Here is a 69637-nt window from a genome sequence, read left to right as displayed (position 1 = left end):
AAATTGGCTGCTGAGCAGTTGAAAGTACGGGAGGGGGTGGGGTGGGACTTAAACCCAGATACTGACGCGTGATTGGCTCCTTCGCAGGCGAGCAGGGCGGGGAGGCGACGGTGGCCACCGAGGGGGCGCGGTTTGACGTGAGGCTCCCGGAGAGGACGCGGTGCGCGGCGTATTGGGCGCAGGCGCCCGCGGAGGTGCGCCGATGCACCTGGTTCTACAAGGGGGACAAGGACAGCCATTACACCCCCTACCCCGAAGACATCAGTCACAGCCTGGAGGTGTGTGTGTGTCTCAAATTCACATGTGCTTTGATAGCATGACACTTAAGCAATACAATACAAAGATGACAGTAATAACAACCCCCCCCCCAAACAAGGAGAGAAAAAACCATGGTTAACATCTCACTCCCTCTGTATTTTGCTCTCTCTCTCTCTCTCTCTCTCTCTCTCTCTCTCTCTCTCTCTCTCTCTCTCTCTCTCTCTCTCTCACTCACTCACTCACTCACTCACTCACTCACTCACTCACTCACTCACTCACTCAGTCACTCACTCACTCACTCACTCACTCACTCACTCACTCCTCACTCACTCACTCACTCACTCACTCACTCTTCCCCTCCCTTCCTGGGCTAGCCGTCATATGCTCCTCAGCCCAGGCCCCAACCCCTTTCCTGTGTCCTCACTGTCAGGTCCAGCTTTGCAATTTCCACTTCAAATGAACGGTTACTGCAGCAGCTCCCAGCGTGGTTGCTGCATCTCCTTGCTGTCACCCTGTTAGCTCGTAACACGGAAACGATTGTTATAATGAGGGAGTAATGTTTACACAACATTACATTACCTTCATTTAGCAGACACTCTTATTGATAGTAACGTACAACAGGAGAGGACATAAACGCATACACCTGACTTGCAATATGTGAGCAAAATACTGTGCCAGTCTTTTTTCCCCCCCACATTTCCTGTTAGTTGTGTAGCAGGTGCCAGAGGCAGTCTGGGCCTCATGGCTGTGTTGTCGTGCTCCTCTTTGCACAGGAGGCCTACAGGATCGCGGTCACTCGGAACAAATGGAAGGAGAAGCTGGAGTTTCCCTCAGGAGACACCGTCACGCTGCACAGCTCGAAGGTGGGGGGGGGGGGGGGGGGCTCTGCTGCTATTCCATGTCCTTCTCTACCATTCAGGGGCCTGAACGTGCCCTCTTCTCTTCTGTTCTTTTTCCTTTACATGCTCCCGTGTTCACAGTGTTCGACTCAGGGTACGCTGCACTTCCCTGTCTGTGTTGGTTTCAGAACCCATAAGTTAAATCGTGGGCTAATGCAGTACCCTGATTGGCATTATGGGAAACAGAAAATCCATTTTAAATGAGCTTCTGGGAAGCAGACGTACATTGCGGGTGAGTCACTGTGTTGCCTGGCACCTGGCTCTCTCCCCCAGTTAATAACACAGGACCAATGGCCCAACTGTCCCATGGAGAAGACTAAGCCCCGAACCGTCAAGAGGGGTGTGGAGGAGATCATGGTGAACATACCAGAAGGTGAGCCCTTGTTTCAGTTCTACTGCGGGATAGGGGTACAATGAGCCAGCCTGGTTCAGCTCTACAGTGGGAAAGGGGTATAATGAGCCAGCCTGGTTCCATTACATTACATTACATTACAGGCATTTAGCAGACGCTCTTGTCCAGAGCGACTTACACAACTTTTTACATAGCATTTTTACATTGTATCCATTTATACAGCAGGATATATACTGAAGCAATGCAGGTTAAGTACCTTGCTCAAGGGTACAACGGCAGTGTCCTTACCCGGGAATCGAACCTGCGACCTTTCGGTTACAAGTCTAGTTCCTTACCCACTGTGCTACACTCCGTCCAGCTCTACACTGGGAAAGAACTATAATGAGCCAGCCTGGTTCCAGATACTACAATGGGAAAGGTGTTTACATGTACAGAGTGTTTCAATGATGCTGTGGTGTGTGATATTGGGCACACTGTGTGTGCTGTTGGTCACCAGGAGAGCCAGAGACGGTGGACCACCTGGTGTTCATGGTGCACGGCATTGGCTCCACTTGCGACCTGAGCTTTCGCACCCTCGTCCACTGTGGTACGTATACCTGACCCTCGTACACTGTGGTGCGTATACCTGACCCTCGTACACTGTGGTGCGTATACCTGACCCTCGTACACTGTGGTACCTATGCCTGGCCCACAGATTAAGGGTACAGGGCTTGCTATTTCAGGGTGGTATGGTGACGTCATGATGCATGTGAAAATTCTGCCAGTTTTTGTGAAAGGTTCAGAGTTCCAGTGCGTTTCAAAACAATGCAAACTACACTTCCCACAATTCATAAGTACCCTCTGTGCTGCCCAGCACATCCCTTTGCTGAGACACTGCCACACAGGTGAACACGTGAAATAAATATGAAAGAGCCAGTGGCCTGCTTAAAGGCTCTTCTCTGTGTGCAGTGAACGGATTCAGGAGCATCTCCCTGGACCTCATTAACGCCCATTTTAGGGAGGCGCAGGAGGAGCGGCGTGTGGGGCGGGTGGAGTTCCTCCCCGTAAACTGGCACGATGCCCTGCACAGCGACACCACCGGGGTGGACCGGTAAGGGCGGGGCCCGAGGGCTCGAGCTTAATCGCACTTTAATCACACCTGTCCTACATGGAGCTTACGAAAGACTGGTGATGGGAACAAGGTATTCATTTCTCTCCGGGCTTGTGATTGTACCTGCAGAAGCAGTACACGACTGCATGTGTTAATGTTGTCTGGTCAGTGGAATGAGTGCAGTCTGGTGTCACCACTGACTTCACATCTGAGCTGTCAGACCTGCAATTCATGAGAATTTGACTGTATGTAAGTTTACAACAGCCCCCTCCAAACACTGTCTCACCCCCCTCTCCCCTTCCGCCTCCCCAAAAGGGACATCCGGAGGATCACCCTGCCCAGCCTGGCCCGCTTGCGTGACTTTGCCACCGACACGGTGCTGGACCTGTTCTACTACAGCAGCCCCACGTACTGCCAGACCATCGTGGACAGCGTGGTGTCGGAGCTCAACCGCCTGCACGCCCTCTTCCTCTGCCGGAACCCGCGCTTCGCTGGAGCCGTGTCATTGGCCGGACACAGCCTGGGTCCGTCCCCCCCCCACCCCCGCTGTCAGCCCTACCCGGGTCCTGTCCGCCCCCCCGGGTCCTGTCCCCCCCCCCACGCTGTTGGCCCCCCCGGGTCCTGTCCCCCCCCCCCCCCCCGGGTCCTGTCAGCCCCCCCGGGTCCTGTCCCCCCCCCCACACTGTCGGCCTCGCCCGGGTCCTGCAACCCCCCCCCCCCGGGTCCTGTCCGCGATCCTGTGAAGCTCATCAGCGCACGCTGTCACGTCACTTAAATTACCGCGTGCTTCACATCTCTCTCTCTCTCTCTCTCTCTCTCTCTCTCTCTCTCTCTCTCTCTCTCTCTCTCTCTCTCTCTCTGTCCCCCATAGGCTCGCTGATTCTCTTTGACCTCCTGACCAATCAGAAGCCGGTCCCGGGTCTAGAGGATGCTGGGAGCGAGGAGGTAAGCGTGCCCCAGAGTGTACCCCAGAGGATGGGGGGGAGGTCTGTTTGATGGGCCCCCACCCCCTCCCAGACCGTAGACATGCATATTTACCTAGATAGGAAAATAGGCCTTCAGCTTAACCTAAACTTTTGAAGGCCCGGAAGTAAGCCTGACACTGCGCATTGGAGCTCCCATTAAAGTGAGCGGGGAATATCAAACTTTTGAAGGCTAAATAAAATGTCCCTGATGGTATTTTGAAACTCGGTTAACAACTGTTACGTTTCACATGAAAAGCAGATTGCCAAAATATGTATTATGTAAGAAAATATTCACATTTTAATAAGTATTTTGCCAAGACTTCTGGACCCAATCAATCATTGTTTCAGAAACTGCTGCACATAATTAAACTTATGATCGCAAAAAATAGACATATGAGGTTTTCTTTTGTTGTTAAGTCACCTTGGTTTTCTACACTGAATTCAGTCGGGCAGAAAGCGCTTTTTCCCTCAAGCATGCGCAGTAGAGGCAGTTTCCTGTTACTCCCTACACTTCACCGCCTGGCCCCTCCTGCACTCTCCAGTGCTTATGTGCACTCTGTGTCCCGGACGGATGGCGCCCGAGGCGACCGCCCTTGTCAGCTATGACACGAGAACGCTGATCCAGGGAAATGAGCTGGAGCTCGTCTGAGTTTAAGAGATGTGCTGCCATCTTGTGTTGGAACGATGGTTTGCAGGTCCACACAAACCCTAATTGTTGTCTTTGGTGAGACAGGAACAGAATTAACTGGGTTTCTACCTGCCATTCACATGCATGTGAGCTCATATCTCTCCACTCAAGATTATATGATTATATAACCTAATATGATTATTTTGACTTGTTGCTCTTCTCAGCGAGTTAATATAATGTATTAATTGTGGTGTTAATGTGGCTTGAGTGTTATAGCTGTGGACTGATGCTATTATGAATGCATCTCATTAATGCACACACTTCTGAATCTAACATTAGTCAGCGTTTGCCTTCAATGCTCACCATTACATGTAGTGATTTGGCCTCGGCATCTAAGATAAGGTATACTTTTATTGAACCCCGTGGGGTAATTAGTCCTCTGAATTTGACCCATCCTAGTTACTTAGGAGCAGTGGGCAGCCACAGTGCAGCGCCCGGGGACCAACTCCAGTTCTGAGGCCAGAGCCTTGGTCAAGGGCACCTGCAGGAGTGCACCTAACATGCATGTCTTTGAGTGTGGGAGGAAACCGGAGTACCCGGAGTAAGCCCACGCGAACACGGGGGAGAACATGCAAACTCCACACGGAGAGGATCCGGTCGGACCCGGACCCGGATTCGAACCCGGAACCTCCTTCTTGCGAGGCAACAGTGCTAACCACTATGCCACCGTGCCCGCCCTCTCTTAAAGCATTAGTCTTATATTGGTGGCCTGATGGAAAAATGAAGCGCGGTGGAACCGAATGATTGCATTGTCCATGTCTGCAGGGACCGAGTCTCAGTCGTGGGCTCCCGCTGGACTTCAGGTCCCTGGAGGAGGGTCTGGAGGTTATGGGCCTTCAGCAGTACGCAGAAGTGCTTCAGCAGGAGCAGGTGGACCTGGATTCTCTGGTGGGTCTCTCACTTCCTGTCTCCCCAGGCATAATAGCTGTATTATTATTCTCGATTTAACATTTTGGGCTTCTGTGATTATAATGTTCATTCCTTAGAGAGCGAGTGCGTTTAGCCAAAGCTCTGAGAAACCCTCTGTTGCAAAGTTTACGTTTCAATTTAAATGTGGCGTGACAGGAATAAAAAGTGCGGTTGTATTGTTCAGAGAATATGCATGTTGCTGAAAAATGCAATGCGGTATCACACACAGTACGAGAAGATAAGAAGTCAGCATGTCTTATACACTTACATAAGAAATCAGAAGAGAGAATTGTTATTTACATTAAAAGCAAATCTTTGGCCTCTGCTCTCATCTTGGTCTCTCTCAACGGGTCAACGAATGATTTCCTATTCAGTCGTTCTTTTTTCATTGTCCCTGTCTATCATTGGTTGCTTTCTCTCTCTGCCTCCCTTTGTCTCTTGTTTATTAATTTCCCAGGCTGTGCTTCCTCTGTCTTTCAGGGCCTCTGCTCAGAGAATGACCTGAAGGATCTTGGGATACCTCTGGGACCACGGAAGAAGATCCTGAGTTTCATGAAGAGGAGGCGGGACTTGGAGGTCTGACAAAAAAAAGATTTAATAAGCCCCCAACCCCCCCCACCCCACCCCTAAAAAAAAACCTAAAACCTGTGGGCTGAACCCCACGTCTTTTCAGAGGCAGATGTGAGAAGATCAGGCTCTCACTGTGTGCTAAATAATTGCCGTGGGATGTCTTGCGCGTCATTTGCTGTCCATCTGGCACCCTGATGGTGCTGTAATGGGGGGGTGAAAATGAGAGTTCTTCTGTGGTTCAGTGTCATAAATGAAGCTGCTCCGTCTCTCGCCTCTCCCCCCTGCAGGGGATCAGAGCGGGACCCCCACTCCTGACCCCCGGCCTGCAGGCATCCAGAGAGGAAACGGGGCCACAGGGGACCCCTGGACCCCAAGTGCCCTTCCCTGAGATGTCTGCCACCTGCACAGAGGACTGCAAGTACCTGGATATCAGGACTGGGCAGGTAGGAGGCCCAATGATCGTGTGAGTGAGTGTCTGAGCGACTGGGTTTACTCCTCACTGACAGGATTCCCGAGGCCCAGTTCTGTCAAGCGAGACTGCGTTACAGACACATCCTGTGGTTCGGCAGAATGGTTGGGGTTCATTAAACGCCTTCGTTTGTTCCTGTTCCTCTGTGTGTATTCCATGTCACCATTTCACCCACTAGGGGGCGACATAGCTCAGGAGGTCAGACCAATTGCCTGGCAGTCGGAGGGTTGCCGGTTCAAACCCCGCCCTGGGCATGTCGAAGTGTCCTTGAGCAAGACACCTAACCCCTAACTGCTCTGGCGAATGAGAGGCATCAATTGTAAAGCGCTTTGGATAAAAGCGCTATATAAATGCAGTCCATTTACCATTTACCATTTCAGCATCGATGTGTTTAACCCATCGCTGTGTGCCTGTGTGTCCACCCACAGGTGTCAGTCAAGTACCCCCAGCTGTCCTTTCAGCCCCAGGCCCTCTTCGCCCTGGGCTCCCCCATAGGCATGTTCCTCACTGTCCGCGGTATAAAATGCCTGGACCCCAACTACAGCCTCCCCACCTGCAAGGGCTTCTACAACATCTACCACCCGGTAAAGACAAGACCCAGCATGTACATACTCCATACAACATCTACCACCTTGTACTGACAATCCTCAACACATATATACTCCATACAACATCTACGACCCAGTACTGACAAGCCCCAACACATACATACTTCATACAACATCTACCACCCGGTACTGACAAACCTCAACATGTACATACTCCATACAACATCTATCACCTTGTACTAACAAGCCCCAACACATACATACTCCATATAACATCTACCACCTGGTACTGACAAGCCCCAACACACACATACTCCATACAACATCTACCACCTGGTACTGACAAACCTCAACACATACATACTCCATACAACATCTACCACCTGGTAATGACAAACCTCAACACATACATACTCCATACAACATCTACCACCTGGTACTGACAAACCTCAACACATACATACTCCATACAACATCTACCACCGGTACTGACAAACCTCAACACATACATACTCCATACAACATCTACCACCCAGTACAGACATGCCCAACCCCAGGATAGTGTCACCACACACAAAATGAGTTTATGACTTCTGCCAGGACGTGTAGTAAATACGTTGATCCAAAAGGTTTTCTGGGTTGCGCTTCATTACTGTAGATATGTGTTTTTTAAGAGGCTGTTTGCTCTCTGTCCCCCCCCCCCCACACACACACACCACCCCGTCAGTTTGACCCCGTGGCCTACAGGATTGAGCCGATGATCGGCGCTCCGGACGTGGAGACGGAGGCCATACTGATCCCCCATCACAAGGGCAGGAAGCGGATGCACCGGGGTGAGCCCAACTGCCCCTGCTTCTTCAGTGCCCCCGTTTCCCGCTGTAGTGCCCCGGGCTGGCTGTCTGTCGGGGAAGGGGCTGTGTGACGGGGGTGGAAGATGTCTGGGAGAAAGTACGGGGGTGGGGGGTGGGTTGCACTTTACCGTTTCGATGTAGACACCCTTGATTTTGTTTTTTATTATTACAAAAAAACAGGAAACCAGAATTGAGAATAAGACATAACAGTCATCAGTAAGTGGTTCTGTGCAGAATTTTTTACACAGAGTGAACAGGGGAGTGTGACAAGGGGAGAACATAGCAAACCATTCAGAGTGAGCTTCCTGAATAAGCCCAGTCATTGTGTCCTCAGAGCTGAAAGAGGGTCTGACCCGGATGAGCAGCGACCTGATGGGGTCCCTGCGCACCGCCTGGCAGTCCTTCTCGCAGTTACCCATCCCTGCACTGCCCCTGGTGGCCGGAGGAGGGAATGCAGGGGACTCAAATGACAGTGAGCAAGGTAGGAAGCTGAGGTCACATTTTTCATATTGAGGCAATAAAGAAGAAATAAAAGCCAGCAAGCTGCTACAAATACCATGGCACTTCCAATAATAAAAAATTACACAAAAGGAATTTCTTATTCCTAAAATAAACTGTGTAGCATGCTGTATGCTGAGCTCAAACACCAATATTCTATTTCCATGGTAGTTTTTAGTCCCAAAAATGTGCTAACTCAGAGAAACGCCGAAAGTACTCCGTACATAGGAATGTGTGCAAAGGCAAAACGGACAACAGTGATAATTCCCCCGGAGAATTGCACCGTAAACACCGGACATGAGGGGGGTCTGTCTCTGACTAACATTGGCCATTATTTCTGTTTATTGAATTTTTGAAGATACTACAGCTGTGAGGTCATTTCCTCCTCACACAGATTTTGATACATTAGCGTAATTTTCACAGTGCTTTACACAAAGCGCACTGGAAGTGCTTTCCTAAAAAAGGACAGAGAGCAGCAGACAATTAACATACACTGGAATGTATAAATACAGTACGTAAAAAATAGCTAAAAATAGTGGTCACGATAAGGTTAAATATACAATGTTAAAAAGAGACATAAAATATGTAAAATATATTTGAAAAGATAAGACTGGTTTATTCCAACCTTGCCCTTTCTCCTCCCCCTCTTCCTTGTGTGTCATTCCGAATCTTCGGCTGCGCAGCTGGGACCGAGGACGTCCAATGGCTGCCGACTAGTCCGACTAACTTCTGGAAAAGTCCCCTGGAATGGCCAAGAGCAGTGCAACTGAATTACTTCTCGGGCGAACAAGGTAGCCCGTGGCATCGCAACGAAAGCCTTGTGTCATTGCTGTCTAGTGTGGCCCTCTGTCCCCTACACAAGGAACAGGCTTTACAAAAGCCTAATGCTGGCACAAGAGAACACTAACTGGTTAGCAGTAATGGGCCTCTTAATAGTGTAAGTCTATGTAAAAACATACTTTCTTAGGAAATGAGTATAAAGATACTTGCCTAATTTGACAAAGCTATGAGACCTATAAATTTATTGTACTCTTAATTTATTGGATATTTTTGTTCTCATCTTTAGTCTCAGGTTACATGTGTTTATAAAGGACAATGTTTAACGTCCACAATTAAGGAATAAAGCTGAGTGATTTTTAATGAAATTTGTTATTATCAGTTGTTTAAAAACACGTGGGTGGACATTTCTAATGTATTTTAGGTGATGCAGCAGAGATTTACATCAGAAGTTAATTTTGTTAATTGTGCTTTAGGTGAACAAGACAATGTAGGTCATCTACATTACCTTCATTTAACCAACTGCTGTTATCAAGGATTAATAAAAAAATTCTGTTCTACACAGCACACACACATGTATGTATGTGCTGTATGTATTGTAGGTACCTGTCTTAAATATATGTATATATAATGGGCAATGTGCAGTTGTGCTATCTTATTGTGTGTTATTATGTATACTGTCTGTGTACAGCAAGCACCAGATGTGTCTAAAACAAATTTCCTTCGGGACAATACACTCCATCTTATCTTACATCATGTGTTCTTCTTAGACCTGGTAGTGAAAGGGTTGCCTATTAGAATACGTTATGTAAAAAGGGTAGGTATAATAAGCAAAAGCTTCAGCCTACACCTTTTCGGTCAATATTTTTTGTTTTCCTTTTAATTTAATGCCTTACTGTTATTTATTTATTTCTACGTGCATTCTTTTTGGAAAATTGTTAGTAAGGACCGACATAAATTACTACAACTACTATTACTACTACTACTACTACTTAGAGGAAGCGAGGCTTTCTTAAGGCCTGTGATTGGTCCGTCTCCTGTGATGTCACCAGGTGTGAAACCGGAGGAGCAGGGCGTCCAGGCGGGCATGCTGAACGGCGGGCGGCGGGTGGATTACGTGCTGCAGGAAACGCCCATCGAGAGCTTCAACGAGTACCTGTTCGCCCTGCAGAGCCACCTGTGCTACTGGTGAGAGGGACGCGGAGGTCCCGGCCCCGCCCAGGCCCGGCCCGACCCGAGCACGGCCAGGGCGCTGAGGGAGCGACGGGATTGGGCGGCCGTTCCGAGGGAGGGGAGGGGTGGGGTGGGGGGGGGGGGGGCACTCGGCTGGGAGAACCGTTGCTCGCGAGCGGCCTCGCGTAGCGTCGGAATCACGGTCAGGGGCTCGAGGGGTCACGCCCTTGGAGGAGAGCGTGGCGACCTCCTTCCCTACTAGCGGCAGTGTAGCACAGTGGGTAAGGAACTCGGCTTGTAAACGAAAGGTCACAGGTTCGATTCCTGGGTTGGACACTGCCGTTTGTACCCTTGAGCAAGGTACTTAACCTGCATTGCTTCAGTATATATCCAGTATATGTAAAATGCTGTGTAAAGGTTGTGTAAGTCGCTCTGGATAAGAGCATCTGCTAAATGCCTGTAATGTAATGTAATGTAATACTACCGACCGACCAAGTTGTGTAGTGGTGAATTCTCCACATTACGCGGGGAATCGAATAGCACTAGGGTACAGTTGGCCCTCAAATTGGGAGAAAATACGGGGAAAAATCTGAAACAAAAAATGTTTTTTTTTTTAAAAGAAAGATGCAGAGAGATCTCCTTGGTTGGGACCACCTAGAACACCAAATTTCACGCTCCTGCTCCTCATTCCACCATGAGCCTGACCGGGTCACCACTCTTATTTGAGGAGGGGCCTCCCTCAATCAGAGCTGGTGATTCAAGCCATGTCAAGCAACGGCCTGTGTACTGACTAGCATAAGAGCTGCTTGACATCGGTCTCACCAACTGTAACTTCTCTTTTTAGACCCTCTAGAACCAAGAAACGGTGATGACACCAGCTGCACTATTTTCAACAGTTGGTACCTTTCAAAGAGAAGTTACCAACTGTAACTTATCTTCTTAGACCCTCTAGAACCAAGAAACGGCGGTGACACCACCTGCACTATTTTCTTTCTCGGCAGTTGTACTGCACATTTCTGTCTTTGTAAAACTCATGATTGTCATTGTCCTCTTGTGTGTGTTTCAGGGATTCAGAGGACACTGTCCTGCTGGTGTTGAAGGAGATTTATGGAAGGCTAGGGATACAACCTCCGGCAGCCTTGGCAACAGACTGAAAAACTAGACGACGGAATTCGGTCCTCGGTGAAGAGGTACAAGGGACGGACACGGGGAGGAGTTGTGGTGGCCAAAGTCATCCAGGTGGAAGTGGGGTCAGACCTCACCTGGAGCTCTGCAGCACAGGATTCGCTATGGTGACCTGTAGCAGCTGCAGTGGGGGGGGGGGATCTGGAAGACCAAAACCAGGTGCTAAAACTCAGTACTGGAAACCCACGTGGCTGATAAGGACTTTTACTGCCTATTTTATCAGTTTGGTTTTAGATATAGCTTTTTAAATAGATATTTTTGGGTTGTGTTAAAAGTTATGGAAGCGACTCTTTGCACCCAGGTATCCATAGCGACACATGCTATATGCACACTGGTGTAAGTAGGAACTTAAACTATTTACATACTGTAATAACACAAGCTATTTGCACTCGAGTGCTTTGTGACTATTTGTACCCTGGTGTACATTGGCACTTAAACTATTTACAGTCTGGCGTACATAGCACTGTATGCTATTTGGGTGTATTTGGCTATGATAGAGAATGCACACCTTATGGTATGTTTTTAAAACTCATGTAAATAGCGTACACTAATAAACAAGGCAGTTTTGACTTGTTCTCTCCCATGTGTTTTTGAACCAATTGTCTTTTCACTTTGAAGTCTACTAGTGGTGCGTTTAATTTGCACACCGTAGAATAATGTCAGAAGTGGTTCAAGAAAGTGTTGACCAGGGCTGGATATGTAAAGAATAACAAACTGTCATTTCAATTTTTCAAGTATAAATATTTTTACATTTATTAAAAGTGCAGTGTGAAGAGGTCAACAACAACAAACATTCTTGAGTAGATCCAACAGTAATCATTCATAATGTTTGGTGATGCTCGTGTGAGTTTGAAAAATGGAGTGCAGACACGGACACAGACACACACACTCGCACACACGCACACACACACACACGCGCGCGCACGCGCACACGCACACGCACTCGCACACGCACACGCACACGCACACGCACACACACACACACACACACACACACACACAGACACAGACACGCACACACACACACATACAGACACAGACACACACACAGACACAGACACACACACAGACACACACACACACACAGACACAGACACACACACACACATACACACACACACACACACACACACACACACACTCTCACACTCACACTCACACACACTCACACAGACACACACACACACACACACACACACACACACACACACTGACCATTCTTCTGGCTTGAAGGTTGTGTATCTCTCCTTCCGTGTCAGTGGAGGGGGGACGTGCCTCCAGGAATGACTGGCTGGTCCGCTCAGTGGTGTTTACAGCTTCACCCCTACCCTGCTCCCGCGCTGCTCATTGTTGTATTGCTCACAGGTGCCTGAAGGGCAGAGCAGAGGGTCGTTGGTGCAGTTGGGGGCACCTGCGTTCAGGGCTCCCAGAGAGATTAAGATGCCTGTCTCCAGTTTGAGGGAAAGCTCTCTCTCTCCCCACTTTTTGGTTTCTGTTTTGGTGTGTTTTGGCTGTGGTCTTTGGTTTTACACCAGACAACATTGCTTCAGCATACCTTTCATACATCCACTCACCTACACTACTGACAATGCTGACTTTCACACGCCATGTTTGTCTTGTTTTGGGTATAATTAGGTTATTTTAAAATAAATGTGAATTTTAAATGCGTCAGTGTGCATCTCGCTTTTTTTCATGGCCCTTGAGCCAGGTCGTGACAAGCACCCAGAGACCTCTGCAGTGGGGGCAGCTAACCAGCAGCCCGTGGGCTGTACGGTGGCTGCGCTGACCAGCCGATGCCCTGACCTGTTCCCTTAAGAGAGAAACCCTGCTGGCTGCAGCTGATCAACTATTACCTGCCCTTGATGCAGCCAGAGTGAATAACAGGATTCCAGGATTCTTATTTATTTTTAAAAAAATATATAAATAAATTTACTATACATTTCATTGATTTTAAATTCAAATAATTTCCAAGAATATAATCCATTTGTTTTTATGGTACTGTAAATCACACCTTGGTTAGTGAGAGAAATTATTTCTGGCTAAAATAATTTAAACAGGTGTTAACAGTAAACATGGTCAATGTTGTCATCAATCCCAATTTAATGTCTTTTTATTTCTATGCAAATAATTTTGTTGGAGACATTTTTAAAAATTATTTAGGCCCCTGATTCATGGTGTGGGTGAGGACAGTGAAGAGTAGGTAAGCACACAATATCTCTTACAGAAGTTGAAGAAGAACCCCATCATTTTTGCTGTGGGAGATCAAAGTGGAGAGTTGAGAAGGAACAGAAAAGGCCAGGTGCATGTGACGTTCTAACAACCTATGTGGAGGCTGCCATAACCAGACTCCTTCTGATATAGATCCTGACGCTCTCAATTACGTGCTGTTCAGCAAGGGCTGGGCCTGCATTTTGCAGCAGTGCTTTGGCATTCTAAAAGATAAAATGTGAGAGAATTAGAGGTTCTCATAGCCTGCAACTTGTAGCATCTGCAATATATGAAAATATTGCAATATACATTATCTGCACTTTTCAAAAAAGATACTTGCCATCAACAACAACAAAAAAAATTCCACAGCTTGATCCGTCCCCTTGTATTACAACTGGGGTGTTCTCAATGGATCATCCATCAAGAGACTCTCCCACAGCTGTGGCATCATATAAAGTTTTTTTTTTTTAAGTAAGAATGACATAAATGGAGGTTGTCATCGACTTTTTCTGGCTTCGTGTTATAAATAGAACCGAACATAGTCCACTCCAATGTAAAAAGAACTGCAGCTGTTCTCGCTGGACTTGGCGACGAGCCCATGCTGTGGACCTTGCGCAATTTCCACATTTACGGCGAGAAGGAACCAGTGTGCCAGCTTGCGCACTGGCAGTAAACAAAGTGTACTCCTCAAAACACACCTACTCTCTCAAAAGGTATTGTTGAGTATTGTTGCCGAATGTGAAACGATTTTTGCTGTTTTGGAATCTGGCTGCAGGAGTTTGCATGTTCTCCCCGTGTCCGTGTGGGCTCCAGCACCCCCCCTAATTACAAAAATTACGTTTTGTAATCCCATACAGTGTATGGTATTTTTTTTTCAGTCTCAACGAAACACTGTAGGACAGGGGTGGACAATTCTAGTCCTGGAGGGCCGGTGTGTGTATGCAGGTTTTTTGTTTCCACCAATTACCCTTGCTAAATGAGCTAACTGGCTGTACACAATAAACTGGTTGACTTGCAGATTGAATCACAGTAAAATGTTTCATTTCATTCATCGGGACTCAAGAACACTCTTCGGTATTGAAATTTATCACGTGACTACATCTATTGACACTTTGTATTTACAATTTCGTTTAAAATTAGGTTTGATATGTTGCTCAGTATTACCGTGTCGAACGGCATTGCTGACGGTCTCTGGGCAGGTTACTTTCTCTCTGCTATGAATGGATTATCTTCAAAGAAAAATAAACATTAGATGGCAACCTTTCCTGTTACATTGAAAGTGAAGTTTCCCTGTCTCTTTGGTCTTCCTGGTCTGCTCCTACCTGGTGTTATTTTAGGAGTAAAAAAGTCTGGCTCAAATTTTGTTCTGGACTATTCATTCGTGTCTATCACATTCTTTTAGTCTTTGTTGTCGTCTAAAGTCTTCTGTCTTTATCTTTGACCTTCCAGGGCCGGTTGTTCCTTGTGTTTCAGAAATGTCAAGCAATGTCACGCTTTTGTTTAGCTTTGAGTGCAGCAAATGATTAAGGTTGAAATAAAAACCCACAATGAATGATTCGTATTCTTGACCTCCAGAGCTTGCTATCAGTGTTGCTTGTTTTTATTTTTTATTTTTTTATTGCTGTACTCGCTATCTTAATTGCTGTACTCCCTATCGTAAAAAAATCTTATGACGTACTTAATAGATTAGTTTAATTGTAGGCTACTTATTTTAAAGAAAAAACAAGTCTGGTAAACGATTAATTGCAAACATAACTTAATATGTTCAAGTTTTCTATTTCAAAACCATATTTTTGTACGACTTGCCTTTCTATGGCGTTTTTGGAAATATGAGTTATTGTTTATTTGTAATATAATGTAATCAAATATCTCCAAGTTTGACCTTTTCAGTTTGGCCGCTTGGGTTCTCGTGATAGCACATCTGATTTCACAAAGCTGGCAACCTTGTCTCATGTCTCCCGTGCAGTGGGGTTGCTCCATGAACGCGGTTGGGGGTACCAATTGGACATTCCAAATTAGGGTGTGAACTGGACATACACAGCCTCGCGTCGTACGCCAAATTGTTTACTTAAAAAAAAAAAAAAAAACATGTCTATGATTATTGAGTGGCGACATTCGGTCTCGGTTTTGAGCAACAAAAGTTAAAGTGTGTACAACTGGAATTCCTTTTTTATATTAAATACGACGTATTGCCGTAATCATGGTGGCATAGGCCATCTACTGGAAACATCTTCCTGGCTTGTTAAGGAAAGGTCATTGGCTTACCGCATACTTTGGTAGGAGCGACTGACTGTGTGCACGGTGTCTTGTAAGGAGATATCAACAAATATAGCAGCGCTCGACCTTTTTTAACTTCCATAAACTGTGGCAGTGGCACTTCGGATCAGTGCCAAGAAGGCCAGAGGTAACACACGCCCGAAAGTCTAGTGCACAAAAATAGATAGTCACTCTGAAACCTATAGCTGAATGGGTGATACTGATGCTGTTTATTTTCTCTTGACTGGATCGGTCTTTTTGGGTCGGTTTATTCTAAGTAGTTTCAAGGGGGCGGTGCAGCCAGCGCACGCCACTTAACATGAACAGCCTGGAGCGACAGCAAGACGCAAGGAATGTAGAAAGCTAGTTCATCGTAAGGCTGGCCTCGTGTTGTATTTTACGCATAGCTCGTGAATATTTGTGCTAATTTTTCAACGAATTGCGAGTTAAACGCCTCTTAGATTCCACACCTAAGGTAAGCATGTAGATAATTTATTAATACTATTGGTTATCTTGGTGATGACGTTATCTGTGTTACTAGCTTTGCCACTTTGCTGTTGACATCGCCAGTTGTGATAGCCTACGCCAACCTGTTACATGGACATGTAGTTGCACAACATAAATAACGCGGAAGGAAATTCGATGCATATAAAACGATAATGAAAACAGATCATGTTTAATGTGTCATAGTGTGGCATTGAACGAGCAAGGCCGACCCTGTTTTACAGTAAAATACTGCTCACGTGTAGTCAACTCATTTGTTTCTTGATGCACATGGGATACGGTGCTAGTCAAACAAACCACATGTTGTGGTGCCCTACAGATCGTCTTTACATTACATTTCAGGCATTTAGCAGACGCTCTCATCCAGAGGGACTTGCACAACGTTTTTACATAGCATTTACGTTGCATACATTTATACAGCTGCATATATGCTGAAGCAATGCAAATTAAATACCTTGTGCTCTAGAGTACAACAGCGGTGTTCAACCCAGGTATTGAACCTGTGATTTTTAGGTTACAAGACCAGCTCCTTACCCGTTGTACTACACTGCCGCCCGTCATGTTTTTGTTGTGCAGTTAACTCTGCCTGGGCGCAGGGGAGTGAACTGAGGTTTCTCTCTCTGGTATTTTGCTCCAGCACAGCATCCCTGCGACAGTGAAGGCAGAGTGACCTCTGAGTTGGTGTTCCAGCGGATGGAGGAGTCTGGGCTATGGAGGGGCGAGGAGGGCCCCGTCCACCTCTCCCATAGTTCTTGGGTGAAGCGATGGCTGCAGCGCTTCCGGGACTCCAGTTTGGGGAAGCCCGGTGCCGGGCCAGATCCCGCGGGGGAGAGCGAGCGGGCGGATTCCGCGCCCCGCCTCAGGAAGTGCCTCCTGCTGGCCGCCGTCATCCTGCTGGTTCTGATCCTCATGGTGCTGCTGCTCTTCTGGAACTACCAGTACATCATTGTCTGGAAGATGTTGCACGACCAGAAGTACACGTCCTTCCCGGTGTTCGGGGGAATGGAGGAGGAGGGCGAGGACTGAGAAAGAGGGAGGAGCGTGAAGGAGGGAAAGATAGAGCGGGCGGGTGGGTGGGTGGGAGTGTTCTGTTTGAACACACGATGAATGAGCACTTGTCCAGCTTTCTCTTTTAGCTGAAGATCAGAGACAGATAATTAGAGGAGAAATGTTCGGACACTAAAATGGCGGACACCGATGAATGTCGTGAAAACTTTTAGGTTTGAGGGGCTGCTGGGCGGCTTGCCCTGTTAAGGCACTTGTTCCAGGGCGTGGATGGGGCCTCACCAGTGGCGTAGGTTTCATTTGAACATTGGGGGTAACACATAAATTTGGGGGGTCTGGGGGTCCTCCCCCAGGAAATTGTGAGCGTCAGACACTTCATTTTCTGCACTCTGGTGAATTTTTGTGCACCAATTTGTGCCTTTTCTGCATCAATTTATGGTGGAAACGCTTCTTTCATGTTTTTAATGGGGGGGGGGGCAAATGCACGTGTTCTAAATATTGAGGGGGACGTATCCCCTGCGCCCCCGCCCTCCCGAAATATACGCCTATGGGCGTCACAGTCTAGTACTGACCCTCGACCACGCATGCCAGGGTTCTTCTGTGGCTGGCCTGAAGTCACCAGCTCCACGGCGTTCTGCTCTTGGGCCAGTTGTCTGTTAGCCGAGTTCGGCATGGCCATGGTCATGGTCATGGATTTTAAACCATGCACGGCTAGTGCAGAAGCGTTAAAGCTGAAGATCTGACGTCACTGCCACGTGCAGCCTCTGCCTGATTCTATTTGACGGCCATTTTCCGGTATTTTCTGTTTGTCGTGATCTTTATATTGTTTGCAGTGATGTGTGACAGGTCCTGACACCCTGACCCAGAGTTTTAAAAACGTGACACGTTTTTCTAGAACACCAATGATTATAAGCTGAATGTCTTAAATGTGCTGTATTCCTTTTGAGTCAATCCAATGTAAAAAAATAAAAATAAAAAAAAAAGACAAGATGACCACGTTTAATATCCAAAAAAGTGTAACCATTAAGACATTTGTAGTTGCCCTAGTTTTACAGGTTAGAATCTGCTGAGTTGGCTTTGATTTTACGTTGTTATAAAATTGAAGGAAATGTTCAGCGTATTCATTTTTTTTAACTTTAGCTGTGAGGTTTTTTTGAGGGGTGGGTGGATGTGTAAAACATGCATACATATAATGTTTTATTTAGTTACTTTTCACTTTCAAAATTCATTAACCTTAACTTTGTTTTGCAAAATTTGAGCCAAATTCCAAAATCCTTCACAAAGAAATTTCATGGGCTACCAGTGTCACTGTATCTGTGTAAAATAATTTTATATAGTGGTTTGCCACAGGGGGGAGACAAAGCTCACATTATGTATCTCCGTGAATCCCAACCGTGTTCCTGTAGATCTACTAGACTGTGGGTTTTTATTTCAACCTTAATTTGGCACACCTGATTCTACTAATTAGTGACTCAACAAGAACTCTAGCTATTGTTGACCTAAGTGTGCTTTGTTAGGTTTGTTAGAGTGTAAACCTACAGAATTGTAGATCTCCAGGAACAGCATTTGGAATGACTGGTGCACTGTAAGTATGCACGCACCTTCCCGTCAGTGTACTTAGAAGTAAACAAAGTGCAGAGGTGACATAGCAGAGTGCTAAAATGTTGCGTCAACACAACGTGTTTGACAGCAACGTCAATATGACCGGAGCTGCCCCTGTGCTTAAGTGAGTTTTTGATGTAAGACAACACTCCCTCCTTGCCCTTGGCAGCGTGTTCGGTGGCAACGGGAGGTACATTAAAGTCCGTGTCCTTTGCCAACGCGTTTACATGACCTGCCTTCAAATGGAAGAACTGTTTACAAAACAGTCACCTGACCTTTTCCCCTCCCCAGTCAGGGTAGGATTTTTTTTTTATTGGTTAATGCTGCACGAACTACAGAACAGTTCCACTGATCTCTTTTACACCTCAGTGTGCGGGATTAACTGACGTTGCGGACTTCAGAGACGAGTTTGAGTCAATCAAATCACATAAATATAACTCAGATTTCTCATCTTTGTGCACAAACACACACACACACACACAAGCACACACACATAGAGAGGCACGACTCTAGCCTTTTTGTTGCCCTAGGCAAGATTGCAGACTACGGGGGTCGGGAGGGGAGCAGAGGGGTGTGTGGCCATCAACTAGGGACACAACACCTGGGTGTCCCCCCCCTCCCCCACATTTGTTTGGCAACCCCCCAAACGGATGGTGACCACAACTGTTGCCAAATCACAGAATTGCAACTCATGGGTGCACACAGTCTAGCTTTCTATATCTATTTCAGCAATTGTCTCCCCCATGGTGCAGTTAGTTGGGAGGCCCGCCTCCCCCTTCAGCACATCGGGAAAGTAGCCAGAAGACCTCCAGGCTGCGACCTACCAGCCAACCCCAGTGGCAACAAAAGCACACAATCACACATGCACCTAAGCTTTGCCAAACATAATTGAATTTTGTAAGCAAATAGCGGCAGCTACCCAAAGTTATCGAACACTGAGCAGCCGCTTGGTTTGGATCAGGTTAGCCAGAACAGTCACCAAGGCAAAGTAATTTTTCTCTGTCTGCGTGTGGGTGTGAATGTGTGCTTTAGCTAGTTTGCATGTCAGCCAGCCCTAGTTGTAGTGGCAGTAACATTTTTTTTATTTTTTATATCGACACAGTAGTCCTTTGTACTAGTCTTTGTACCAGCTGTGAAGAACCTCTCTTAGCCAAAATTAATTTGATGTGTGTCTAAAGCGGCCTGCATGAAACATTTATGAAAAGCTTGCTGTGGAAATTTCAATGCAGTTTAAATTGACCTTTTATCAGTTCATCATTTATATTTATTGCAGGTCAAGCGAGTCCGAGCTGTCATGGTAACTGTGTTGTCAGATGTCTTGAACTTAATATTCCCAATATATTAAGCCCCTTTCTTCAAATGTCATTATACAGACTGCAAAGCTTCTTATCCATGCCTCCTTTTAAAATCTGTTTATCTTCGGCTTATTTTTACTAAAAAAATCTCAGCTGAGATGTTTTTAAAAGCATCTACATTTGGGGTTCAGTTCCCCCCAGTTTGGATAACCCTGCTCATCCAGGGGCTTCATTTTCTTAGCCTCGGGCTGGTGAAATTAATTCGGGACCAGTGGGACTCACAGATGCTGTAAAAATAACCCAAGGGCTCGACTGATCCTGCCCTGACCTGGGTTAGCTCGGGGCGGCTAGGGAAACGTAAATGGCGAATGACTGCAAAACGCCTCTCTCAGTCTGAGCGCTTATGATGACACATGGTTTGAACTAGCCTGGGCCTGACCTAGGATGACGGACTCCAGGGAGCAAAATCGGAAGGGCTTTAGTCTGGACTAAAGTCTCATCCAAAAATCTTGCTCGTAACTGTGCGCAGCTGTCCTTTATGTGAATGGGCATGTGGGAGATGATTTATGCTCTTTCTTGGAATCCTGTGTCTACGTGCACATTTTGCAAAACATGAATGAGTACTCTTCTGTGTGTGTGTGTGTGTGTTTGTGCGTCTGTGCAGAGCTGTGATTTATGTGTGTGTGCACGTGTGCATGTCTGCGTGCACGCATGTCTGTATGTTTGTTTTTTGTCATGCTGTGATCTCTCTCTGCTACTGGATGCAGAGAGAGATCACTGACAGAAACGACGCTGTTCATGAGTGGAGATCTGTAACTATCAGAGACCCCCCCTCCCCCCCCCCCCTAAAAAATGTGAGAACTGCAGCAGGATTAGGATTGAAAGAAATGCATAAAAAGGAAGGATGAGAGACAAGAGATAAGTAAAAGAAATGAGGGGGAGCGAGGTTTCACAGAGCCGCTTCCTGGCAGTTTATTAAGAAAAAGATGATTGTGTGAATATGAGGGATTAAAATGACGAAGATTGGCAACAGTGGAACGATTAAGACATTACGGTTGCTATTACATTACTCTTCCAGTCAAAAAACCGGCTTTCGCGAGCTGCAGCTCTGTTTGTACAAAGGCAGGCTTGGGCCCTATCAGTTCACAGACATCACTTGGCTTCAAAGCATGTTTTAAGTGTCTTCAATCAGAATTTGCGGAATGCCCCTCCCACACCCATGTAGTTGCAGTTCGCATAAATTATTATTGCAATTTTTTACAACGTATTAGTAAGGCTGTGTAAGCTCGTGGTGAATAACCTTGCAAAAAATAATGATTAACCTTGTAGCTATGCATTTACATTTCTCCATCTCCAAGCCACAGATTTCCAGCTGTCGTAAATAAGTCCCAGTTTACTCCCACATGAAAAGCATTTAAATACACGTTTGAACCTCATAAAAAATGCATGCTGCATGTTGAGATTGTCAGTAAGCAAAATGTTTTGATTATTTAAGAAACATTTACACTACAAAAAAGGTCATGGCACAGTTACACTGTATATTGGTTAATTCTGTCAACAAAGTGGTCTGTGGTCACACTTTGGTGCACTACCACCTGTTGTAAAATTCTTTTTAAAAAAAATATAGAATAGACACATTCACATTTTAACCTTAATTCAGAATGCACAAAGGAGGATGATCCCATGATCCCATCTCTCCTCTCCCTGGGACGTCCTTCGTCGATTTGGGAGGAGCACACACCTGCGCCCATTCTCCGATAATTGTGCAGCCAGGTGCAGCCAGCGGGGCGTTATTCTTATGATCCTTTTGATCGCTGCCGCTTTGATCACGCAGACGCATCAATAGAAACCGCCCGCGTTTGTCTCTCCATTGAATTCAGTTTGGCCACCGGGAACATTGACCCATTCTTCAAATTGATCCTCTCCTTAAAGAATTCAACTCTTGTGGTGTGTTTTAGAAGGGGTCGTTGCATTATTAAAGACAAAGTGGTCCGCAGCATCCCTCCATCAAACCAACCTAGCTGCCACATAGAGGTTTTTGTTCGCCTCTGTGGTCACTGCACTAGCTGCTTTAATTCCAGTGACACAAACGTTTTTCATCATCCGCATGCTGGTAAGAAGTGCGCAGTAAAAGAATGAATTAACTACAGCGCTACCTACAGTATGTTACATGAGGAGATGTACTGTATCTATTCTGATATGTCTACTGGCCAAACTAAAAGAGCCCTCAAATTGAGGATAGCATGTTTTATAGCATCGCCTCGCAATAGTTTTTACGTGCCAAAGGCTTCAGAGATCAACAAATCACATGGATGATAGATGAAAGGAGCTAGCCTTTCTGTTGCAAAAGATGAGCTTGCATCAAAAAAATTAAAACTTTCCTTCAACTGGCTTGTCGATAAAGAAGTCCCTAGAAACACGAGGGCAGGCTCTTCTTGTAGCTACAGGGCTTGGTTTCCCAGTGCAATTATAAGAAAGTTGGTTTGTACACACAATGAGAGTAATTAAATGTATTGAAGTTATAAAGTAATACATATGAGCATTGATTTTTTGTCACTGGCGACATGGTCAACCCCAGGGGTTTAAACGTATTTAGTTTTCTGAGCTCTTACTGCTCCTGCTCTCCTTATTTCTGGTTGGTCCCTGGCCGCAAAGGTTTCTGGGTAAGGATCCTTCCTTTGGACCTTCCTTCCTTTCTTTTGTGCCTGTGATTCTTGCATTACTTCAGGGGTGGATTATCTTCTCATTTATGTGTTTATGTGTTTTTGCCGTTACAATAAATAGGCTTCCTCTGTTGCTAAAGTGAATTTATTTATTTTATTATTTGTGAAGTTCAAAAACTTTTTGAACAAATTGTATTGGGATGGAAGTACAGTATCCCAATCCATCCCGATAGCTGAATGCTTGTGTGGAGAGGAAGAATGTGTGCAAAGGATCAGCGTGAGTTGAGGGAGAAAGGTGGAAAAGAAAAATAAATGCTTTTTGGTACTTTAATGCTTTTCACTCGAGTTCAGATGGCTCTTGTATCTTCTGTACAGTGTCATTGGCAAAGGGTCCAGCTGTAGCACACCTGAATGCCTGCTTATGGTAAGTGTATGTGTGCATGGGTGTGCATGTCTGTCTCACTTTGTAATTACAGTGTGGAGCTGTGTTAGTTGTACAATGCAGCTACTACACTACTACAATCAGTAGAGTCAAACGTAAAACCAGAAGGCTAGCTTTGACTGAAATACAGCAGGAGAAGCCAATGAAAGGAAGTTCCCTGAGCCTTTGTTTGAAATGGCATCTTCGGTTTTCCCATCAGTCACAGGTACCATTTTGCATTTTTTTTTTTATGCTACGCAACGTGAAATTCCCAGTCATGGTCTCACTCGCTGAAACATCCGTAATCAGAGTCTCTCAGCCAGCCGCTGCCTCATCCCACCTGTCGTCCTGGTCAACTGAATCCCTTCCCGTCCCATCCCTGGGCGATGCCAGTTCCCAATTCCGCATCGCCCTGTGGGCCTGCTGGCCACAGCTGGCAATGGCACATTCCTGACATGACACCGGACCACAGGGCCCATCCGTGCAACAGAACAGCGCCTTAACGGGGTGCACCGCTTGGCAGCTCCAGTATATATTAACCACAAGCCTATCTCAAAGCTGTGCATTAGCTTAAATCAGAATTCCACAGCAATGACAGCATTCACCTAATACACACTGTGTGTCTGCGAGAATTCCAGCGTTTGAATTAGTGGGTGTTTGGGAAACAACAGTGCAGTTCTCCCCCACAATGACCCCACCACCCATTAAAAACAAGCCCTCCAAGCTCCTCCTGCAGGACTTGGCAGTACAATATAGCACTGTTTCGAAAATCCTTGAACAAGCCAAACTGTTATGGTAAAAATGTAGCTGGGGAAATGACAACATCTGGAATCTCCAGTCCTCAATCACTGTCTTTTTAAAAGGCTTTATTGAATTACTGCTACACATCTTAAACACTAGACATGATAAGCTGTAAATGTAAGCAGAGTTATTAACAATACAACTCATTCATTTTTTAAAAACCCAAACATGGCTTTGTAGTGTGTATTGAGACATGATCTTGTTCCAGTTGTAAGCTGTCGAGTGTCATAAATACACAATATACATTGTTTGGTTTAATAACCCATATTATTTCAGGGTCTTTTTCCTTGATTTTTGGTTCAGACGGGAGAATCTATGTGTTTGTTTGTGTACATTTTACTCTGCAATAGTACAGTTGTTTCCTCTTGAACAAATATAAACTCTGTCACAGTCAAATTAACACTGAAACACTGGATTTTAGTGTGTATCACTAAGGTTGATAAGGTTGATAACGAAAATTCATCACAGTGAGTACCTCTAACAAACCTTTTCTGGCCACCTCTGACAAAATTTTACAGAGACGGAATTTTCAGGTTGTCAGAGTGGTTTTAGGGAGTTCACGAAAAGGTTTTGTAGGGTTCTGTCCTGGGGCATAAGCATTAATTTTGCATATACATCCCTCGTCAAGAATTTTATTGGTTATATTTGTACAATAGCTACTAATATTTTCATAATCATGAGATTGTGGTTACTCTCAGGTCTTGCGGCTGAGCTCATATAACACTTGTATTGACTGGCCTTTATTATTCATGACAAGTAACAGGTGCCTGTAGCTATGCAGACTAGACGGATTATGCTAATCACACTGGCTGTATGAAAATGTATTCTAGGAGCGCAGCCAGTCTCTGGCCGTCCCATTAACATAGGTTCCGTTATTGTGTTGTACCCCTCCTGCTCACACCTTTCCCAAAGACTCAAAGTTCCAACTTGTATTCTTCATCAACAGAAGCCGCATTGCACTATATATTTTTTGTTTTTTTTAAAAAGCACAATATTAATGAAAATGGTCCTGGGCATACTGTAGACAAGCATCACCCCACACCACAGCTGTGGGGAAAAACAATGGACTACGAACTGTCAACTCTTTTCATAAAGAAGGGCATGGCTACATGTGGATTTAAGTTGCTTATACTCAAACAGGTACTCACACAGGATATGTCTAATACCATATTTTTGGAACTAATACTAGTCACAATGACGCATGGTACATAAAGCTAATCATCTGACAGGTTCTCAAACATCAAACAGTAGGCTATTTGCTCTAGGCACCTGGAAACACAGGTAAGGACGGAGGCCCCGCCCTTGAGCTGGCAGACGGGACGAGAGCTTATGTGGGCCAGAGTGCATCCTGGTCCCAAACTTTGCACAAGGCCTGGCCTCCCTCCTGCACACAGCGTACCAAGCGTGCCATTTTTCTTTCTCAAGCGCCTTATGCCCCAATGGGAAATTAACATGGAATGTACAGAAAAAGAAAATAAAGTAAAAAAAATACAACATCAAAATTCTCCCACAGCAAAATGAAGATTTTGAAGACATCGCAACACTATCACAACAGTACGGGCAACGGTGATGTGGAAAAATTATGTAAACCCTCCTTCAATTCTATGGCTATACATATTAGGACATAATTAACCCTAATCCAGTACTCACCAAATCCTAACAGTCGATAAATCTGACCTAATGTAACTCAGAACCCACACAAATTTTATGTTGTCATTATTTATTTTAAAAAAGAGGTCTAGGGGAACCAGGGAACTTGTAGATGAGTGGAGCAGGAAGGGAAGGATGGAAATTTGGGGACAGAAGGAAGAGGTGTGACATTGGGGGTGTGAAGAGAAGAATCCTTCAGTCTTTTTGGGGTCCTTGATTACCTTTGGGGCAGGAGCCCACGTGTCTTAGGTGTCATTCACAATCACATACGCTCACACAAGCAAGGTTTCCTACAACTAATGATGCTAATGACTTGGCACATAGAAAACAGGACATTTCTGAAGCATGCCAGTAAATTTACAACCGAATGGCTGGAGAAGTAAATAAATCTTTGTTTTTGAATGGCCAAATCAAAGTCCAGACCTCAACCCCACCGAGATGTTGTATCGGGACCTTGAGGGACCTGTGAATATATGAATGCACTCAAACATCAATGCGCTGATGATTGTTGTTGTTGTTGTTGTTGTTCTTCTTCTTCTTCTTCTTCTTCTTCTTCTACAACAACAACATCACATGATGACAGTAGAAAGCGACAAAAGAAACCTATCGCAGCTGTGTTGGTGATTTACAAATCTAGCTCTCTTCTTTGTGAACTAACTGTCAGCCGCTCTGGATAACAGCGTCTGCTAAATGCCTAAAATGTACACGTAAAATAAATCTATTCCATGTTTTCAAGGTTCCCAAAACGGAGCGTGACCAGTGTGCTACAAAATGGAAGTTTCCTCTCCGCATAGCTTTTCTGCTTCGTTCCCCCATTTGTATTCCCTCACGGTGTATCCTTCTTCAGCGGCCTTGTGAGAGAACCCCGCATGGCTGGAAAGCTTTTGTAGAAAAACCCCCGGACCAGTTACGTAACACTAAATAGTCTTTTCATTGATTCTTGAGGCTGCTTTCAGACTGTTAGTGGCACTAACGCAGTGCTTAGAGGTAGGTGCAAACACGTTCCGTTTCTAACTTGGGACTTAAACTACTTGTATTCAGTTGTCAGCTGCCTATTTTCACTGTGTATTTCATAAACATTGTTTTACATACCAGAGGTCTGTGTGACATTCCCATATCGTCTCAGTTTCTCATTCCCATTCTACATCCCCACTGCATTCAACCCACAGACTGGAAAACTGGCAACTGCAGATGTACACTGGTTCCTCCCTGTGCATTAATTAGATCAATTGTCCACTTTAAAAATAAATAAAATAAAATAAAAACATTTTAAACCATTCAATTAATCCTTGCTGAATTAAGCAACTTGAGTTAGTTTATCATACAAAACATGGAATAACACACATACAATGCAGTTCTTCATATGTTAGTGTGGAACACAAAGGGCCAACTGAGTAATTATTGTAAATACTATTGTAAATATTTAAACTCATCATGCTCCGACTGCGATTTAAGTAATAAAACAAATGCAACAGACTAATGTATTGTTTGAGAAACACAAGGAATCAAATGCGTGGGCGACAGGTCATTTATGGCGCAATGTAAATGAAGCCAAACCCATTCGAGGAAACCCGCTGCCCCTGCAGTAATCTCTCCGGCACAGACGTTGTAGAAGCGTAATTGTAGCTATTCACTACTTCCAACACTACACCGTCACGAGATCCAGTTATCGGGAATCCTATTGACTGTCATGGCCGGTCAATACTGTAAGATTGTAGTTCCCGTCGCTTTCTTGTTACTTGGTGTGCTGGCTATTCTCCTTCTTACAATTCAAATCGAAGACATAGAGGAACCCCCGGATTACATGGTAAGCCTCCGGCATCAGCCTGCGTTTCTGTGAACGTTCTTGACATGTAATGGGTGCTCGCGATTTGTCAGAATTCTGCAGGTTCACAGATAGGCTAGGCTTTGGTGGGGAGCATGCAACATCTTTCATCGCGTCTTACAAGGTACATTTGATAATTGACTTCCGGTAAATCATTTTAAAGTTGGTTTTTTTCATTCAATTATCGCTGTCAACACCACGCTTTCACTTCAGCGGTGTTAGCTAAGTTATATACAAAGCACGCGCACTGTGCAGCGTGGTCACGTGTTTTAATATGATTCATTTTGCAGCTGACTGTGGTAGTGTTACAGGTGTCTTAATATATTAATGCGGTTGCAGCAGTTTTGTGGACCGCAATGTTTTAAAGCAGATTTCCTTCGTTTCCCGCTCATTAACGAGAGAGATAAATATCGGTCAATCTTGGACTACATCACCTCCGTCGAGCAACATGCTGAAAACATTCATTGGAAAGTTCTCAAATAACCTACAGCACTAAACACGAATCTATGAAACGTGCTGTAGCAGCGATGACATCGAGTAAGTAGTAGAATTATGAATGTGCACGCTCACTTGTAATAGTAGTAATAGACTAAAGACAGTGTACTTTGCTGTGCCCGTTTAAAGTAACCTATTTTTTTCTCTCAAGTTGCCCTGAAAGTCTTGCGGTGAAAAAAAACACACATTTTAGATGTTTTTTCTGGACATTTCACAGTTGGATTTTTCAACGTTCATTTTCACATTTATAAAGTTATTTGGTGCGCTACATTACAGTGTGTATTGCATAATTTGGATTGTATGATTTGAAATGCTTTTCGTAGGTCCTGAACCTCTGGTCCTGGAGAGTCTCGGGTGTGTTGCTTTCTTTTCTTTTCTTTTTGCCAGTTTCTCCCATTTTTCTCCCCAATTTAGTCGTTATACCAATTCCCCGTGTGTATCATACAGTCCTGGTCGATGCGCTATGCTCTGTCGGTCTGGGGAGGGTGTAGACTACCACGTGCCTCCTCCGATACACGTGGAGTCGCCAGCCGCTTCTTTTTCACCTGCCAGCCGCTTCTTTTTCACCTGACAGCGAGGAGTTTCACTGGGAAAGCGTAAGGCGCGCGGAGGTTCACACTATCTCGCCCAGATCCCCTTCCCGCTGAACAGGCGCCCCGACCAACCAGTAGGAGTCGCTAATGCAACGATCAGTACTCATACCCTCACCGGCTACCTACCCGCGAACACTGCCAATTGCGTTCGTAGGAACGTCTGCCCAAGCCGGAAGTACCGCTGCCGGGGATCGGACCTGGGTCTCTGCGAGTAGGCGAGTGCTTATACCTCTACACCACCCAGACGGCCCTTGGGGTGTCTTGTTTTCTGCTGCTACTCAGAATTTAATTGGTCAACTAAAGCAGTTTGTTGTAGTTAACTGTAGTTAATTGAATCCTGGGTCTCAATTGATTGCTGCATTCAAGGTTAAAACAACAGCCAGTCTTGGCCAGGGTTGAGGACCCTGTCCCCTGGCTTAAATCCTAAATATTACAAAATGGTAGTGATGATCTTTTCTTTTTTTTCTGCTGCAATACGAAGTACACTGATTTTTAAGACAGCCGGCCACCTGGTTAGTGTGGTGATTCTACACAGTTTCAGGCTTCCCCCTCTAAGGGAACATTTAGTTGGTGAACGTGTCATAATTATAACTGCAGGTTGGTGCTTACGTTTTCCCGGCACTGCGTCTGCTCCACGGAGCCTTGTACCTGAGAAACAGATGTTTACCCACTGAGTAATTTGCAGAGTGCTTTTGTTGCATAGTGGAACATGGGGAAAAATAGAAGCGGTGCAGGTCTGCCGTGGGTAGTCTACTTGTTTAAACAGTCGGTGCGTTGGTATTATTTGTCCTTGTATCGACAGCTGAAACACTGTTGCACAGGGTGTGCCCACAGGGCTATTAATTGTGGGCTTATCTGAAAGGATTGCCCCCTCAATCACAGACGTAGGTTCATTCCAGTTGCTTATTTTCACTTCTTGATTCCGTTCCTCGTGTCCTTTCATTGCTCCTTAGCTCCTCCCAGAGGGTGCTTCAGCAGGGACACACCAGTGCACCCCTTTTTTTTTGGACACGTGAAGAATAAATGATTGACCTGTGGATTCACTTCTCCCCATCTCTGCCATGTCTGTAATTGACGTGGATTTAAACCGATGCTTGACTGAACAAGGATGTTCCGTTCGCGTAAAACACGTTTCTTTGATTCCTTCGTCCTCATGTCCTTTTCTTTCGTCCTCCCTTGGGAAGAGCTAAGGAGCGAGGAATGGATGCAAGGAAAGGATTCCAGGAGTGAAAATAAGTGATCGGAATGAGCCCGCAGTGTTATACGTATCATAGGCAGGGCTAGCAAACCCATGATAAATGTCCAGAGTTCAGCGTTAGCTTATCAAAGATGCAGTCTGAAGAGTTGTGCTACCATGGCTCAGTCATAGACAGTGACTCCGCTGTCCTGACTGCAGTGGGGAGCCCCTTCCACCAAAGCTCATTAATTTTCTTGTTCCTGTAATTCTTATTTTTAAACTGTCACACTTTGTCTCTCCAGAATTCTTTAAAAACAAATCCCCCTTTCTCTTTCTCAGAATAGGGGGTTAGGAATTATGCTCTCTCAGGCTGTGACAGGCAGCCGTGCGTTCCAAATTCCTTTCTCTCTCCCTCCCTCTTCCTTTCTCAGTCTCCGGGTCCTTCTGTCTGTCTCGCTGTTCCCTCAAAGGGAGAAAGTTCTGTGGTAGCTCTTAGTTTCCTTTTGTTTGTTGTGGCAGTGCCAGCTCTTTGATGGGGCACTCTTTCAGGGTGTATAGAAAGGGCTACGAATGTCCGTTGCCAGCCACGCAGACGTCGTCCGTTTTATACACTTGGAAAGATCAGGCCTTATAAGAGCAAAATAAGGTTTACTGCCGCAACACTGAATAGAATGAACACGATACTGTAATACTCCAGAACAGAGACGAGCGAGAGTGAGCGAGAGCGAACGAGAGCGAGCGAGGGTGAGAGTTGAATGAAGCTGCTGAGAGGAGAGAGAGGTGGATGTAGTGGGGGTCGTTTTCCAAGTCTTTCCCCATCAAAGGGGGTGGGTCACAGTTCCTTGGATGCTTTACAGCTTACTCACACGCAACTGCACAGCCTCTTGGTTCAGGGTTCCCCCAACCCACTGCAGAGGGAGTCCCCCAAACTTGTCCCTCCGCACCACGAGAGCAGCATGCACAGTATGGGGAAGAGGCAGGGGTTAAAGAGAGAGAAAGAGGGAGTGAGAGAGAAAGATGAGAGAGAGTGACAACTCATGATTGCTGTAAATTAGTGACACGATTTTGAGTTATGGATTTTGGATGAAATGTTGGATGTCAGGTGTCCACATACTTTTGGCCATGTAGTGTATGTGCTGGAACTTGGCTCTATTTATTTATTTATCATATGTAAAAATAGACACATTAAAACAGAGGATAATTCTTGTATCTAACATTAACAGAATAAAGGAAATATACACTACATGGCCAAAAGTATGCGGACACCTGACATCCAACATCTCATCCAAAATTTTGGCCATTTATATGAATTTGGTCCACCTGTTACTGCTATAACAAGCTCCACTCTCCTGGGAAGGCTTTATACAAGATGTTGGAGCATTGCTGCAGGGATCTGCATGCATTCAGCCAGAAGGTTGGGCACTGATTGAGAGATTAGGCCTTGCTTCCAGTTGGCTTTCCAATTGATCCCAAAGGTGTTGGTTGGGGTTGCGGTCAGGGCTCTGTGCTGGCCAGTCAGGGTCTTCCATTCCATGCTCGACAAAACCATTTCTATATGGACCTCGCTGTATGCCTGGGGGCATTGTCATGTTGAAACAGGAAAGGGCCTTGCCCAAACTGTTGGGGAAGGACAGAATCATCTAGAATGTGATTGTATGCTGTAGCATTAAGATTTGTCTTAAGATTTGACTGGAACGAAGGGGCCTAGCCAAAACCATTGGATTAAAATTAAGATTTTTGTTGGTAAGCCATTGTATAAGCAGGATAATCACCAAGGCGCTGCGCATTACATAGTTAAATGGTAAATGGACTGCATTTATATAGCGCCTTTATATAGTCCTGTGTGCTCTGATGATGTCGTAATGCCCTCTCTCTCTCCCCCCTGCCAGTATGGTATAGTCCTGTGTGCTCTGATGATGTCATAATGCCCTCTCTCTCTCCCCCCTGCCAGTATGGTATAGTCCTGGATGCAGGCTCCTCCCACACCGCCATGTACATCTACAAGTGGCCGGCGGACAAGCAGAATGGCACGGGCATCGTCACCCAGCACAGCGAGTGCCATGTTAGTGGTGAGCTAGGCTGCTGTGGCGTCACTAGGGTTGGTGACACCCGGTGCGGTTGGCCGTTGGTGTCGGTGCTGATGGATGCTGTCGACTGTGGGGATGGGGGGGTTTGGGATGTTGTCGACCGGGCTTATGCATTCAAACGACAAAGCGCTTCCCGTCACATTAATACCGCTAATTAAATCAACCGGCAGAATACTGCATCGGAGAAATTAGCTGTTTCAACCCGTCGCTACACAAAACACTGCACAAAAAATGTATTGCTGTAGGATCCTGTGTGTGCAGTCTGTCCTCTGGAACCAGAGAACATCTGCACACAGAGTGGTCCAAAGCTAACAGTCTAGTTTTATTTACAAATGACGCCTTCATCCCCTGGAACTCCCTTGGACAGATACAGAGTTGACTCCCTAAACTCCCTTTTTGAGAGATAATCCATTCAGATTCACTTCTGTTTGTTTCGCAATTCTTCCCGGTCAGTCCTCCCCTTGCTGAAAGTACCAAAGGTTTTGAGTTATAGTTAAATCATGTTTTGTGACTTTTCTGACTGTCCTGAAAAAAATTGGGATTGGGTGGGGGGGGGGGGGGGGTTTAAATACATTTCCTGATGGCATACCTGACATTTCATGAGCTAATAAACTGAGGAGGCAGAGAACCTAGCTTTATGGTCGTCCCAAACCTCTGTTTTGTCACTCTTCTTGTTTTTCAAAAGCTGGCCAATTTTAGAAAAAATAATTAACAAGCATAAGCACCAGATTAGTGTGGAAGGCATCCATGCTTGAAAGACCCTACCACTGTCCAAGTCCTGTTCCCATGACAGCAATTGTTTTTTTTTTGTTTTTTGTTTTTTTGTTTTTTTAGAACCAAGGCTCTCAAAGTTCCAGTGAGGGAGAACAAATCCTCACTTTCGTTTTTTCGCAATTCAAACCCACACTTTTCCTAAAGCTCCAAGTCGGTTCAGACTGTGGGAACCCTCTAATTTTTTGGTCGAAGGGTCAAGCTTCTGTATGTGGGGGGCTTTTCAGCTGCAACTGCTTATCCCAAACTGCTTAAAGTGAAGGCTATCCTCTGTGGGGACATTTCTGCTGACAGTACGGGCAGCGTGTACAGGGGGGTTGTGGGATATGACGGAGTAAGCAGAGTGTTGTGTTCCAGGAGGGGGAATCTCCAGCTATGCAGGGCAGCAGGGCGCTGCGGGGCGCAGTCTGGAGACTTGCCTGGACACGGCAGTGAAGGACATCCCAAAATCCAGACATAGCCTCACACCCGTGTACCTAGGGGCAACAGCAGGCATGAGGCTGCTGACGTGAGTGTGCTTCCCCGACACACACACACACACACACACACACACACACACACACACACACACACACACACGCGCACACACACACACACAAATATGTCTGCATACTTAGGAAGTACTAAGAATTTGACTGGTCTCCTCTTGTCTGAAATGATTCATATCTGAAGAAATGACTTATGATCTGACAGCAGGTCAAAATGGGTTGAGCTTTACGTAAACATACACACGCGCACACACACACACGCACACACACATACGCACACACACACACACATACACACACACACACGCACACATACGCACACACACACACGCACACACTCACACATACGCACACACACACACACAACACACACACACACACACACACACACATCAAATATGTCTGCATACTTAGGAAGCACTAAGAATTCGACTGGCCTCCTCTTGTCTAAAATGATTCATATCTGAAGAAATCTGATAGCAGGTCAACATGGGTTGAGCTTTACATAAACACACAAGGTGGATTTCACATCCGTATTCAGCCATTAATGCTCTACATTTATTACACTGAGGCTGCATAAAGTTAAATATAGTCAGAGCTGGCAAGTTTACACAGGCATGCAGTGTGTGTGTGTGTGTGTGAGTGTAAGTGTGTGTCTGTAAGTAAACCTGAGTGAGTATGTGTGTGAGTGTACTGTAAGTGTGTGTGTGTCTGTGTTTGAGAGTTTGTGTGTGTGTGTGTGTGTGTGTATGTTTGTATGAGTTTGAGTGATTGTCTGCATGTGTGTGTAAGGAGAGAATGTGTGTATGTGTATGTGTGTGTGTGAGAGAGAGAGAGAGGGGGAGAGAGATAGAGTGTGCGTGTTGTGGGTGTGGTGGCAGTCCTGACTTAGTGAGGTACGTCTAAGTGAGAGCAACCTGCCTGAGAAGAGAGAAAGCCATGGCCTGCCTGGCCAGCACAGGGGTATCCTGATATATATATATATATATATATTCACGCACATACACACTCATTATTCGCAGTCACTCTCATACACACATATACATTTAATATGAACACGGCATGATGCTAATAGATGAATGCTGTTGTGCAGGCACTGGTGTCTGCCACAGGAAAATACCCTGCATGTTTACAAATACACATACCCTCACTCCTTCTGTCTTCAATCCGTCTCTCTCTCTCTCTCTCTCTTCTTCCCGCAGAATCTCCAGCCCCAGGGTGTCAGAGGAAATTCTGCGGGAAGTGGGCGACAAAATAAAGTCCTATCCTTTCAACTTCCGAGGGGCGGCCATTTTGAGTGGCCAGGCGGAAGGGGCATACGGTTGGGTCACCGTCAACTACCTGCTGGAGAACTTTGTCAAGGTAGCCTCACCCGTGAGCTGTGAGGGTATTTGGGGTGATTCACGCTCAGCTCTTTCAGGCTACTGATCAGGAAGGACTTGGGAAATGCTGACCGTGGGATTTTTCAGACACATTTCGTTTCCAGTTAATCAAATTACAAACTGGGCTTGACATTGGTTCCTGTTAGTTCTGTGCCAGGGACCAATCAGGCAGTGGTTTGAGGACCTCTAGTGGAAATTCTTGGCTATGCAGTTGAGTTTGACCTGCACCAGCGTTTCTCAAACTCGGACTTTGGGTAACAGTGTATATGCTGGTTTTCATTCCAACCATAACTGCAATCCCAGTTTGAACAAGCTGTAAAAACATTCCATTAGGTGCTTTTCATTTTTACAGTGATTAGAACAATTGACAGTCACAAGCCCTCGCTGGGTAAAATTGGGGGCCTCTGGATTAGAGTAAGCCACCAGCTTCACCTGCAAATAGTATTTCAGTCAACTATGCACTGGTTAATGTGGGGACCTCTACTGGCCATTCAATGGTATGCATATGAGCCATGTATGCCTTTTCAGTTTTTCAAGGATTATGACATTAACTTCATCTTGGCCTGTCAGTGTTATTTCAGAGAGCAATGTGGTGGTTTGTGGTTTGTATGGGTGGTCATTTCAGGAAGTGCCAAATTATGTTCTGTGCCCTCTTCCCAACCTCCCCCCCCCCCCCCCCCCCCCCCCCCCCCCCCCGCCAGTATGGCTTTGTGGGTCACTGGATGAGCTCGGGCAGGGAGACGGTGGGGGCTCTGGATTTCGGTGGGGCCTCCACCCAGATCACCTTCCTGACCCAGGACCCGGTGGAGGATGAGAAGGACAGCATGACCCTGCGTCTGTACGGGAAGGACTACGCCCTCTACACCCACAGCTTCCTGTGCTACGGCCAGGACCAGATGCTGCGCAGGCTGCTGGCTCACCTGCTGCAGGTACGGGTCGTCCCGCAGTGGATCGCTGACACTCTCCAGAATTCGGGTCATTTCTGTTTCAACTCAATGTTTTTGGGGACTTTTTTTGATTTCGTTGAATTTGATAAATTTCCTCAATTGGCTGAATTGAAATGGAATTCACCCCAACTGTGCTGGCTGTCTGCTGTGCTCACCCACCCACCCCCCACCCACCCACCCCCCACCCCCCGACCCTGCCCCCTGTTTTTCCCGCTCTCAGTCCCAGGGCTACCCGAAAACCGTCACCCACCCCTGCTTCCCTGTTGGCCACAGCGTCCCCACGGAGATGGGGAAGGTGTTCGATTCGCCGTGCACCGCGGAGAGTAAACCGACCCCGTACGACCCCCGGACGCCGGTGACCGTGCTCGGCTCGGGCCAGTACCACCAGTGCCTGGGGAACGTGAGCGAGCTCTTCAGCTTCGGCAGCTGCGCCTACTCCCAGTGCTCCTTCGACCAGGTCTTCCAGCCCAACGTCAGCGGCAACTTCATGGTGAGGGAGGGAGGGAGGGACGGATGGAGGGATGGAGGGAGGGAGGGAGGGAGGGAGGGAGGGATGGAGGGAGGGAGGGATGGCGTGGGCCTCGCAGCTGCAGGGGTTTCACGTCTCAATAAAACAGTTTGAAATCTACTAAAGCCGCTTTTCCACCGCACGGTGCCGGCTCGACTCCACTCGACTCTACTCGCTTTTGGTACCAGGTAGGCTACTTCGTTTTCCACTGCAGATAGCACCCCCCTCAATGTAGCTGGTCGTCATTAGCAACGGTGCATGAAACACCTGGCTCTGACCAATCAGTGGTCTGCAGTTTTTTCACATCTCCTTTTGGTATCGCCTCAGCTCGCTTGGAACCTCGATGGAGGTGATACCAAAAAAAGTACCAGGTACCAGGTACTATCCACAACTTTTGCCCGATGGAAAACGACAAAAGTCGAATAGAGTCGAGTCGAGTCGAGCTGAGCCAGTACCATGCAGTGAAAAAGCGACTTGAGGTAATCCAAGAAGATTTAAACAGAATGGGCGGAAACCTAGAAAATGAAACTTGCTGTAGCTAAATTTATACATAAAACTGTAAGGCAGAATTAATTTATGGGAGGAAGTATTTGTTCACGCTGAGAGTAGTCTGTGTGAAATTGTGTGGAATAGTGTGGCAGGTCATGTAGTAGAGAAACTCTTGGGGGTTTCTAGGCTTGATATGGTGGTAAATACTATCTAGTTTGTAGGTGAACAGTGAGCACTGGGTACCCTTTAGTGGTAGAAAATGGCGAGCATTGTTGGGCTGACTGGCCTGTTTTCGTCATTACGTTGCATTATGTTAACATGCAGTTACAATATCTCTATCCTTCTCTCCCTCCCCATTCTCTCTGTCTCCCCCTACCTTCCTCTCTTCTTCTCTCCTTCCTTCTCTCTCAGGCATTTGCAGCGTTCTTCTACGTGCACTCTTTCCTGAAGCTCACCACGGGCATCGCTGTCAGCACCCCTGCTCAGCTGGAGGAAGCAGCCCGTGCTGTCTGTAACCTGACCTTCCAGGAGGTATCCCTGCCCTGTGTGTACATGTGTGCGTGTGTGTCTGTGTGTGTCTGCGTGTGTGTGTGTGTGTGTGTGTGTGTGTTTCTGTGTGAGTGAGAAATGTCATGTACAGCGTGCTAATCTGTTACAGCATCACACATTACATCTGTGTGTGGCCACATCATATCTGTTTCTCTCTCCTCCCTCCCCCTCTCTCCCTCTCCATTTCCCCTCTGTCTCCCTCTGCCTTTCTCCCCCTCTCCTTCCCTCCTTCTTGGTCTCTTTCTATCCCCGTCTTTCTCTGCCCGCCGTCCTCCCCGGCTCTCTCTCTCTCTCTGTGTGTCAGATGTTGGCGTTAGCCCCCGAGCAGGAGAAGCGTCTGCAGCAGTACTGCCCCGCCGCCGTCTTCATCCAGGTGCTTTTGCTGCGAGGGTACAAGTTCGACGAGCTCTCGCTGCCCAAGGTCTCCTTCCAGAGCAAGGTAAGCCTCCTGGCTACAGCATCACCTGGAGAGGACGGATTCATTTTAGGCAGGATGACTGTGTCTCAGCACTCACCAGCCCCCCCTGCTGGTCAGCAGCGCACTCACACTCTGCTTTCTAAAAAAAGCACTTCAGTGACATTCCAAGCCATTGGCTGGTCAGGGCTGCCCAACCCAGGTCCTGGACGTCTACCGTCCTGTAGGTTTTAATTTCACACCTAATTATGGCAGCTCAATGAGATCTCTAGCTGTTGAACAAGGTGTGCTTTGTTATGGTTGGAATGAAAACCTACCGGACGGTAGATCTCCAGGGACAAGGGTTGGGCAGCCCTGGTCCAAGTGCTGCCTGTTAACGTGTGTATTTCTTGAGCACGGCTCCTTCTGTGCGGCTGTGTGACTGCGTGGCGTTGCTGTGCCTGACTCCGACAGGCAGGGGGCGCCTCTGTGGGCTGGGCCCTGGGGTACATGCTAAGCCTGAGCAACCTGTTACCAGCGGAGAGCGTGGGGATGAGGAAGGCCCTGCACCCTAGTGCCTGGGGCGTCCTGCTGTTCCTCTGCTCCCTCCTCCTCCTCGGTGCTCTGGGATACCTTGTCCTGCACACCTCTCGAGGGAAAAACCAGGATGGAATTTGCGACTAACCACCACAAGAGGGCGATGTCGGGGAGACCCAAGATCCCCACGTGCTCTGAATTACTGTGAAGAGTGCCAGCATCGAAGTCTCTGGCAAACCCAACTTTCATAATTCACAACATAATCTTCAGAAAAAAATTAATTGCACTTAATTTTTCTATTTTCATAATTCACAGAGCCAGACGCCACAAGTGAGCTAATTGTGGTGTTTCAGTTGACAAATTGAAAAAAAAATGTGAGAACTGTGTCAAACAAAAAGGTTATTTCAGAGTATGTCCATTTTTTTAGTTATTGATTTGTTTTTATGACAAGCGCTCAGAAGAAGCTATGTGTATAAAATGTTTTATTGGCTTCGAGAGCCATTTTGATCCTGTCTTTGGGGAATTTCTTTAATGGCATTGAAACCAACAGTGTATCCAGGCCACTGATGTCCTAGGATCTAAAGGACTAACTTCCTCCAAGAACAAGGATGGACATGTGTACTACCACAGATTAAGAAAAGGAAAAGCCAGGCCATTACAAGCCATTATGAGGCTTGTTTCCAGATTTCACACACCCTCAACCAGTTCTGACAACTATCACAGTTTCCATGTGTGTTACTATCTAGGATTTTAAAAAACAAATATAGAGTCCTTCAAAGAAGCATCTAGGTTCTTGTCCTTTAGCAAACACTCACCTAAGGAAATTCAAAGTACATTAAAAAACATGCAATAAAATGGACCCACACGTATGGTGGTCTTCTGTAAGAATGAAGGTGGGTTGGGGAGGGATTTAACACATTGTAATTAACAAACGTGTTTAATAAAAATCTTGCTTTTTATATTTGTTTGGAATGTGCTAGGTTGTCTTGCAAGAGACAAAACAAGATTACCACTAAATTCAAACTTAATCTAAACTTTTCTAAACACATAAAACTGGTCGGTGTAAACCTTTTTTATGCTCCATCAAATAAAAGTTAATAATATTTTACTATTATTGTGCACATCTGTGTTTTGTAAAATGACTAATCAACAGTGAGTATTAGTTTGTTTTCATGTATTATTTAAATGATTAAATAATAAATTATTATGTTTCAATACTAATAATAATAATACTAATAACAATAACCTATTATTATTATTATTATTATTATTATTATGTCAGGTTAACTTGGGGGATGGTTAGACTCCAACTGCACAGTATCACCATCATTGAACTGCCTGGGACTGGTTTTCTGCTTGGTCAGGAAGGAGTAGCCTACTGGCTCATCAATATCACCATCAGTAGAAGCCTAAACCGGGACCTCATTCATCCAGGTACGGAACGCGAATTATGCCGCTTAAATGGCGTACCTGTATTTCATCACAATAACCTACCTAAATTTGCTTATACAAAAACTACGAGATCCACAATACATTGCGCTATACTTCCGTTTGTGGGAGTTTTTTTCCTTTCCCCTTAAAAAAAAGCTATAATAAAGGCCTCCAACCCACCAACAAATAGCAGGTTCCTTCGCGGACGTCTGCCAATCAGAGACTAATGCGCATATCTGCTGTTGAGGAATGGGCGAAATTTCTCGCTCTGCTTTGGACTGTAGTCATGGCTGCCGAACGCCTGGCAAATATTCCTCAGGTGGACATCAGTTCGGACGGCGTTTTTAAATACGTCCTCATTCGAGTACACAGCACCGAAGACGGGGATGACTCGAATATAGAAATTGTTCGAGGTTATGCATGGGCAAATTATCACGGTATGAGATGGGGGCAGTGCATTACCATAACCTTGATAACATTTAGGAAATTTCACTGCAGTTGACAAGCAGTCTAAAATCAGCTATCTCGGCACGGCGAGCGATATCAGAGCGACTGTAGCCTACATATTCTGGCTGTATAAAGACCGCGACAGCAAATACACAGTGAAAGTATTAAGGTATTAATTATTGAAGTGCTTAACATACCGAGAAAAATACACGAATGTAACCCACGAAAGTGGAGAGCCATAACCAAAATGCCATACCTAATTAACTGGTCTTTGTCAGCCCGCACGCTCATGGAATATTGATTCTCACAGCGCTTGCACGTCCTTTTCAGCTGATATCTACGAACTGGTAGCCGCTGAACTCCAGAAGGGAGGCGAACTTGACTGTCAGTGTTTGGGAGGGGGGAGAATTAACCACGACAGCCATGCGAAGAAGATTCATGTCTATGGCTACTCCGTGGTGAGTATGTTGCCCCGCCTTTAGGGTGTGATTTATTTACGAAGCTTTGAAAGGGCACAAAATTTAACCCTGGCTTTGTGCATAAAAATGATTGAATCTTGAATCTGGTGTGGCGTAAGGAGGTGCGGTCCACCAGGCGGCAGCACTGGCCCTACACACAGGTATGTCCACAGTTGTGATGCATGGCAATAATCACTATGACTGTGGCCAATGGGCTTATTAAAAGGCCTGATGGTGAGGCATAGTTGACGGACAGGTTTCTGGACTGTTTTTTTTTTTAATGGGTGGTGCTGTAGTATTCCACCTGTGAATATGAAAATAATGATTATGACTGCATTCAAAGGAAACAAAGTGATAATGATACCACTTTGTTTCCTTTGAATGCAGTTATAATCATTATAAGTCCTGGTTGTAGAGCTAGTTATTTTTTCCAACTGTAACGTGTCATTCAACAATTAGATACAATCCAATCAGTGTGGGTTTTTTCCCCCCCGCCTAAACGTTCATCATTGAATATGAACACGTTGGGGAGTTTTCATGCCTTTGACAGAGTTTGGCATTCGCTGGGCGTTCATTAAAAGTACTGCGTAGAGAGCAAGGGACAAAAACGATGCATGCCGAAGTTAGTCATTAGAAAATTTAAGGACGAACCGCGGTGCGCTTTGATTGAACCTGCCCCCTTCTTGCCTCTCCCTTGCAGGGATTTGGCCGGGCCGATCACTGTGTCGCCACAGAGAAGCTGAAGGCCCGGTACCCCGAGTACGAGGTGACCTGGGCTGACGAGGGCTACTGAGAATCCCCTGGAAGCAGTCGCTCAGAAAGGGATCGGGGCAGAGCTGGCCTGTCCGCACCCGGCTGGATTTGCCGAGTAGATTTGCCCTGAAGGAATAACACTGGGTTTGCGACGGTGGAACCTGCAGTTTTAAGTTCGTAGCGGACGTTAAATAGCCAGTATTTGAGCTATATTGATCTTGAAACATACCGGCAGACCACTGATATGTTTTTGAACTGGAATGTTTCCTGTGCTGTGGAAATAGGGACAGTCATTGAAGTTGGACTTGAGCTCCGTGTGACTAACTTCTGCTGTTACATTCAGCGCTGTTGGTTTGTTGCAAGGAGGGAAAATGGTATTTATGTTTATATTTGTGTTAATGTAGGTTTATCTAATATTTAGGTCATGGCTGTAGATTATTTTTTAGCTATGTGCTTTTTTTAGATGCATGAACAGCTACAAAATAAAATTTAAAAAAAATGTAAAAATAAGTGTGACCCTAAATCACTGGATAAGCTACAAGCTTACAGATGCATCATACATTTCCATTTTGATAAGCTGTAAGGATGCAGAATTATTCAAACTAGGGAAATAAAGCTATTAAAATAAATCCGTGTTCCATGGTGATTCACAAATCTTAGGGTTTCATTCGTTCTGTGTTTTCTTTTCAGTGCACAAACGCATGGGAAGTTCAACAAGTAATAACGAATAAAAGCATGCTATCATTTAACTGTTTTACAACAGTAAAACTATAAACAATCATTCATAACTGCTGAAGAGGACTTTCATGCACGTCTCATAAAAAGTGTTTTGCAGAAATGAAAATGTAATTAAAAAGGTGGATATTTATCGTACGCAACAGATTTAACGTAGCCCCCATAAGAAGTTAACTCAGAGTGAAATGATGCCAGTAATTATTGTCCATAATCCTTATCTCCTATCCGAATATGCTTATCTCCCATCTGAATATGCTTATCTCCCATCTGAATATGCTTATCTCCCATCCGAATATGCTTACAATCAGTATGACAGGAAGCACCAAAGTACAGAGATTAAAATATAAAAACCCTTGTATCATTTCAGTGGCCTCATCAGCTGTGAAATTCAGTTGTGTTTTGCGAAGAACCTGATTCAGCTCTTGCTTTGTTTATTGTTCATTTCGCACCTTGGTTTAAATGAAACTGCAGCCTGTTCCGGAGCAGTAAAAGCACCGTTTTTCTCGCTGTCGGCTGATGGATGGAGCGGGGGATCCTGTGCCTGTCGTGTGATTAGGTGTTAGGTGTGCGTGTGTGTGCCCCAAGCGTGCATATTCACCGCTGTTATGTCCTTGGTTCATACATTCAGGAGGTTTATCTTTATTGCTTCCTGTGAATAACATATTTTATAACTCTGATCTACACTTATGAGGATTTCAATAAATGGTGCTGCTGTCCTAAGCATCTCTTATACACACACACACACAGACACAGACACACACACACACACAGTTTGTTTTTGATATTTATATGTTTAGATTATTATTTGCTGAATTTTCCGTGTGATTATACACTGAAATGAAGATCCAGCATTTAGTCAAGCCGTTCTGTATCACCTTAGAACAATTATTTCTTAATTGTTCACAATTTCCGTCTGAAATTGTACACATCCTTTACACACACGCTTTCTTGTGTCGTAAACATGGTCTGATATTGCCAAACTGCTGATATTGCAAAAACACGTATGTGTCTAGCTCCTGTGGTCTCTGGACCCCCAACTGAGTAGGGCATATCAAATCAGTAACTGAGCCAAAATAAAAAATAAATTGTTTTACATCACACATGTAGTAGTATTAAAGGTTAGCATCATTGCTGGACGCCACATAATGCACACAGATTCTTTTAAATCTGCAGTTTAATTGAGTTCCACACTGTTGTTACCTCTGAGGATTATACTGTATGTACATCTGATGCAGGCAAACTGCAGGCGATCAGTTTGCCAGATTTGGCCAACCCCTCCGCCCCCCTTGTGTTAGCAATATCTGTTAACCCTGCGATGCCCAAGAGGGCAGATGGCTGTATTCAACACTGAATCAGTGTGCAATGCCACAATATTAGGCGTGGCACCAAGAGACCTGGGTCAAATACATATTTGTAATACTGTTACATGCCAGTAAATTCCTGCTGATTACTAGAAATTTTACAATAAGAGATACCTTTACTTCCTTTAATACTCTGGATACATTTTTTTTTTTCATACAACTCTTTTTCTGTGACACTTTTATATGCTTCTATGTTAGTAACATACTTCACTGAAAATTTTGAGGGATCTGCTTTGGTGTTTTCAAATTTAATTGGCATCTAAAGAGTTCAGGTATTTCAAATGCATGTTTGAATTGTATCACCATGCCACACTAAGAACTATTGGTTTACCTGGCTGCGCCTCCCAACTACCCCTCTCCTTTTTGGGCTGCAGTTGAGCTGGCAGTGGTATAGCGCCCCGCCCCCCCCCCCCCCGGCTGAACCTCCTGAGTCCTTCCCAGGTGGCTGGGAATGGCTGCCAGCGAGGAGGCCGACGAGGCAGGTGTGACCGGAACTGCGATTGCAGACAGGAGGCAGTGCTACCAGCCGCCGCCTGCTATTTGTGGGAAACTGCAAAAGCAATGGATTTAAAGTCCAGAAGTTATCTTTGAGGGGCGGGGCGTGGGGGGGGGGATGGTGAAGGGAGGTCTGGAGCGGGAGGAAATGAGCAATAGCAGAACAGAGCTTGGTGCTGTGTGGATATTCCTCGCGGCTCCTGAAGGGGAAACATGGCTCTGTGCAGCAGAACCTGGGCCCTCCTGCTGGTTCTGGTCGTGGGGCACTGGGGTGAGAGAGCGGAGGAGGGGAGGGGTCATACCTCCGAATTTACAGTACTGCCGCTGCTGCTGTGTCACTGCTGCTCATAAAGCTTTGCCTTCGCTGCTTTCATTAGGAGTATCTTATTGTTCCGTTCTCTGCCTCTGGCCTCACTGCCTTCAAATCTGCAGAATGTTCTAGAATTTGATTTTGTTCTGGAATGATGGTCAGGATTATGACATCGTAATGACATCATAATGATGTTTGCCGTTTCTGATTGCTTGGCTTTAAATAACAGCTCACTCTTCTAGGGCGATTTTCATTCACCAAGATTGTGATTTAAGTTCACCCAGGCTGTCACTAAATTTACTTCATTATTATTTAATTTTTATCATGCTGCAAAAAATTTGCACTTACTAACAGTCTGTTGTCCTCAAAGCCACGATTATAACTGCTGTCCTTTCTGAATGGAAACATTTTTCAACGATTATCATTTCTGTATTACACTTTCACTGGTGCTAACTTCACTTTATTAATGATCCAACCTGTTCTTTGTTTTGTTTCTCACAGCCTGTGTGTGTTCCTCGATATATGCTTAGCCGCACTGGCTATTTTAAGATTTCATTCCTGCAGTGAAACGCGAACGCATACTGTGTACACGCTGCTGGTTTCATGTGTGTGACCTTCACGGTGCGAAGGTGAAATCAAGTCCAGGCTGAACTAGTAGCGAACTTAATTTAGGATACCTCCATGATGAAGTTCTTTATTTGTGTGTCAACTTGCTGAATTCTTTAAGGTATTGAAACAGCTTAAACTGGCCCGTGGGCTAGTGCTAGGGTTTTATGGATGCACTAAAAGGTGATGTTTGCCCTGTATCTGATTCTCATCTGGGACCTTTGGCTGACTGAAGTCTTCTGGCACCGTTCAGGAGATTAGGAAACACTTCGGCCTTTGAGCTTCCTGGCTTCCGGAGGGCCCATAAAGTCTTCTAATTGAGAGGGAGGTTGATGACGTTGTATTAGGGACCGTCTCTGTTTAACATAAAAAGCACTTGCCTCTCATTGCTTTCTCTTAATGCTTGATGTCTGTGCATTTTATATGCATTATTTACATTACTGGTCGAGAGAGAACATAGAAGCACCCATATAAAGCAGCTTGGCAGCCCTACAAATGCAAATGTCTGTGACTGAGTGAGTGAGTGACTGAGTGAGTGATGAAGTTACACCATTGGTCGGCCGGATCACGTGTGTTAGGTCCAGCCATATACTAGGTTTTAACCTGGTCCTGATTTATTGGTCACTTCCTGTCGCTCACTGTCATACGCACGTTTGGAAAGGTGCTCATCGTGAACTCACTTTTTTGCAGCGATGGTAGAAGCGCAGCACGGGTGCCAGGCGCACCAGTGCAACTTTGTGTGCGACTGTCTGGACGAGCAAAACTGCAGCGACGAGCAGAACTGCGGTAAGGTTCAGTCCCCAACAGCGGTACTTCCGGCTCGGTCAGACGTTCCTACGAACACAATTGGCAGTATTTACGGGTGGGAAGCCGCTTTCACGTGTGTACCTGCGTGTGTGCATCTGTACACGTATGTTCACACATGCGTGTGTGTGTGCGTCTGTACACGTATGTTCACACATGCGTGTGTGTGTGTGCGTCTGTACACGTATGTTCACACGTGTTTGTGTGTGTGTGTGCGCATGAGCACACACTGTGTGTGTACTTGTCTAGGCTACAGCAGGGGCTTTGTGTGTGATTTTGAGGACCCGGCCATGTGTGGCTGGGAGGACCAGTCGGAGAGCCCGCTGTACACCTGGGAGAGACGGCAGCGTGGAGACAGGCTGCCCGACAGCGGACCGTCCTCCGACTACACCACTGGCACCTCTGCAGGTACACCCCCCCACCTGGGCACTGTCATACACCTGTACAAGTACATATACCCCTCACCTGGGCACTGTCATACACCTGTACAGCTACATATACCCCTTACCTGGGTTCTGTCATATACCTGTACAGGTACATATACCCCTCACCTGGGCACTGTCATACACCTGTACAGCTACATATACCCCTCACCTGGGCACTGTCATACACCTGTACAGCTACATATACCCCTCACCTGGGCACTGTCATACACCTGTACAGCTACATATACCCCTTACCTGGGCACTGCCATACACCTGTACAGGTACACACCTTCCACTGGGACTCTGTAACATACCTGCCTGTGTACAAACATTTCACCTGGGCACTGTCACACAGTTCCACACCCCATTGTCCTGTTTAGGTACATGCCACCTAACCTGGTCTTGGCAGTGTCACACATCTGTACAGGTGGACAATATGGATTCTGTCACATACCTGTACCTCACTCACAACATGTGTTCTGTGTGTGCATGCGTGTGTGTGTCTGTCTCTGAACCTTACGGTGATGGTGACAGAATTTGCGTTGGTTACCGTGCAGATTACAGTATTTCCAAGTGGTGGCGAATGGCTGTTGGTGCTGCTTTGTTCAGTGGCTTGTTGCGTGTAATTGGAAGGGTGTGCGCACCATTGTGTTAAGTGGTGTTTGCATGCTAATTGTGGCTTCGAGGTAAATTGTCGAGTGTCATGCTTTTGCAGGGTGGTTCATGGGCGTGACGTCGGTGAGCACAGATGACCTCACGACGGCCGTGCTGGTGTCTCCCGTGATGAGCCAATCAGCACTCACGTGCCAGCTGAGGCTAAGATACTTCATCTGGGACTCAGGTGACACGAATGCACACAAACAAAACTCATACATGTACGCACACGCACCCACAAACTCACACTCACTCTCTTACACACACACACACACACACACACAAATGAACGCGCACACGCAGATACTCACATACAGTACACATGAAAACACACACACACACTCGTTCACAAACACACGTAGTCTTCGTTACAGTCCAAGCGTGGCACTTGCGTGACTGTGTTCTGGAAATGTTGCTCCTTTATGAACTCAGGCATTAGAACAAAAAACAAGCGCCAGCAGATACCCTGATGGCGTTTCCCTCGGTGTGCACGGGGCTCTGTAGACTAGCTAGCTGTGGCTCAGGCCTGGGCTCCGTTCGGGTTTCAGTCAAGTTAGTTCTGAAAATTACAGTTCAGTGAATTATCTGAAAAACGCCACTTAAATGTTCTTTGCAGACTCATCGATAGTCAATAATCATTACATTACATTACAGGCATTTGGCAGACGCTCTTATCCAGAGCGACGTACAACAAAGTGTATAACCATAAACAGGAACAAATGTGTTGAAAACCCTACAGGGAAGTACAGTTCCAAGTGCAGGGAACGACCGCATAGTTTAACTTGGACCCTGTAAGGTAAACGGCTAACCTAGCTACAACCCTAAGATTACAAAGTCAGTTAGAGACTACAGGGGGGTAGGGAGGGATGGGGAGAGGTGCAGCTTGACGAGGTGAGTCTTCAGTCGTCGTTTGAATTTAAGCTTGAATAATCAAATTTAAGATGGATTTTTTTTTTCAACCTTTGGACCGAAACGTTGATCCTTGGTGTTTGGCCGGGCCTGATTTCGGGTACCCCCCCCCCCTCCTGCAGGCTACACGGGGCTGGACGGGGGTGCGCTGTGGGCGTCGGTGCAGCGGGTGGACGGGGTGCAGGCCGTGGTGTGGCGGCCCCCGACCTCCAGTTTTCGGGGGTGGAGGGAGGACACCGTCTACCTGGGCCGCGTCTCCGAGGGCTTCCGTCTCCGCCTGCACTCCCGCCGAAACCGCGGTCGCCGCGGCGACGTCGCCGTCGACCAGCTGGAGTTCCTGAACTGCGGCCTGCCCGGTGAGGAGGAGTGGGCTCGGAGGAGGGGGAGGGCCGGGGCTGTGAAACCCTATTTCGGTTGATTGTCGACACTGTGACATCATTGTCAGCTTTGTTAGGGTCATCCACATGATGTCCTCTTGGCATACTTCTCACTTGTTTACAGTTTTCTTCTGTTTTCTCTTATTCATGGTTGCTCTGTTTGTCTTTTTTCATCAATGTCCTGCACTCTCCTTTGACAGCCGTTAAATAAAGACCCTTAATGTCAACTTCCCTCTCTCTCATTCTTTCACTTCTTCCCTCTTCTAATCCCCGCTCCCTTTCCCTACCTCTCTTTTTCTCCCTCCCTCTCTCCTTTTTTCCCCTCTCACTCTCTGTCTCTCTTTCTCTCTCTCAGCCGCTCAGCATGGGCACTGTGCAGGGGGTGCTCTGCAGTGTCAGAGGGGGAACTGTGTGGAGCCGCACCAGGTCTGCGACGGCTCTGACGACTGCGGGGACGGGACGGATGAGCTAAACTGCGGTGAGGATGTGGACGGAGGGAGGGAGAGAGGGAGGGAGGGAGGGAGAGAGAGAGAGAGAGGGAGAGAGGGAGGGAGGGAGGGAGGGCGGGAGGGAGGGTGGGAGGGACTGAGGGAGGGAGAGAGGGAGGGAGGGAGGGTGGAGGGAGAGAGGGAGGGACTGAGGGAGGGAGGGAGGGAGGGTGGAGGGAGAGAGGGAGGGAGGGTGGGAGGGACTGAGGGAGGGAGAGAGGGAGGGAGGGAGGGAGGGAGGGTGGAGGGAGAGAGGGAGGGAGGGAGGGACTGAGGGAGGGAGAGAGGGAGAGAGAAGGAGGGAGAGAGGGAGAGAAGGAGAGAGGGAGGGAGGGAGGGAGGGAGAGGGAGAGAGGGAAGGAGGGAAGGAGGGAGAGAGGGAGGGAGGGAGAGAGGGTGGAGGGAGGGAGAGAGGGAGAGAGGGAAGGAGGGGAGGAGGTAAGGAGGGAGAGAGGGACGGAGGGGGAGGGAGAGAGGGAGGGACGGACTGAAAAACAAAAAAAATGCGATAGAGGAATGGGAATGAGATGGCTAGTTTTGTCTCTGTTTGGATCCAGATGGATATTGGGGCTGTGACTTCGAGGAAGGACTCTGCGGGTGGGACCTGAGGACGTTTTCCACGCTGAAATGGAACCGGACCAGTCAGGACAGCCTGTCTGCGTCCCCCTTTGAACCCAAAGTCGGGCCGGGCCGAGACCACAGCACCAACACCGCCTCAGGTCCGGATCTTGGGTCGTGTTTGGGCATTAAATATTTATTTAAAAATATGTTTGCACATTAAATGTTTAAAAGGAGATCCGTGCGCTCCAGTGCCTTCCTCCGGGTTAGTCCTTCTAAGTGAAGGTACCCAGAGTGTCTACTGATTTTGTATGTCTATTACTGAGAGCACCGGGGATTCTGAAGAAGCTGGCCAAAGCGCGAGTGTGTCTCTATAATTATTATTATTATTATTATTATTAATAATAATCATAATCATAATCATAATCATAATAATAATAATTATAATAATAATCATAATAATAATAATCATCATCATCATCATAATAATCATAATAATAATAATCATAATAATGTATGTTAACTCTTTTTAGGTTCCTTCCTATACCTCACCAAGCCAGAAAGCATGACGAACGATTGGTCACATTTTCAGAGCCCTGTCCTAGAAGCGACCAATGACACGCATCCATGCCAGGTACGGCTTCTGCTGTATGTTCGGCTGCTCTGCAGGAATTAGGCCAGAACAAGGGGGTGGGTGCATGGAATTACCCCCCAAGGAACGGCCAGTCCTGATTAACTCCGATAAGGGTGAAATACTGAGTGGCTCACCCTGTTAAGACCCTCGGTTTCCTGTCTGTGTGTGAATGTGCCCCGTGGTCTGGTATTGAATCCAACCTGCCAGTGCCTGCTGGGTACTGTAGTCCCGTCAGACGGCATGTCGTTGAGCATCACTCAGGGAGAGGGGGGGTTTTAGGCAGGGTTGTCCTCATGTCATTCTCTGGCTCTGGATCAGTGTTGCCATATTGGGCAGGTTTCCGCCCAATTGGGCTCCTTTTGATTACGTTGGGCGGGGAAAAATTGCGTTGGGCTGGTAGATGAAATTTGGGCTACTTTTGTCAAAATGATGCACGTTTTTTCAAATATTGTGAAAACAATATTACCAAACAAGTATCACATAAAATACTCTTACCTCCTGAGCTATGTCGGCCCTGAGTCACTAGGAGACCTGGCAGTGGAGAGATGGGCATATGCATTCAGTTGGCCCCATCAAAATTGTTTACAATTAAAGTGTGACATTGTAATATCACTGGCCATTTCAGCATGACTATATAGTTTATCTATAATAGACTCTTTTCCTCTCATTACAGAGGTGGCATCACTGTACTGGTATTCATTAGTGTTCTCTACCAATACACTCTAAACCAGTGGTGTCAAACTCGTTGCCATGGAGGGCCGTGTGTATGCAGGTTTTCATTCCAACCAATTAATGCTGCCTTAATTGAGTCCAATTACTCATTCAGCCATATGCGTTTAACTGCATTGAAGCACAGAGTATAAGAAAATTTTTATTTAGACAATGCGGGTCACCATAGACGTCGGGTCACCATTGTGAACAAACCTGCATCCCTAATTCAGCAAATAATTTAACTAATTATATAATCAAGATCTGAGGCTGGAATGAAAACCTGCATACACACGGCCCTCCATGGCAACGAGTTTGACACCATTGCTCTAAACGGTCTCATCCCACTACTCAGTAGACACCTCTGTTCTTTGGGCGAAAGGTGTGTTCCTTTTCCCATTATTTTATTTATATGACTTTACTTTGTTGTGCTCATTTGTCAAGGGCCGTGTGCAATTCTTAACAGATTCCAAAACTTGAGATCTGATGTAATCTGGTAGTTAACAAAATGCTCGTTCTTTGTCTACAGTCCCTGGGCAGTCCCCTGTTAGCCGTTACTCACAAAACAGCTTGTGCAAACGCAGCTTGTTTTCTCCTGTTGTCTGTTAGCCAGCTGCTCGGGCCCATATTCTTCACAGTAAAAAGTTGCATTTGGCTATAGCTGAAGCCAAAGCATTCCACTTAGTTGCATCTTCTGAAAATTCATGAAGTGATGTGGCCAAGTCCCATATGTTGGCAGTGTTAGTTCTGGACCACAGTGCAGCACAGGAAACCCCAACCAGCACTTCCTGTATTTAAGGAGCTGAGAGGAAGGAGGAAGCGTTGGAGCTGAGTATCTGGTAGGTCTATCAGTCCGTGGTAAACCCCAAGACATTTGGAAACCCCCCCTCTCCCCTGTCCCGTCTGCAGATGGTGCTGTACACACACCAGTTCGGGCCCAGGTCGGGCGGGCTGTCCGTGTTGGTGGTGGATGGGGAGATGTACCCCGTGTGGGAACGGGGAGGACAGCTGGGGGACCTCTGGGTGAAGGCGGAGGTGGAGTTCGTGGTGAACGTCACCTTCCAGGTAACTGGGGGATTCGGGGGACCCCGCAATGAGGTGGGGCTCCAGGGCGTGGCTTATCTACTCTTTCCATGGTATAACCACCCCCTTTCACCCCCTCTCTAAATCTCCTCTCCTTCTCCCCCCCCCCTCTCTCCCCATTGAAATCAGTTTCATTTAGAAAAAAGTAACATGACTATATAATTCAATATGTACACAAATGCAACAAATTGCCCCTCTGGGATAGTAAAGATTACCTTACCTTACCTTACCTTAGCTTAGCTTACCTTACCATATATATATATATATATATATATATATATATATATATATATATATATATATATATATATTAAACATTAGACATACCTCCTCTCTGTTTCTCTCACTTTCTGTCTCTCTCTCTCTCCCTCTCTCAGATTGTGCTTGTGGGTGCCATAAGGGATGAAGAGTTTGGCGGGATCGCGGTGGACAGCATCGTGATGTCGCCAGGTTGCCGGATTGCCAACGGTGAGCGGCCTCCCATCTGTTCGCTCTTTCGTTTGTCAGACTCTTTCACCCGGGGGAAAACCTGAAGTCTTAAGAGCAAGCCGTCACACGTAGGGCCACCGGTTTGTCTCCCTTTGCTTTCTCGCATGGTAAAGTACTTCAGTCCTCTAGTGCCAGCTAGAGGTCCCCTTCTCAAACAGTTGTCCCATTGTCCGATCTATCTATATATCTATCTATCTATCTATCTATCTATCTGTCTGTCTATCTATATATCTATCTATCTTGTTTCTTCTTCTCTGAAATCACTTCCACAGAGTCCTCCCCGGGGGTGACTTTCCCCAAGCCCCCCGGCCACCCCTGCACCTCCAGTGAGAAGATGTGCGACTTTCACCCGGACTGTGAGAACTCTGAAGACGAGGCCAAGTGTGGTGAGCTGTGTTTTCTGCGTTCGTGCACGTGTGCGTGTGCACGCGTGCATGCGTGTGTATGTGCACGTTTGCACGCGTTTGTGCACGAGCGTTCGTGCATGCGTGTGTTTGTCTGTGTTCAGAGTGTGTTTGCGAGAGAGTGTGAGCACATGTGTGTGTCTGTGTCTGAGCGTGAGTGTATATTTCTGTTAGTGTGTGTATGTTTACTGTATGTAATTGTTCTTTTTGTGTGCGTGTATATGTGGGAGAATGCTCGCACATACGGGTGCTGCATATACATACTTTTTTCATGTGCATATATTTGTATGTGCGTAAATGTTTTGCAAATGTTATTTTTCTTTTTTGTCTTTTTGGGCCCATATTGAGTGTGTATGTTTGGGAATATGTAAGTATAAGTGGTTTTGTAAGATCCGTAGGCAAGTTTGATTGATTGTGGGCCTGCGTTGTGTCTATGCAGGAGACTTCTCCTACGCTCAGGGCATCACTGGCTGGGCTGATGCCAGCATAGGGACACAAGGCTGGTCTCAGAACCTAACACAGAATGGGTCCTCACAAGGTAACGTTACACTATGGGGTGTACAGGTGTGCGCGTGTGTGTGTGTGTGTGTGTGTGTGTGTGTGTGTGAAAATTAATTTGTGCCTGTATATGTGTGTGTAATTTTGTGTGTGTGTGTGTGTGTATACTTCTGTGTGACTGTATATGTGCAATACCATGTGTGTAAATGTGTATGTAATTGTAAGTGTGTGTGTGTACATGTGTGTGTGCATATGTGTACGTATGAGTGTGTGTATGCTTGTGCCTGTGCATGTGTGTTTGTGTGAACGCGTGCGTGTGTGTGCGTGCATGTGAGAATTAATTTGTGCCTGTATATGAGTCTGTGTGTGTTTGTGTGTATAATTCTGTGTGACTCTGTATGTGCAGTATGTGTGTGTGTCTATGTGTGTGTATATGTGCATGTAATTGTAAGTGTGTGTATGAGACTGTGTATGTGCAGTTAGTATGTGTGTGAGTGTGTATGTGTGTGTATATGTGTATGTAATTGGAAGTGCGTGTATGTGTGTGTATGTGAGTCAGAGAGTGAGTGTGTGTGACTGTTGTCTCTCTCCTCAGGTGCTTACCTGTATGTGACAGAGTTCCCAGGGCAGCAGCTGAGTGAGGCTCGAGCTCGGACTCCTCTCCTGGGCCCGTCCGGCCCTGCCTGCGCTGTGGAGTTCTCCTACAGTCTGACCGGGAACAGCTCCCACATCGGTACTCCTGTTTCCTCCCCATCTCTTTAAGCTGTCTCCGTCCCTCCATCTTCCCCATCTCCAACTCCAGCTTCCTCCTGCCCTCCTCTCCTCTCCTCTCCTCTCCTCTTCTCTTCTCTTCTCTTCTCTTCTCTTCTCTTCTCTTCTCTTCTCTTCTCTTCTCTTCTCTTCTCTTCTCTTCTCTTCTCTTCTCTTCTCTTCTCTTCTCTTCTTTCTCTCTTTCTCCGTTGTGGCCCAGCCTCTCCCCCTCTTCGTCTTGCCAAACGTTCGAATTAATCGTTCCTCACCCTACCCTCTTCCACCTCTCTCCACCTGTCCTCTCCTCTAAACCCCCCCCCCCCCCTCAGGTGAGCTGTCCGTCAATGTGATCGATGGGGCGCTGGGGACCCGGTCTCGCCTGTGGGGGGTCACCGGGAAGGCGGAGGGGGAGTGGCCGAAAGCGGGGGTGTACATCGGCGCTCGGGACCCCCGCTTCCAGGTGTGTCACCAGGCACAGCACCGTGCTCCTGACCCCTTTACTCTGTTTCTCATAGAGGACTGCGACCACTCATTGGCTCCGCCTCCCTCCCTGTCCCCTGTCTGTGACTCCGCCCCCCCCCCCCCCCCCCCAAACTGTCCTCACTTCCGTTCTATACAAATTGCTCCATTGGGGTAAGGCACTCCAACTGCGCTAAATATTTAGAATGGCAAAAAAATGTTAATGTATGGAAACCAGATTATCTTAATTTTGCTGCATGTTATTCTCCAGTATTTGTTTTACAAAACTGCAAGGAGAAATAAAAATACAAGTCCACAAGAAAATAGATCCAGCGTATGACAATGACAAAGGGACGTTGCAAAGAAGTCACTGAAGGTCAGAGAAACGTACAAAATTTTGGAGTGCTCTGTGCATATATGCCTGATTTGCGCTCACTTCTTTGTTTCTCACACCCCCTAGGTGGAACTGGAGGCTCTCTCCCAGTACGAACACGCTCAAATTGCCGTGAAGGACATCCGCTATTTGAACTGTCACTCGGGTTATCTGCCAGCTGTTGGCCAAGGTGAGCGAACTATTATTTTCCTCCCAATTTGGAATGACCAGTTGTATCCAAAGTTCAAGGAAATGTCTTTCACTAGGTAACTTGGAGTCTTTTTTATTTTATTTTTATTGTTAACAACAACCTTAGTGTATTCTTTTTCTATTTGGAATGCTCAGATGTACTTGTAAGCTCGCTGGTGTTGTTTGACTGGGTTAAATGAAATTACAAGCAAATATAAAATATTACTATAAAGATATATTTAAAGGTAAATACATCCATTTCTGACCTTGGTATTAAATTTTTCTCCAGATTGGAAGTACTCAGTTGTATGGTAAAGGTATGTTTTATTTCATGGGGTAACATGGATTGTAAAAAAACATATTGAGAGTGGTCAAATCTGTAGCATTGGATAGGTCTGTAGTGCAGCGTTGTTGGGGAGATGTGTGTTGTTGCTAAGAGTATTAACTGCTCAGTGGTCGTGCTAACATCGGAATCTGAATTAACATATGCAAGACATATGTATATGTATATGAATTTGCATATGTATTGAAAGAAAATGTACTTTCTCACATCACTGTGTGCGTGTTACTGCTCCAAGGATGCATATCATTACTCGACGTGACGTGTGGTTGCCTTTGAATTGTGTTTTGTTTCCTTCAGACCTGTTCTGCAACTTTGAGACGGATAATTGCAACTGGTATCAGGACCAGACTGACAACTTTGACTGGAATCTGATAAATGGAATGGACCACACAATAGGCGTTGGTACGTAACAGCAAGGATTCACTTTCACTTCTTCAGACGTAGGGTTCGTTTACACAAGCTCTTGCATTAACGAGAGAGCAAATCGACCTCTCAATTCTGACAGTTCCACTGTTGTTAAAGGGTAGGGGTAGTGTAATAGAGTTATTTTCAAAATTAAATTCTCTCTCTGTAGGTAGAAGTTGGATGCAGACACATGAAGTTGACTCAGCTATGTAATCTCTCTCTATCTTTCTCCCTCTCTCTAAAATTCAAAAACGTGCTTTATTGGCACGACAGGATGCATCCTATGTTGCCAAAGCACAGGAAAGAACATACCATTGAAGGCATAAAAACATATCTAGATATGCAGTGTACCAACAAATTTACCCAATATATACTCACCAGCTGTTCGTCTGTACATGGCAAGCTGTATTGTTTCTGCTCGTGTAATGCCCTTCCTGATTATTTTCACACGTTCTAAACGTAACATAACATAATGCTGAGCACAGGCCATTCAGCCCAACAATGCTCACCATTTTCCTGACTAAATTGTTGCCTAGTGCTTTGATTGCTTACCGTCTAGATAGTGTCTAACGCCGTATCAAGCCTGCTCTTGAAAATCCACATCTGCATTTACTATGTGACCAGGCAGGTTATTCCACACGTTGACTATGCTGCTTTACATTACAGGCATTTAGCAGACGCTCTTATCCAGAGCGACTTACACAACTTTTTTACATAGCATTTTTTACATTGTATCCATTTATACAGCTGGCTATATACTGAAGCAATGCAGGTTAAGTACCTTGCTCAAGGGTACAACGGCAGTGTCCTTACCCGGGAATCGAACTTGCGACCTTTCGGTTACAAGCCCAGTTCCTTACCCACTGTGCTACACTGCTTGAAAAAATTATTCCTCATGTCTGTCCATAATTTCCCTTTATGTCCCCTTGGTCCACTTACAGACCTCCTGAACCTGAAGAACCTCTTATAGTTTACTTTGTTAATTCCCTTTATGAATTGAAAAGCCTCAATCAAATCACTCTCCTTTTACTAAACCTGAACCTTTTTCAACCTGAATCGCTTCAGTATATATCCAGCTGTATGTAGATGCTATGTAAAAAAAAAAAAAAGAAAAAAAAAAAAAAAAAAAAGTTGTGTAAATCGCTCTGGATAAGAGCATCTGCTAAATGCCTGTAATATAATGTAATGTAACGAAGAGATTAAGCATCTAAAGTCTTTCCTCATAGCTTTTATCTTTCAAACCAGGAATCAATTTGGTTGATATTCTTTGAACCTTTTTCAGAGCCTCTATCTAGTAGTACGGTCCCAAGAACTGCACACAACACTCCAAGGGTGGTCTAACAAATGTGCTGTATAAGATAAAAATAACTCCCTTGGATTTATACTCAGTACTTTTGGTCATATATCCCAACATCCTGTTGCCATTTCTTAGTACTACAGCACAGTGCCTTGAACCTGAAAGGTTTTAATGGAAGTGCAGCACTGTCTCCCCTGCTCCCTGACACACACACAAAAAAACACGCACACGCACACACGCACACACACACACTCACACACACCCTCTCTCTCTCTCTCTATCTATATATCTGTTAATTGCTCTCTGTCTGTCAATCGCTTTATCTATCTATCTGTCTGTCAAATGCTGTCTCCTCTGTTTAGGTAGAAGTCTGGTTGTGGACATGTGGAACTCCTCTCTGCGAGGGCTGTCCGGCCGCCTGTTGTCCTTCCCCCAGCTCTCCACTCAAGGCGAATCCTGCCTGTCCTTCTTCTACAAACTCTATGGCCCACAAACAGGTGAGTCTGTACAGTCCAGAGAATGGTCAGTTTGTAGAGTCCACAGAGAGGTAAGTCTGTACAGTCCACAGAGAGGTCAGTCTGTATAGTCCACAGAGAGGTTAGTCTGTACAGTCCACAGAGAGGTTAGTCTGTACAGTCCACAGAGAGGTCAGTCTGTACAATCTACAGAGAGGTCAGTCTGTACAGTCCACAGAGAGGTCAGTCTGTACAGTCCACAGAGAGGTCAGTCTGTATAGTCCACAGAGAGGTTAGTCTGTACAGTCCACAGAGAGGTCAGTCTGTATAGTCCACAGAGAGGTGAGTCTGTACAATCTACAGAGAGGTCAGTCTGTACAGTCCACTGAGAGGTTAATCTGTACAGTCCACAGAGAGGTTAGTCTGTATAGTCCACAGAGAGGTCAGTCTGTACAGTCCACAGGATGGTGAGAGTGTGCAGTTCACAGAGAGGTCAGTCTGTACAGTCCACAGAGAGGTTAGTCTGTATAGTCCACTGAGAGTGTGCAGTCCACAGAGAGGTCAGTCTGTACAGTCCACAGGATGGTGAGAGTGTGCAGTCCACAGAGAGGTTGGTCTGTACAGTCCACAGAGAGGTTAGTCTATATAGTCCACAGAGAGGTTAGTCTGTATAGTCCACAGAGAGGTCAGTCTGTACAGTCCACAGAGAGGTTGGTCTGTACAGTCCACAGGGTGGTGAGTCTCTCTGAGCTGGAGGGGGGTGGGGTGGTTGAGGAAACATGGGGCTGCTGGGTGGCTCCTACTGCTAATACAGGATGTGTATTTGGTGTGACACCCCACAATATGGAATCAAATCCTGGCTGTGCAGGGGAATGAGGGAGTGAGCCAGTGGGGTTGTCTGCAGCTCGTCGCACACCCGCAACCTCCCCTGCTGCTCCAGCACTCCTGCAACACGCTGACTGTGCAGCTCTGCCCGTGGACTGTTGAGGGAAAGAAGTTGAGCGTGTGGGGAAGCCCTTGCTCCCCCTGAATCGCTCGTTCCCGCTGAATTGCTTGCTCACGCTGACATTTCAAGTGTGACTTTGTGTCTCCCACCCAGGCTCCCTCAGCGTGAAGCTGCTCTCGGGCGGGGCCGAGGTCCTGGTCTGGACTCGCAGCGGTGCCCATGGCAACCAATGGCACCAAGGAAATTGCCCCATCCCCCACCAGCACATCAGATTTCAGGTAGCCATTTACCGCCATTTCCCCAGGGCTCCCTTATTGAAACCGTAAAACTTTACATTAAAACCCTCACAGAACGTAATGGACGTTTAAGGGGATTTGTGGATGGTGCATCCAGCTAAAACACTGGTTCTCGAGCTGATGTCTTTGAGCTGATGGTCAAACCGTGACTGTGGCTGGAGTATTGCAAGGTGGCACATGATTGGCTGTAAAGCTGCCCTGGGTAGTTTACAGGGCTGTTTACAGGCCATTCCACACTTCGTAAGCCAATCCATCCTCGTCTCCTCAGGTCCTCGCGTGACCCAGAAATCAGTCAAGGTCCGCCATCTTTAAAGACAGTTCAATCCATTAAATGCTCCTCAGAGGAGAAGGAAACGAAGAGTGAGGATGCACCCGGAGGATACATGAGCGCGTTCCTTTTGCGGAAGTCTTTTTGGAACGTGAAACATATAAATGATCCACCTCTCCACATCTGCTCTCGCTGCAATTGACATTGTGCCAAACTTGACGCTTGACTAAGCAAGGACATTCCATTTGCCTAATACATTACATTACAGGCATTTAGCAGACGCCCTTATCCAGAGCAACTTACACAACTTTTTACATAGCATTTACATTGTATCCATTTATACAGCTGGATATATACTGAAGCAATTTTGGTTAAGTACCTTGCTCAAGGGTACAACGGCAGTGCCCTACCCGGGAATCGAACCTGCGACCTTTCGGTTACAAGCCCAGTTCCTTACCCACTGTGCTACACTCCCATCCCATGTTACCTTGATTCCTCCTGGTTTCCTGGTATCCATAACCTGGTATCTGTTCCTTGCATCCTTTGGTAAATGGTAAATGGTAAATGGACTGCATTTATATAGCGCTTTTATCCAAAGCGCTTTACAATTGATGCCTCTCATTCGCCAGAGCAGTTAGGGGTTAGGGGTTAGGTATCTTGCTCAAGGACACTTCGACACGCCCAGGGCGGGGTTTGAACCGGCAACCCTCCGACTGCCAGACAATCGGTCTTACCTCCTGAGCTATGTCGCCCTTTCCTTGCGTCCTCCGTTGGGTGGAGCTATGGAGCTAGGAAAGGACACGAGGAAGAGATACAAAGAATGTTTCTCTCTCCCTCCCTCCTTTCTCTTTCTCTACTTCTCTTCCCAGGTTGTCTTTGAGGCGATTCGCTCGGGGTTTGACGGACAGGTGGGGATAGATGACGTGTCGCTTCGGGCCAGACCCTGCCCAGGGCCGTTGGCTTGCTCCTTCGAGGGCCAGACCTGTGGCTACACCTCCTCTGGCTCCTCCCCCTGGGTACACCAAAACAAAATCTCTGGCGGGGTCAGGCACGGCCCCAAATCTGACCACACCCTGGAGACAGACCAAGGTGAGGGTCTGTCGAAGTACCCCTGTTCCTCTCTGTGACTCGGGGCATTCAGGGGACCCCCTGTAACTTTTCACTTCAGGTGTTTTTTCTAGAAGTTTTGCTGGTATAGGAGGATGGGCTTTTAGTTTTCAATAAAATTGAACAGTCTACGTTTTTGAGGATATTTGAGGACTATGTTGCTGTGATTAAATGGGCCTTCAATTTACATTCCGGAAGGAAGGAAGCAATAATAAAATGTGGACTAAAATGTTTTGCATGTTCTGGAACAAAAATGAAAACCCAAGGCTTAGTGTAGAAACTCAAGTATTGGAGCAAAACAGATGTTGCAATGGTCCTCAGCAGACGGGTGCTATAGAAACGCACGGTTTGTGCAACTGTGCACATTCCCTGGGTTGTGTTTAACATTTAGGGGCCCATCTTTGAGCCTTTCGATGCTTCATTGTGGAGGGGTTACCCTGTCCCTCTGCATTTCAGGGTACTATATGATCACGGACAGCAGCGCAAACTTCCTTCCTGAGGGTCATGTGACGACACTCACCTCCCAGCCCCGCGACAGAGTCCCCAACACAGAGTGTGTCCGTTTTTGGTATCACATGGGGGGAGAAAAGCCAGGTAGGTACAGCATTTATTCTGCCATGTTGTAGGGTGAGTGTGTTTTGTGTGTGTCGTGTTATGTTGTGTTGTTTTGTGTCCTAGGTTAGTCTGTAGTTTTTTTGCATTGTGTGTTCTTTTGTTCTGTGCAGTGTTCCTGGCTCCACAAATTTGTGTTATGTTGTGTTTTAAGTGTGTCGGGTTGTTTAGTGTTTTTGGCTCTATGAATGTGTATTGTGGTGTTGTAAGTTCATTGTGTTATCTGTGTTCTTATATACAGTATTTTGTGTTGTGTTGTGTTTTGATTGTGTTGCGGGATCTCAGAATGTCTCTTGTGTTGTGTTTCAGGCCCTCTGAATGTCTGTTGTGTTGTGTTATGTTGTATTTCAGGCACTCTGAATGTGTGTTTGTTGTGCTATCTTGTATTTCAGGCACTCTGTGTGTTGTATTATATATTGTGTTGTGTTTCAGGCCCTCTGTGTGTTGTGTTATATATTGTGTTGTGTTTCAGGCACTCTGAATGTCTGTTGTGTTGTGTTGTGTTGTGTTATATTGTGTTTCAGGCCCTCTGTGTGTTGTGTTATATATTGTGTTGTGTTTCAGGCACTCTGAAAGTCTGTTGTGTTGTGTTGTGTTATTGTTTTTCAGGCCCTCTGTGTGTTGTGTTTCAGGCACTCTGAATGTGTATGTAAAGTCTGGTGACAAGAGGACAAAGATCTTCTCTAACAGTCTGAACCAGGGGGACGCCTGGCGCTATGCCAATGGAAACATCAGCGCCTCTGAGGTCTGGCAGGTACTGTACCGAGTCAACAGCGCACCTGCAGCTGATGGTCGAGTCCGGTCCGGTCGTGAGCTCAAAGCTGCGGGGAGATAGCATCTCTGGGTTTTTGGGTCGGGGTAGTTACTTTGCTGGTGTTTGGCGTGAGGCTGGTGGCCCAGGGTGCTGCGTACGGTCCTGATGCAGGGGTTGGGTTGCCTGTGGTGATGGGGATGATGCTCTATGTAGCCTGTGGTGGTGGAGATGATGCTCTATGTTGCCTGTGGTGATGGAGATGATGCTCTATGTTGCCTGTGGTGATGGAGATGATGCTCCATGTAGCCTGTGGTGATGGAGATGATGCTCTATATTGCCTGTGGTGATGGTGATGACGCTCTATGTAGCCTGTGGTGATGGAGATGATGCTCTATGTTGCCTGTGGTGACAGAGATGGTGCTCTATGTAGCCTGTGGTGGTGGAGATGATGCTCTATATTGCCTGTGGTGATGGTGATGACGCTCTATGTAGCCTGTGGTGATGGAGATGATGCTCTATATTGCCTGTGGTGATGGTGATGACGCTCTATGTAGCCTGTGGTGGTGGAGATGATGCTCTATGTTGCCTGTGGTGATGGAGATGACGCTCTATGTAGCTTGTGGTGATGGTGATGACGCTCTATGTAGCTTGTGGTGATGGAGATGATGCTCTATATTGCCTGTGGTGATGGAGATGACGCTCTATGTAGCTTGTGGTGATGGTGATGACGCTCTATGTAGCTTGTGGTGATGGAGATGATGCTCTATGTTGCCTGTGGTGACAGAGATGATGCTGTATCTTTCAGTTGCAGTTAGAGGTGGTGGGGGCAGGCGGCACACAGACACACGTTGCCGTTGACGACATCATCATCTCAGCCCGCAGCTGTCCACCACCAGGTGTGTGTATGTGTGTGTGAGAGAGAGAGAGAGAGAGAGAGAAAGAGAGAAAGAGAGGAAAATGGGCCTCATTCACTAAACATGCATGCAATCAAATCTGATTGGTAGCTGATTGCTTACAAACTGGAATTCGTAATTTTGTTCTTATCTGAATTTGTTCTTTGATAAGATCAAACTCTATCTGTGTTTTGTAATGCGCATAAAGGCATATGCAGAAGTCGTTTGCATGAATAATAAAATGCAATAATAATAAATACAATGTCATTTTAAGTCGTTAAAGGCCTCATGCCAAGTATTATATTAATATAATGATATTTAATATGCTATTGATTTTAACTACATTAACTAAAACTAACCTGTCTGAATAGCTTTGAATTTTTACTGGCTTTTTTTTGTTCAGTTTCGCTTTGGCTCTGTTTAGTGTTAAGAGCAGGCATGGTAGTTTTGTGAGGTTTTATAAGTGTGTGGACGTATATTTCAGACACAAAGTGTACTCTGGAGAACGGTCTGTGTGACTGGTCCAACACCCAATCTGGGGATCAGCTGGACTGGGAGGTGACCAGCCCAGCGCAGGAGAAACACTACTCCACTCCGCCCCTCGACCATACCCTGCAGTCAGAGAGAGGTGATGCCCTATCCCCTTGCATCCTGTGTGTGTGTGTGTGTGTGTGTGTGTGCATGGTCTCCGAAGCACTTTGCGTGAGGGTAATATGTGTTCACATCTGAGTAAATATCCATGTATATTTAAAACTTTCTATCAAAAATAATCCAGAGTTGACACCATGGAATACATGAGATCAATTCATTCATACTGAAGACATTTTAACTACTATAATGTCTGTATGTTATTATGACAAATGCTGCCCCCGACAACACACACACACACACACACACACACGCGTACACTGGTACAGAGTCTGGCTCTGTGATTCCTGTTGCTTTCAGTCCACAGACTGCTGTCACAAACAGGCCAGTTATCTGAGCAGTCAACTGGATGGGTCCATTTGCTGCACTACCACATTCTCCATTTCACGCTTGCACCCTCTTTGGCATCTAGCTTATGTTGCATGATTATGTGTTGACTGCTACTATCGGTTGTTACCCTGAAGACTTGGCATCAGCAAAGTGTGTTGCCTTAATCTGTTTACTGTATGTGCACTTATGCAAGCTTCTTTGATTAAGCACATCTGCCAAATGTGAATGTACTGTGAAAACCCCAAAACTGTTTCTGTGCACGTGTGTATGCTCACTGTGTGCAGTACAAAAAAGCTTTGTGCTTTGACACATGCAAAACATATTCTTAGAAAATATTGTTGACCATGCTCTGTACTCTGAGTATCCCTCCCCTTAATCAAACAATAAGCAAGAATCCGCAATAGCTGCGACCGCACACGCGCATGCATCCATCATGTGTGCGTGCATCCACACTCACACCCTCACACAAACACGTGGTCTCTTCTTTGGCTCATGACCAACCTTTCCACAAAATCTTGTGCAAATCTGTGAATACATTCGGGAGTTATGCGCCTTTTTGTGATAGGCCACACCCATCGCCACGCCCCCTCTTGGTCAATCGGCCTGAAAGTTACTCAGCTCTACCTTCGGACATGACTAACCTCCATGCCAAATTTTAGCCTCCTGGGGCGAAAACTGTAGCCGCTACGGGGTGGAACACTTTTGTGGAACAACCGACCGACCGACTGACAGACAGAGCTATAGAGCTGCGGTCACAGCTAAAAAAAACTCACAGGTGCTCATGGGTGGGTAAGCTTTCCAAAGCAGATTTTTGGTTTCGGCTGACCGTGCCCTGCTGTTTTCTCCTTCACAGGTCACTTCCTGCTCCTTCCCAGCAGCACCCGGGACACGGCAGGTCAGGCGGCGTGGCTGCTGAGCCCTCACCTGCCACCCACGCTGGGCACCTGCCTGAGGTTCTGGGTTCACAAACCTGCCTCCCGTAAGAGCTGCCCCCCCCCCCCCCCCATGCCCACCCCACCCCTCTTCCCCTTTCTCTTCCTCCTGCTTTGTCCTTCCCTTCCCTTTTCCCATCTCCCCAGTTTGCCATGTGTCCTCCAGAGGCCCGCCCACTCTCGCCGGGGTTTCTCGTGTGTAGGCCCTGTCGTTTGATTGGTTGTGTTTGAGTTTGATTGGCGTCCCTGCAGATGACGGTGGCCTGGTGGTGGTGAGGCTGTATGGGGAGGCTCGGGAAGAGCTGCTGAGTGTGGGAGAGGTCAGCGAAGCATGGCGACGCTTTGACATCGACATCGTCTCTAAGGAGGAGTACCAGGTACTGCAGTGCCGCTAGCGCACCTGTGGGACCGTAGCCATGGAAACGTGCACACACACGCGCACGAGTTCAAAATCACACGCGTGCACATGAACATACAAACGTGCACGGACACACGGACTCGCACGTAATCGCACATCATGATCATATACTCACAAACGTGCGCACAGACACAGACACACACAAAATCATCGCCACAGACAAAACGTACACAAAATAAATATGTATATGCGTGTGTGTGTGTGTGTGTGTGTGTGTGTGTGCTGTGTGTGTGCGTGCGTGCGTGCGTGCGTGCGTGCGTGCGTGCGTGTGTGCGTGTGTGCGTGCGTGCGTGCATGCATGTGTGTGTGGTAGATTGTGTTTCAGGGTGCGAAAGGGAAGAGCGGTCCGTTGGCTCTCGATGATATTCAGTACACGCCAGGAGTCAGCTGTGCGGGAGAGAACACGGACCCAGAGTGTGAGACGACGTCTGCTTTTCTTTTTTTCTTCTGTTCAGTTACACCTCTCTCTCCAAGTTAGACAGATTCAGACTGACCTTATTAACCTTTCAGGAACAGTCTAGTATCGCAGGACATTAACCGCATTAGATGTAGACTGCAAGGCAAACCCTCTCTTGCTCCCTGTTAAATAAAAGCTAATTTTCTAAAAGAAAATAATGATCCTGCAAAGACATGTTTTCTTGCAGGTTTACAAAGCAAACATGGTCAACCTACAGGGTAATTCACCGTACACCCCTGGACGTCCCTGGGATGCCATTTGTACAGTTCCACACATTGAATAGCATTTTAATGTTATTTTTTACAGAGTTCATGTAAGTCTGAGAGAGATCTACTCTAATCCGTGTCCTTGTAACAATTTTGCCATGCAGCTGTGTGCATAAATGCTCCTCCCCTTTCCTTTCTTTAGCCCCGCCCCCTTCTGACGACAAGGGAGGGATCGCGGCATCAGTCGTTGTGATGCTGCTGCTGGTGATCACCCTGGCTGCCCTGCTGGTGTTTTACCTGCGCAGGCGGGGGAGTCCTTGCACCCAGGGGCAGGCCAAGACATCAGCGAGCTGCGGCATCGCCAACGAAGCATACGACCCCAGCACCGCAGTACGTAGCATCACAGCTAACGGCCCTCATTGGCAAACCTTCCCATAAATGTGACTTGCAAGACATAGCATTACATTACATTTGTTTGGCGGATGCTTTTATCCAAAGCAACGTAGAATAAGTGCATACCAAAGGTCATTGGAACAACCACAAAACACAGGTCCGATAAGGTACAAAAAAAATATGGTTATACACTTTGTTGTACGTCGCTCTGGATAAGAGCGTCTGCCAAATGCCTGTAATGTAATGTAATGTACAATACTCATTTTGTACAGTTATTCATAGCCATGAATGCATTAAGTCCAGTTCACACAGTGAACATTACTCTGACCTAACCTTACTCTGACCTGACCTAATAGCATAGGATGATGTTTATTATTATGATTATTACTTATGTGCATCATATACTTGGATCACGCTAAGCTACACATATGGCTTAACATACATATTAAGCAGCCTCACCCTGCAGCAAGCAGAGAGTCGTGGGAGTTTTTTTGGTGGAATGCTCTCGTAAATGAATAGACACAAACAGGGATAAGATGGAGTGTGTCATCGGCACGCTGGCAGTCGCTCTGCGCACGCAGCGAAACGAAGGCGTCGGCTCTAGTGATGACGCGTCTCCGTCTTTTGGCAGGACCACGTGTCGGTGCCCCCCATTGACAGGAAACCGGAAGACGGCTTCGCCAGCGTTTCATATTCGACGGTAAGGGCTCGACGTCAAATGGCTTTCCTTCAGTCACCGTTGAGCTATTGACTGACGCATCACTGGGTTAAAAGCAGAGCACGTCTCCGGAATTTCGGCAGACTCGTTACAAGTGGACAGTGTCGGCTCAGTCAGGATTGCAGAGCCATAAGGTTATGAGCCTGGCTCATTGAGGTTGTGAATGGACCTATTCTGTATTTTCTCCCAGGATTCAGAGGAGCGAGAGATTGTGTAGAGGGAGAGAGAGAGTCCACTGGCACCATTGTGACATCACACCTGGAGAACTGCTCGCGCTCACGTCGCACCTCGACTAGCTAGACGCACGCACGCACGCACGCACCGCTACAAATTCAGATCTCTGCGTCTGCATACTGTATAACGTTCGGAGAGGCACTGATCCTCTCCCGTCTGGATTACTGCAGCTCCCAACTCCTTGCTGGCCTCCTTGCCTCTGCCACCAGACCTCTGCAGTTCATCCCGAATGCGGCTCACCAAACAAGATTTACAGTCTTCCCAGTCTCAGCCATGAAACTCCCCTTTTTATCTTCCTCCACTGGCTCCCTGAATCACCCGTGTTGGTTCACGTGAAATTCAAAACCTGGTGGTGGAACGAGCTTCCCACTGCAGTCAGGACGGCAGCAGAAACCCTGGCCATCTTCCGGTGCAGAAGGAAGACTCACCATGGCTCCCCTGAACATCTTTAGCTAACCTTTCTTTTTCTCTTTCTTTCTTTGAATTTCCTTTTGGGTAATGTTGTAGTTGTAACCGTGTAATGGTAGGTTATCTGTCAACTGGTGCCTTCTTTCGTTACAATGCAAATGGTTTTTTGTTAGGTTAACATTAGACTCATTGATTTTTTTAATGGCCTTCTGTGAATTCTTGGTGATACAGCATTTTTGTATCCTTGGGTGGCAAAAAATGTACTCCATGTTCGTATGTCACTCTGGATAAGAGTGTCTGCCAAGTGATTGCAATTAATGTAATGTAATACAATTTGGTTTGAACAATGACAGAGATCTAGTAGAGGTTCTGCTTGCTTTTTCAAAATGTCAGTCCATCTGTTGAGAAATGAGCAACAATGTGTGTTGAGGAATCTGTGTGTGTGTGTGTGTGTGAAAGAGATATACAAACCCTATACCAATGACCTGCCATTCCTCCTTGCTTACATTTTATAATGCATAAATTTACATGTTCTTGATTAAAGCAAACTGAACTTTAAGTTGGAGTCTCGATTTTATATATATATATATATTTTTTTGGTTTTGCTGGATGTTTGGTTTGCTGTAAGCAGAATTGGAGATATTTGCAGAAAGATTCAGTTTTTTTTTACAAAGTGAATGCGTCCAGAAAGTATGGCAAGGTGTCAACTTCAGGAAGTCTACCTTGCGGGCAGAAGGACTCTCTGTGACAGTGGTTCCCGACAGTGTCACATGTGTCACATTCATTCAGTAGGTGTGTACAATTGGAGCGTGGCGGTGCCTTTCAATTAGCAAGAACCAGAGTGACTACTGTAAACCACAAATGAGGTTAATGGGTGTGCAGGCAGATCTGTATCGCAGTGTCCTCCAATCACGACAGAGCAGTCTTTTCCTGTAATTTGTAGTAGCCTATTCCCGACAATAACTGAAATATGCACTTCGGTGGCTGCATTGCACCTGTAATACCGGTTGCTCTTCTCCAGCTATGGCTCCACCATTATCGTTGTAGTTTTCCAATACATTTAGCTGGGCGGTACTGTGCATTTTCAGTTGTGTATTTCAACGTATCGTGTTTTGAAGTACTTTGTACATAAACAAAATATTTTTTTATGTAGTCTCTTCTCGCCACAAACTGAAACGAGCTTAAGTGATATTTCGTAATTGTGTTTATTCTGTTTTAGATTCAGATATTAGCGCTATCATTTTAAGACTGCTGACCGGGTCACAAGGTGCTCACTGTAACCAAAATAACGAATTGGCGGCATCTCTGGGTTTTTGGCTGGGGAAGAAGGGAGTTTTGAGGTTTGTCATAGCTGTTAGAAGTGTCTTTACCTGTGTCTTTATCTCCTTACAGGGAAGATCAGTGGGCCCTGCTCAAGCGATGTCATATTCAAGGACGGTTGCAGTTTCAAATCTTTGGTGGGTGCCATCATACCCTTCATGGTGCCAAATGTCACAGTCCAGAATTGATGCATGTGAAAGAAAAATGTATGTACATTGAGTGTTTAGTATACTGTGAAATGTGCAGCAATAACTCTAATAGAGTTTATATGAGTCCGATTTGCATTAAACGTAGCCTGCCAGAGTAATTCTATAACTGACGCTATTGGTTGTGCCAAAATCTTATATACGCCTAGGGGTCTCAGTCTAACAATATGACAGATATTATGAAATATGACAGTTATTGATACTTTCTGTATGTTTTGTATTTGCTTAATTATTATAGGTAGACAAGAGCACACCGTATCATTATTGTGATTATAATGATTTATCAGTTCAAACCACTGATAAGCCTCAAGAACAGAACGGACCAGAATGGCCAGAAATTAGAGTTTGCTAAAAATGTGCCTTTAAACAAACTGTTATAGACAAATGAGATGAGCATTAGGCATTACAAAGCAATGGAAAGAGGAAAGAATGGAGAAAGAAAGGAACTGCTGTCGATTCTTTAAGTAAATCTGCCACCCTCTGTTTTGCACCTGATCGTCTGTGCTGTGTTTTGTGACCCATGATTTTGTTTCTTTTAGATTGTGGCTTGCTCTTTCGATTTATATTGCAATCAATTAACCATTAATCCTATTATCAAATAATAATAAATGGTAAATGGACTGCATTTATATAGCGCTTTTATCCAAAGCGCTTTACAATTGATGCCTCTCATTCACCAGAGCAGTTAGGGGTTAGGTGTCTTGCTCAAGGACACTTCGACATGCCCAGGGCGGGGTTTGAACCGGCAACCTTCCGACTGCCAGACAATCGGTCTTACCTCCTGAGCTATGTCGCCCCTAATAATACTTTATCAAATGTTGCTATATTGCCCTTTGTATACGCAGTGGCACAGTGGTGCCCTGTAGCACCGTTGCCTCCTTGCAAGACGGCACTGAGCTTTAATCCCAAGTGGACTCACCCGATTCATGGTGGGATAGATGCATATGACCCTGGCCAGTAGCAAGTGGTATGGATGGATGGAAGTTTACCACGCCTTGTTTATTTTTACCCCACGAAAACATTTATTTGGCCCAGTGTGAAATAATTATTTACAAAAAAGAATGACCAAGTTCATGTATTTGAATGAAGTAATAAAATGTAGTTCACAAAACCACTAATATTTTACTGAACTTGTTAGCTTAATGCAACTCATTTATCGTTTCCGTGTCAACAGAAAATATTGTCACCGGAGTTTATAATTTGTATTCCACAGAACCTTGAACCTTAAATGTTTAACAAGCTGAGAAGTGGTATTGTAATCAGTTACTTAAGAATTTTTATTTGGGAGAACCAACTCCTCAGCTCTGACGAATGTTTTTTTTTTTTTTTTTTTGACATAACTCCTAGCTCTTGAATAAACGCTTGTGAAATTTGCAGTAGAGAAAATGCGCAGATGTCCTTCTTTTTTGAATTTATCGTTTTGCCTCTATCACTCATTCTGAACATGTATGAGTGCGCTGTAGTATTATTATTTATGCCTCGGCTACCTAATTAGAGAACGAAAAAAAATTATTTGAGCTAGCGCGAGCAAAGCTGCGCCGAATCGTCCGCTCAGCAAACACGCAACCTATTAGCCTGAGCAAGCCGACCGATCCCCCTTTCTCATCGTTTTCCCTGTGCCAGGGTGTCGGGCAGTGGTGCGGAGGAAATAGTGATGATGTTGTGCGCGTCTTTTCAGGCTTTCGTCCTCTTCATTTGCTCTGGTAATTTGTTG

The 69637-nt window shown here is 46.0% G+C and overlaps 4 protein-coding genes and 1 long non-coding RNA gene across 8 annotated transcripts in view; 4 read left to right on the top strand and 1 right to left on the bottom strand.

Moving 5' to 3' along the window:
* LOC118212383 (phospholipase DDHD2-like) overlaps positions 1-11309 on the top strand; it is an 11985-nt gene extending 676 nt beyond the window's left edge. Inside the window, exons 2-17 of the mRNA XM_035390201.1 lie at positions 88-278; positions 1032-1121; positions 1431-1530; positions 2006-2095; positions 2458-2599; positions 2915-3123; positions 3471-3544; positions 5018-5140; positions 5642-5737; positions 6019-6174; positions 6629-6784; positions 7476-7581; positions 7934-8080; positions 8781-8888; positions 9927-10062; positions 11114-11309. Of these exons, the coding sequence (XP_035246092.1) occupies positions 88-278; positions 1032-1121; positions 1431-1530; positions 2006-2095; positions 2458-2599; positions 2915-3123; positions 3471-3544; positions 5018-5140; positions 5642-5737; positions 6019-6174; positions 6629-6784; positions 7476-7581; positions 7934-8080; positions 8781-8888; positions 9927-10062; positions 11114-11201 (2012 nt within the window). The 3' untranslated portion in view covers positions 11202-11309. The remainder of the gene's footprint in view (positions 1-87; positions 279-1031; positions 1122-1430; positions 1531-2005; positions 2096-2457; positions 2600-2914; positions 3124-3470; positions 3545-5017; positions 5141-5641; positions 5738-6018; positions 6175-6628; positions 6785-7475; positions 7582-7933; positions 8081-8780; positions 8889-9926; positions 10063-11113) is intronic.
* LOC118212384 lies at positions 8489-16879 on the bottom strand. The gene is made up of 3 exons (XR_004762209.1): positions 16735-16879; positions 12448-12601; positions 8489-8839 (listed from the first exon to the last, which is right to left on the bottom strand). It is a non-coding gene; the product is annotated as an uncharacterized LOC118212384 (long non-coding RNA).
* A 10310-nt stretch (positions 16880-27189) lies between these two features.
* Positions 27190-38986, top strand: LOC118213452 (ectonucleoside triphosphate diphosphohydrolase 2-like). 2 transcript variants are annotated; one of them, XM_035392450.1, is made up of 9 exons: positions 27190-27444; positions 31679-31796; positions 32943-33093; positions 34276-34435; positions 35157-35384; positions 35623-35892; positions 36811-36930; positions 37253-37387; positions 37817-38838. In XM_035392450.1, exons 1-9 carry the CDS (start codon positions 27328-27330, stop codon positions 38024-38026), a joined length of 1509 nt encoding a protein of 502 aa, XP_035248341.1. In that variant the 5' UTR covers positions 27190-27327; the 3' UTR covers positions 38027-38838. The 2 variants fall into 2 exon arrangements, with proteins under 2 accessions (XP_035248341.1, XP_035248342.1); XM_035392451.1 differs by lacking the exon at positions 27190-27444 and adding an exon at positions 27780-27999 and having other exon boundaries at positions 37817-38986.
* A 466-nt stretch (positions 38987-39452) lies between these two features.
* Positions 39453-41597, top strand: LOC118213453 (14 kDa phosphohistidine phosphatase-like). The gene is made up of 3 exons (XM_035392452.1): positions 39453-39747; positions 40088-40215; positions 40916-41597. The coding sequence occupies exons 1-3, from the start codon at positions 39537-39539 to the stop codon at positions 41006-41008; spliced, it is 432 nt and encodes a 143-aa protein (XP_035248343.1). The 5' UTR covers positions 39453-39536; the 3' UTR covers positions 41009-41597.
* Positions 41598-43741: 2144 nt separating this feature from the next.
* Positions 43742-68413, top strand: mamdc4 (MAM domain containing 4). 3 transcript variants are annotated; one of them, XM_035390108.1, is made up of 30 exons: positions 43742-43830; positions 45166-45261; positions 45529-45687; positions 46420-46545; positions 47390-47623; positions 48000-48122; positions 48690-48851; positions 49224-49324; positions 50942-51097; positions 51493-51583; positions 51877-51990; positions 52448-52546; positions 53102-53239; positions 53586-53716; positions 54176-54278; positions 54918-55022; positions 56685-56819; positions 57877-58001; positions 59157-59376; positions 59851-59988; positions 60639-60760; positions 61566-61656; positions 62138-62281; positions 63485-63610; positions 63816-63940; positions 64295-64397; positions 64847-65034; positions 65669-65737; positions 67790-67854; positions 68162-68413. In XM_035390108.1, exons 1-30 carry the CDS (start codon positions 43773-43775, stop codon positions 68163-68165), a joined length of 3651 nt encoding a protein of 1216 aa, XP_035245999.1. In that variant the 5' UTR covers positions 43742-43772; the 3' UTR covers positions 68166-68413. The 3 variants fall into 3 exon arrangements, with proteins under 3 accessions (XP_035245999.1, XP_035245998.1, XP_035246000.1); XM_035390107.1 differs by having other exon boundaries at positions 67790-68413; XM_035390109.1 differs by lacking the exons at positions 67790-67854; positions 68162-68413 and adding an exon at positions 65946-66956.
* Positions 68414-69637: the final 1224 nt, after the last annotated feature.

This window comes from Anguilla anguilla, chromosome 14, assembly GCF_013347855.1.
Source record: "Anguilla anguilla isolate fAngAng1 chromosome 14, fAngAng1.pri, whole genome shotgun sequence".
Taxonomy (NCBI): Eukaryota; Metazoa; Chordata; class Actinopteri; order Anguilliformes; family Anguillidae; genus Anguilla; species Anguilla anguilla.
Note: the sequence above shows the minus strand (reverse complement) of the source record. Positions and strands in the feature narration are given on the sequence as shown.

What these genes read in the sequence shown, in the direction of transcription:
- LOC118213452 (XM_035392450.1), top strand. Translation starts at nt 27,328, where the DNA reads ATGGCCGGTCAATACTGTAAGATTGTAGTTCCCGTCGCTTTCTTGTTA. An exon ending in GCAGGCATGAGGCTGCTGAC is followed by an intron (nt 33,094 to 34,275) that starts GTGAGTGTGCTT and finishes TTCTTCCCGCAG; the next exon opens with AATCTCCAGCCCCAGGGTGT. An exon ending in ACGTCAGCGGCAACTTCATG is followed by an intron (nt 35,893 to 36,810) that starts GTGAGGGAGGGA and finishes CTTCTCTCTCAG; the next exon opens with GCATTTGCAGCGTTCTTCTA.
- LOC118213453 (XM_035392452.1), top strand. Translation starts at nt 39,537, where the DNA reads ATGCGCATATCTGCTGTTGAGGAATGGGCGAAATTTCTCGCTCTGCTT. An exon ending in TGCATGGGCAAATTATCACG is followed by an intron (nt 39,748 to 40,087) that starts GTATGAGATGGG and finishes CGTCCTTTTCAG; the next exon opens with CTGATATCTACGAACTGGTA. An exon ending in ATGTCTATGGCTACTCCGTG is followed by an intron (nt 40,216 to 40,915) that starts GTGAGTATGTTG and finishes TCTCCCTTGCAG; the next exon opens with GGATTTGGCCGGGCCGATCA.
- mamdc4 (XM_035390107.1), top strand. Translation starts at nt 43,773, where the DNA reads ATGGCTCTGTGCAGCAGAACCTGGGCCCTCCTGCTGGTTCTGGTCGTG. An exon ending in TCTGCCAGCTGTTGGCCAAG is followed by an intron (nt 54,279 to 54,917) that starts GTGAGCGAACTA and finishes TGTTTCCTTCAG; the next exon opens with ACCTGTTCTGCAACTTTGAG. An exon ending in CACCCTGGAGACAGACCAAG is followed by an intron (nt 59,377 to 59,850) that starts GTGAGGGTCTGT and finishes TCTGCATTTCAG; the next exon opens with GGTACTATATGATCACGGAC.